The following is a 59,838-nucleotide window of genomic DNA, read 5'->3' as shown; positions in this document are numbered from 1 at the left end:
ACCTGCTCCTTCTGGCTGTGAGTCCCTGTGGAAGGTGATGAAATGTTGTTGATTATGTCACTAATTCCAGGTGAAACCCAGGGCTGTTCAGGCATGCAGGAACCTCCACCCCACCTCTGCAATTTCCCTGGAAAACACCAGGAGCTTGGGATTCATCTCCATTCCATGCTCTTGTGGGACCTTCTCCCAGAGGACTTCCTTTGGTGGGGAATTTTGAGCTCCAAGTGTCCAAACTCTGTGTTTTGATGGCGTTTCTTGGATGTAAATTTTGGTGTTTTGGTGTTGGTTCTGGGCTCTTTCTTGCTGGCACTGCTGGGTCTTGGTGATGCTCCCTCAATTCAGCACACAAACACCTCAGTTCCTGAGGTTTGCAGGAATTAGGGGGTGCCTGGAGGGTCATAATTTGGAAAATCTCAGGATGAAGCTCTGGGATTTCTGGGATTCCATTAGCACATAGGGCTGGGTCATATCCATCCTCTTATCCACCAAATCCTTCTCCTCAGGGCTGCTCCAACACCCAGCCCCAATTCTACCAGCCCAGAGGTGCTTTGTGCTCCAAAATCTTGGTCTAAATCCAGAAGTTTACAGAAAATTAATCCCCCTTCAGGGACTACCTGAAAAAACCAAACTGTTTTCCCAGAAACACCAAATGCTGGGTGCTCTTTGCTTCAGCAAAGGCTTAAATGGGGTTAAAAGCAGCAGAAGGCTTTTAAAAACGAGGATGCAGCAAAATTTCATTTAGTCAGTCATGTTCTGTTTGATGCTGATAGTGGAGGGCTATAAATAGTAATAAAAGTTATACTTAACAGCAGAATGACTGATCTGAGGCACAGATAAAGCCCAGCTTTGTGCTAGACTAGACTAGGTCTGGCGAACAGAGAATGAAATTATTGCAGTCCCAGTTTAGCTCTTTCCCCAGCGTTTATGGGGAATTTGAGGAATCATTTCCAGCAGATGATTGTGCTAAAAAAATCAGCTTTCATCTGGCTGGGCCATGAGCTGAGCATTCATGAACCAGCCCGAGCCAGAAATGAATACAAACCATTGAGGGCTGGCCCAGGAGCCAAGGGCTGAGCTGCAGATCCTGGGAGACACTGGGAGGTTCATTCCTGGCCAGTTAGGGAGCGTCTGCAGAGGTGTGAAATGAAAATCTATTTTTGCTGAGTGCCCACAGGCAGAGCCACAGCCCCCAAAGCCATTCCTGGAGGAGCAGATGTCCCTCAGCAGGACAACCCCAGGGTTTGTTATCAGCAGAGCTGGAGCTGCCCTCTCTGAGCACTCATTCTTTCATGTGATATTTTTAAATTAATGAGTTCACAATTGCTGTTAATCACTGGATTTTGGTGCTGCAGGATTTCCCAGTTTCACCCCAGCACTTACTTGTGGATTCTTTGCTTCTTTTTCCTGCCAGGGTCAGGATTAAATGTGTGAGAGGGTATTTCCTGTTGGGACTCAGGTGTTTATCAGTTCTTATCTCTGTCACAGCCCCCAAACCCTGAGTTCACAGCACTTCACTCTGACACACTGAAATGGAGCTCTGTCTCTCTCTACGAGGCCTTTGAAGGATCAACTGTCCCATTAAGAAATGACACCTCAATTATTTCCAATTTAACCCAAAAACCAATCACCCATGCCCTGCAATGGGGACTTTTTATCCAATGACACAAAACCACCCAAACCCAGGGAGGAGAAGGAGAAGGAGAAGGGGAAGGGGAAGGGGAAGGGGAAGGGGAAGGGGAAGGAGAAGGAGAAGGAGAAGGAGAAGGAGAAGGAGAAGGAGAAGGAGAAGGAGAAGGAGAAGGAGAAGGAGAAGGAGAAGGAGAAGGAGAAGGAGAAGGAGAAGAACAAGGAGAAGGAGAAGAACAAGGAGAAGGAGAAGAACAAGGAGAAGGAGAAGGAGGTAAAGAAGGACCAACCACTGCCCCAAACCCTCCACCTTGCTCTATATCCATTCCTATATTCTAAACCTTAAACTCTGAGTTTTGCACCCTGTGGTATCACACACTTCTATCCAAACTCCACACCCACAATCCCAGTTCTCTCATTCCATTCTGGAAGCTTCTCCAGGGCCTCAGGTCAGTGCAGTGTTCTCCTGGGGTCAGAGCCTGCCAGCACAGAAATCTGAAATTCCCAGCAGGAGCCAGGGTTCCAGCATTTCCTGGGCTGTTCTGGTAAGTGCTGCCCCAAACACCCCAAAGCAGGGCTCAGACTCAGCACGAGAGGCCTGGCTGCTCCTCAGGGGAAGAGAGAAATGTCTTTCCCAAAGAATCACCCAGCTTTTTGTTTTTTTTAATGCTTGACATCAATTACTCCTTTAATCCTCCCCTCTGCATGGGAGTGTTAAAAGGATTCACAGTTTATTCCATGACTGACGTGATTTTATGAGCTCTTGTCACAATGAGGTTTGCCACAAAGGTTTGAAATCTCTCTGTGCACACCCAGGCAGGGAGGGGTTCACTCCTGTGGATCCTGATGGGATGAATTGATCCATCTAAACTCCTTCTCAACGAGAGATTCTGACCCCCTGATCTCCCTGCAGGACCACAGGGCTTTGGTAGCCTTGCCCAAGACTTGCAGCCCTTCTAATCCTGATTCTGGGCTGGGATTTCCTGATTTCTGTCAGAATTTCATCTTCCTGATGCTGTCTCACTGCTCCTTTTCAGTGAAGCTCCCTGTTTTGTTCTGATGGATTCCTGGGGATGATTCACAGGCTGTGAGAGCAGCAGACAGGTTCTGTTCTATTCATGGGATCTGTGGGGATGAATATGGAGATAATTAGGGTGTGTTATTAAATCCCATGTGTCAGGTGAGGGTTTTGGGTCTGATGGATGATTTGAGCTGAGTCAGGAGGGTGTCCACCCTCTGGTAGCAATGCTCAGGGTCTGTTCGACTCTTCTAATCTCTGAAAGGAGATTTCTTCCCCTGCCCATCTATTTTTGGGCTGGGTTGGCTGCCACCTCCCTCTGTAGAGAACCACTGAATATTTGCTGTGCCTCAGCCACTTCCACAGCTGCCACCTGATAAAACCCAGGGGGATGCTTCCTCTAACTAAGAGAGGGGAGATTAAACTGGATTTTAGGAAGGATTTCTTCCCTGTGAGGGAGGGGAGGCACAGGGTGCCTGGAGAAGCTGTGGCTGCCCCTGGATCCCTGGAAGTGTCCCAGGCCAGGCTGGAGCAGCCTGGGACAGTGGAAGTGTCCCTGCCATGGCAGGGGTGCAATGGGATGAGCTTTAGGGTCTCTTCCAACCCAGCCCAGTGTGGATTCTGGAGTTCTTTGCCCAAGCAGTGCCCTGTCTCTGGGGCTGCTGTTCCTTCTTTCCCACAGGGAATTCCCAGCTCCTGCCCTCTCCATCCCAGTGCCTGCTCAGCACTGAGCTCTGGCCTCCACGCCCAGCCCTGACTCAGTCCTGACACCAAGATCTGGTTTTTAAATCTCCTGCCCCAGCAGTTCCTGCTCCAGAGCCACCCCAGCCCTGCTCCTGCAGCAGGGCCAGGACAGGGATCCGTCCCTGCCCTCACAGGGATTTGCTCCTTACTCCCTTAAAGCTTTTCCCAAAACTTTTCATTTATTGCCTGTTCTTCTGGGCCTCATTCCAGTGATTTTTTCCAGCCTCCAGCCTCTATCTGAATTTTGGGACACAGTGCTCTGAGGAGGTCTGTCCTTGACCCTGACTCAGCGCTCAATTCCGCAGCAATTTTCATGCAAAAGCCTAAGGAATTTTTAAAATTCATATTTATGCTTTAGTAACCCTGAGAGGAAAACATGGGCATCTCTGAGATGCTGTGTAGGTAAATAATAAGGGATTAATTCATTAATTTTGTGATTAAGTGATTAATGTGATTAATTAAGTGAATAATTGTGATTAATTAATTAATTTTCTGTCTCACAGGTTTGAGTCAGACTTTGCGGCTTTTTCAGGGAGTCTTTATGTCAACAGAGCAAATTTTAGGAAAATGTTTTTCCTCCAGAGGGTTGTGGGGATCTGGAACTGCTCCACAGGGAATGGGCAAAGCCCCAAGGCTGCCAGAGCTCCAGGAACGTTTGGGCAACACTCTCAGGAAGGGTTTTTGGGGTATCCTGTGCAGGGCCAGGGGTTGGACTGGGTGATCCTTGTGGATCCCTTCCAGCTCAGGGTATTTTGGGATTCTGTGGTGATAAATGAAATCACGGAGAGGAGAGGGAGAGGGAGAGGGAGAGGGAGAGGGAGAGGAGAGGGAGAGGAGAGGAGAGGAGAGGAGAGGAGAGGGAGAGGACACAGCGCTCACAACCCAGAGGTCAGGATGGTCTCAGACCCGTCTGAGGGAGGTTCCATTTTGGAGATGCTCTTCCCAGAAGCACTGGAAGAGGAAGCAGGAGCAGCAGGGAGCAGGAAAGACCGGTGGTGCCCCCTGATTTGTGTGCTGGGAGCGAGGATGGCAGTGGGAGAGAGGAGCTGCAGCTTCTCCCAAGGGCTTTCCTGCCTTTCTCAGCAGCCAGGGCTGATTTCATAGTAATGCTTTTTTTTATGCATTGGTGCTCGGGCTGGTTTGAATACTTTCTGGTTTGAATACTTGGTGCTTTGAATACTTGGTGCTTTGAATACTTTCTGCATGACTAATTAATGTCCCGAAATGAATTAAGTTGTGCTGTTAAACCTCACCCTGCGTGTGCAAACTGCCCCTCTTCGGCGTTTTTATCTCGGAATTCTCAGGGAGGGGGCATCGCCTGTTATCTGAAAGCCACTTAGCCGAGCTGAGATGTGATGTCACGCTCTGGAAATACGCGGGGGTTTTCGAGCTCAGCCTGCCGGGACACAGACGTGACTTCGCTGCGATAAACCTCATTAACGTCCTTAAAACCTGCGAGCAGCAGAGATAACAAACGGCGCTGGGAGCTGGCCCGGGATGAATCCCCGCGGGCCGGCAGCCGCGCTTTGGCTCGGCTGAAGCTTTCGGGAGCGCTGAGCCGGGCTCAGCCGCTGGTTCAGCCCAGGGGAGACGCTCCCGGCTGGAGCAGGGAGCTGGAGCTCCCCGTCACCCTCGGCAGCACCCCGCCGAACCGGGGAAAAAACGGGAATAGGGTAATCCCACAGGCTGGAATGTTTGTGCTTCCCTCTGGGATGGTGCTCGCTCCTGGCTCGCAGGATTCCTCTCCTTCCCGGCTGCTCACTCCCTGTGCGTTTGAACTCATCCTTTGCTATCCATAGATTTTTTTTTTTCTTCCCTCCTGGAACGAAGCCGAGCAGGATAACCCGCTGATTGTTTGATCTGTCCACACCAGCCCGGAATAAAATCTCGTTTTTAATGAAGCGCCAAGGAAAGCCGGAGCTCAGCACAATTCCCTGCCCGCCGGAGATCCTAATCTCGCCTTGCCAGCAGAGCAGAGCGGGCACTGCCGCTCCATGAGCCGGCCCCGGCACGGAGGCGAGCCCAGCCTGCTCCAGCATCCCTGGATCCGGCATTCCCGGCTCCAGCATCCCTGGATCCGGCATTCCCGGCTCCCGCACTCCCGGCTCCAGCGTTCCCGGCTCCCGCATTCCCGGATCCCGCATTCCCGGCTCCCGGGCTGCCCCGGCCGCCGAGGGAGCGATGGAAAATCCCTGAGCCAGCGCCTGGAAAATCCGTGCGGCAAAGGTACGTCCCTGTCTCTGTTTAACCGCCCAAACCCCTTCTTTCTACCCCTTTTCCCTATTGTTTCCCCTATTGTTTTCACTATTCTTTCCCCTATTGTTTTCCCTATTGTTTTCTCCATTGTTACAGCGGAAAAAGCGATTATTATTTTTTTTAGTGGAGAAGTCACTCGGGCTGACACGTGCTTAGCAAAACAAACCCCAGCCTGTGTGGGGTTCAGGGGGAAATGTCCATTTTGCCTTCGCTCAGCCCTGGCTCGGCGATTCCGGCCGAATTTGGGGACCCCTCGCTCCCCTCCAGGAGCAGAACCGGCTCCCCGTGAGCCGGGATGAGCCCCGGGGGGAGCCGGAGGGGTTTTCCAGGAGCCCCCCTGTTTGGAACTCACCCTTCCCTTCCAAACACCCCAAAATTCCCGTTTGTCCCCCCAAATTCCCGTTTTTCCGGGGTCCCAGCCGCAGGAGGGGCTCTCGGGGTGTTTGTGGCTCCCGGGAGGCGATGGAGGCGCTCCCGGGCTGGTCCTGCCCCGCTCCCCAGCGGGGCTCCGGGGTTCCGCAGGAGGCTGCAGCGTGGTTATCGCTGTTTTTAATTGTTTTTTTTTTCTGAGAGCCTCTTTATGGAAACGGGGCTCTTCACAAAGTTGTTTTCCGAATGAAAGCAAAGGGAATAATTCTGTTTGTTGTGAGTAAAAGAGAGTCACGGTGCTGCTGCTGCTAAGGAGCTTCCTGCTCTTCTTCCCTGTTAATTAAAAATGCTGCTCTCGAAAAAGCCATGGAATATTTTGGGTTCGAAGGGATCTTAAAGCTCATCCTATTCCAATCCCTGCCGTGGGCAGGGACACCTTCCACTGGCTGCTTCAAGCCCCACCCAGCCTAGTTTTGGATTAAATTAAATTAAAAATGCAATGAATTTCATAGATAAATAATTGTGTTTCCAGTTGTAGCCAGTGTATGTGCTCTTTCCTACTTAAGGGGAGGGAATATTACCAATTTCTTAATAATTATTACATTCTATTCCTAAACATCACTTGCCAATACAATGAGCTGGGTAATTATTTTCTACATCCACATAATTTCTCCTGTATTTTGGGAATTTTTACTTGGCAATGGGCAGGGGCAGGTATGAAAACCTGCCCGAAGTGTGGGAGTCCCTGCAGGAATATCCATAATTTTGGATGATTTTTCCTGTGTCAGGAGCCCAGGCTGCGGTTCATTTTTTAAAATCACTTCAAGGTTCATTTTCAGGCTGATGGATTGGGAACTTCCAGTGAGCAGAACTGGCTCAATAAATGCATTTTATATATTAAAAAAATAATTATTCTGTTGCTTCAGAGAGCTCGTTCAGTGGGAATTGGTGTAAACCACAGAGATCCCAGTGGGAAGTGGGTGGAAATCCCGGGTGTGACTATTAGCACACCTTCAGAACAACCTGTGCTGGATTTTTCCCTGCTTTTATTCCTGTGGAAAAGCTGTTTTGCAGCGAGATGGGAGGACCTGGCTGGCTCAGAGCTGGCGCTGGTGGTGTCAGGAGGTCAGGCTGGCTCCAGCCCCCCGGGATCCCGCGGATCTCAGAGCCCTGCGTTATTTTCCTGCTGTGGAAACTCAGTGGAGCCCTTCCCTCTGCAACCAGTGCTGCAAGCAGCACAGGAAAACACAAATTTTGATATTTTTGCCTGGTTGTGGTCAGTGCTGAGCTTGCAGGGTCCAGCTCTGAGAGAGACGAGGGGTGGGGATGAAGTTTCTCCAACAGAACGAGCTGAAAACAAATCCTGGGCGAGACAAATGATCCCAAAACGATTTAGCTCATTAGGACAGCTGGGATAAAATGATTCCCAACATCCACTCATTAGTTATGCCAACACAAGGACGGGCTTTAACCAGGCTTGCCCTCAGGTCTAACCCCGCTGCCTCCCTACAGCCCAGGGAGGTGCCAGCAGGGAGGGAATCCAACCCTTCCCATTCCCACTGGATAATTTTTTAGGCCAGTGCTGCCATCAAACCATCTGAGAAGCCCTCCTGGCCGTGTTACAGTGGGAGGCTTGTTCCCTGCAAACCTAAAACTTTATTTATGCGTCAGCGATCCGCTGGCTCCATTATTTGGCGCTCGCGTGTCTGATCTCCGGGCTGATTTCCTGCCACTCTCTGGTGTAAAAGTAAAGGATAAGTTACCACAGAGCTTGGAAATTGAATAAATTATTTCCTTTCAGCTCTGCTCATCCACAGGGCTGGGCTTTTCCAATGGAAACCCAAGTTGCATCCCACGATTTGTCGGTCAGCCCAGTTTCTCACGGCCTGGATGGATAAAGGGGTTTAAGGAGCGCTAAAAATAAACTCTGGACGTCTCTCAAGGTGATTTTTAGGACCTGAGGGCAGGAAGTTCTGACCCCCCTCCTTTTCCTGCCCCGTTTTGCTCCTCGTGTCTGTCAGATTGATGTGATGGAACGGGCAGAGCGAGTCCTTGGGGTCAGGGATCCAAGGGCCGAGCTCGTGGAGAGCTCTGGGGAGAGCTGCAAGTGTCTGCTGGAGCTGCTGATGCTCTGGCTCCAGAAAACTCACTCAGGCAGAGCTATTTAGTGGAAATGAACTCATTTAGCTCGAAAACAAACTGTTATTCCAGCCCTGGGGCGGCCGAGGCGGGCCCTGGGTGAAAGGTGCCGTGTCTGCCTGGCTGATTGGGATCTGCCTCTGGAAAGGGATCTTGGCTCGCTGGGAGCACCAGGAGCAGGTGGCAAGGTAGGATTTCTGGTGGCTCCTTGCCACTCTGGAGAGATTTTTACCTCAGACAATCCCTCCTTGTAGTGTAATGAGAGAGCAAGAGCAAAAGCACAAATAAGCCCCATGATTATACCACCACTTTTTAAAAACTATTTTGAATTCCATGATTTCCTTTTATTTTTTGGTAGTTTGAGCGACAAGACTTGCTGGAAATCCATCTTTTTTCCTACAATGTGAACAATTCCTCATTTTTTTTTTTCCTGTCCTAGACCCGTTTTGCCCCTGGTGAGTTTTCTGTGGTTTTTGTGGCGTGGTGTGACCTGCTCAGAGAGGAGCAGAGCCCTTATCCCTCCGTGGCCATATGTTCCCAGAAACAATCATCGTTTTCCAGCAGGGCTGCTCTTTGGGCTCTTCCCTGTCCACTCTGTTGTCCCTGGTTGAGTTTTTTATAAATCTGCTGCGGGAATTTTATGGGCTTCACAGGAGCAATGTGTGTCTGGAGGCAGGACTCCTTGCCCACCAACAATAAAGTATTGTCAACCCCATAAAAATCTATTTTGGACATCTGGGCACCCAATAAACCCCCGGTTTATCCCTTGGCACGTGTTAAAACGGGGGAAAATCCAGAATAAACGGCCACTTGTTCGCTGCCCAGCGGTGCCTACGTGATCCCAGCTCAGCCCAGCTCCAGTGGTTCCCTGTGAATCCACAATATTCCCATTTATGGGGCTGCCAGCAGTGCCAGGGCAGCCAGTTAAGAGGGGCTCTCTCCCAGGGGGGCTGCAGATGCTCTCAGCAGGAGCTGTGCCTCCTCCCAGGGCTTGGCTTTCCTTGGGAACCCTCGAAGTTGGGATGGATTTGGGATGATGGCATAAAATATCCCTCCTGCTGCTCCGTCGGTGTGTATTCCTGGGCAAGCTCCTCCAGGGGCTTCCTAATTTTACATAAATTGGTAAATATTCTATATCATCTGCTAAATGTCCTATAAAAATAGCTAAATAGCCTATAGAAATTGCTAATTATTCTATATAAGTTACTAAATATTCTATAGAAATTGCTAAATATTCTATAGAAATTGCTATTCTATAGAAATTGCTACATATTCTATGTAAATTGCTAAATATTCTATATAATCTGCTAAATATGCTATAGAAATAGCTAAATATTCTATATAATCTGCTAAATATGCTATAGAAATAGCTAAATATTCTATATAATTGGCTAAATATTCTATAAAAATTGCTAAATATTCTATAGAAATTGCTAAATATTCTTTATAAATTGCTAAATATTCTATGTAAGTTGCTAAATATTCTATATAAATTGTTACTTATTCTATATAAGTTGCTAAATATTCTATAGAAATTGCTACATATTCTATAGAAATTGCTACATATTCTATATAATCTGCTAAATATCCTATAGAAATAGCTAAATATCCTATAGAAATTGCTAATTATTCTATAAAGTTACTAAATATTCTATAGAAATTGCTAAATATTCTTTATAAATTGCTAATTATTCTATATAAGTTACTAAATATTCTATAGAAATTGCTAAATATTCTTTATAAATTGCTAATTATTCTATATAAGTTACTAAATATTCTATAGAAATTGCTAAATATTCTTTATAAATTGCTAATTATTCTATATGTTACTAAATATTCTATAGAAATTGCTAAATATTCTTTATAAATTGCTAATTATTCTATATAAGTTACTAAATATTCTATAGAAATTGCTGAATATTCTATATAAGTTGCTAAATATTCTATATAATCTGCTAAATATGCTATAGAAATAGCTAAATATCCTATATAAATTGCTAAATATTCTTTACAAATTGCTAAATTTTCTACATAATCTGCTAAATATTCTATAGAAATAGCTAAATATTCTACATAATTGGCTAAATGTTCTATAGAAATTGCTAAATATTCTATATAAATTGCTAAATATTCTTTATAAATTGCTAATTATTCTATGTAATCTCCCAAATATTCTATATAATCTGCTAAATATTCTGTGGAAGTAGCTAAATATTCTATATAAATTGCTAATTATTCTATATAAATTGCTACATATTCTATATAAGTTGCTAAATATTCTATATAAACAGCTAAATATGCCACATAAATAGCTAAATATTCTATAGAAATAACTAAATATTCTATTTAAGCTGCTAAATATTCTATAGAAGCTGCTAAGTGTTCTATTTAATCTGTTAATCATTCTACATGAACTGCTAAATATGATAGGAAAAGATGAGAGGAATCACCTCAATTATAATTAAAACTTTATTGTGTTTTCCTTTTATGGCTTTTATTTGTTTAATGCCAATTATTCCTGAATTTTATCAAATTCTGGGTGGATTTTTTTGGTTTTTTTTGCATTCTCTTCCTCTTCAAATGCCTTGAATAGAATAACATAAATTCCTCTCATGGAATTCTGCCTGCAATTATTTCCTCTCAGCCAGCCCTGAGCTTTTGTGTGGCTCTGCTTTCATCTCCTGAGCTGCTGTGCAGACAAATCACCACTCTCAGGCAGGTGCCTGGCTCGCTGTGGGATGATCCCTGTGGATACTGCCGGGATCTGGCTGGAAAAATGGAAATATTTCAGCACCAGGCAGGTGGCAGAATTCCTGGGGTTCGTCCCAGGAGGGAGTTAAGTGCTAAAAGAGAAAAAAAATGAAGTATAAAACCAGATTAACAGAGGAAATTGTTGGGATTTGGGATTGGTTTGCAGTGCAGGGAATAAAAGACTCTGGAAAAGGGGAAGTCATGGAAGGAGAGTGTTTTCCTGGTGGTTTAGATCCAGAAAGGCTGAAGGCTGCACACTCCTAATCTTGATGAATTTTGAGCTTATTAAATGTGGGGTTTAAGTGCCCTGAGGCAATTAAAACAAATTCCTCAAAAATTTATTTTCTCAGGAAATTTCGTGAACTGCTGCTGTTCGTCCTTATTAATTAATTAATTAATTAACTTACTGATTATGTTCCCCTCCGAAATAGTTGGAAATTTTTGACTCAGCCCCCGCTGCCTTTCACTGTTCCTATTCCTTGATCCAGGCAGAGATTCCCAGCTGGAATCGCCTCGCAGGGTGAGTCCAGTGTTTGCCAGCTCTGCTGCTGGAGTGCACTCGGGGTGACTTCAGCTCACTGTCCTCCTGTGCCACAAAATTCACACTGCTGCTATGGAAATCAGGAATTTTGGGGTCTGGCTGGTGGAGGGAAGGGCTTGACGAGCTCCTTTTTGGAGATTAATCAGCTGTTGGATGGATTTTTAATGTAAATATTGTGTGTCTGGAGGAGAAGGTGGAGTGATGCCACAAATGCATGCCACAAAGTCACCTGAAAATGGGGTTGGCAGGAAGGAGAAGGACAAACAAACCAAAATATTTTCCATTACAAACCAAAATATTCTCCATGAAACCCCTGGACTTCTCTTTGCCAGCTCCTGCAGATTTTAATTGATTTGTTGCTTTGAAAAAAATTTTTGAATAAACGAAGCAAATTCAGGTTGCTCTTCAGAAGATATTTTTGGGGAATTGAATAAAACACCTAAAAAAACCTTGAAGAAACACTTATTAAAATTTATTAATGAAATAAATTTGGGCAGATGTGCTGCAGCAGTGCTCCCAAAGAGCCCTGGTGGGACAGGGAACAATGGCTCTTGTCCCCAGAAGAATGGGAGCCCTTGATGGAACGTCAGCAGCTCCAGACCTCGCTCTGAGCATCTGCTGCTCCAGTCACGGGGTCTCGTGGGCTCTCCTGGCCAGAATCCCCCACGGCAGCACTTTCATCCCCCAAATATTGACCTAATGGGGGCTCTGCACGTGCAGCCTATTTAGAGTTGGTTTGTGTGTTTGGAGAAGTGGTATTTGTTGGAGTGTCTCCACATAAGGCTTGTGGTAAATCTAAATATAGGAAATAAAACCAGGCCATTTTAGCTTTTAGATTTTTAAAATTTTTTTTATGTATCACTCTGTTTTTTATACAAATTTGGCCAGTTTTGTTGTGTTATTATGTACATTTAAATATTTAACGGGGTTGAATTTATTTTTGTTTCTATTTATTTATATATTTATTTTGTTTCTATCATTTATATTTATTTTATTTCTGTTCTATTTTTGCTACACCAACCAAGCTCTTTGTTTTGTGTGCACAACCAGCCTTTCTCAACCTCCAGGGAGTTTGTTTTCCTGGGATTCCTGTGCTCATATAACAAGATTCTAAAGGCAAAGCAGTGCAGGACTGGATTTCATAGAAATCCCACCTGCTTTTAGGGCTCTCCTCCTTCCCAGACGTACATTTGGGGCTAAACTGCCGGGGAAGCAGATGCCAGACTGCAGATATTAAGAGTTAAAATCTCTTGAGATGTCTTCATGCTCTTAAGGAGCTTCCAGCCCTCTCCAGGGAGATCCAAGGGGCCGGCGAGGGCGGCGCCGGCGCTGGAGGAGAGGGTGAGCGCGGGGTTGGGACCCAGCCTTGGGAGCCAGCCCTAAACACCAAACCTGGACCTTGGGCTGCCCGCTGGGGTTTTGTGGAGGTGTTTTCCGAGGAGGTTGTTTGGTGGTTGAGAGGTTTTTGGGGTATCCATGGAGGTAGGAGTGGGGAGAGGTTTGTGGGGAGGGAAAACGTCGCGGGTTCCTCACACCCCAAGGAAAGGTGAAGTGGCCTCGTTGTCCTCATTTTACCTCCTGTCTCTGCTGGATGATGAGTGTCTGCCCATCCAGAGATAAAGATACAAAAAATACGTCTAAAATATCTGCTTTATCCACCCAAAATATCTGTTTCATCCACCTAAATTATCTGTTTTCCATAACTCTATAAAACCTGTTCACAAATACAGACATCTCCACATTGGTCAGCTGGCCTTCAAGGATGGAGAAGGTTTTAAAGTTGTTTTTCCAGCTGCATTCTAAGGACAGAAAAAAAAAAATTCACTGCTATTAGGTTGTTTTCAGCTTGCATCCACCAAGCCATACTCTGCTTAAATGTTTAATAGGGTACAAAGCATCTTTGGGGCATTTTACAATGTTTGAAAAATTATTATCACCATCTTCTTATTTTTTCTAGATAACAGAGATTTTAAACAGCTTTTTTAATACGGTACAAAGCATCTTTGGGGCATTTTACAATGTTTGAAAAATTATTATCACCATCTTCCTATTTTTTCCAGATAATGGAGATTTTAAACAGCTTTTACCTTGGGTTTAGATCTAATATTCAAGTGGGAAAAGGCAAAGAGGTGGTTTTCCAGTGGTTTTTGTCTTTGGGAGTGATTTTTTGTGGAATTGCTTTATGGAGCAAATTTTAATTGAGGCAGCCAAGAATGTTGTTAAATGGGTGAATATTTGCCTGCTCTGAGTTTTATATCCACTGAAATATTTCATCTGGCCATGACATTTGTTGTTGTTGGGTTTGGTGTTCAGACAACAAGGCCTTGGCTTTTTGGAGCTGGCAAAATGAAAATCTTGAGCATGACCCAATTTAACAGCAAACTCCCAGCAACATTCCTGGCTCCAAGTACACCACGAGCCCCATGTCTGAGGAAGCTGATTTTTATAACTTTGGGTCTTATCCTGGTTCGTAATTCCATTTTTTTTCCACGGTTGGGACACTTAAAAGTTGGGACACTTAAAAGTTTCCCCTTTTTCTTTCTCTGTTGGATTTTGGGGTTTTTTTTGGTGTCTAGAGAGGTCCTGATGGGAGTGCAGGGTTTCCTTGGCTGAGGCAGCTGGAGGATGTTCCCATCATGGAACGTTCACTTCCCAACCTTCCCTTCCATTCCAGCCTGGCCAAATGCCCTGATGGATCCAAGGGAGAAGCTGTGTAACTTGACAAAATCCTCCTTTCCCTTGGAAACCATCCTGAAAATGGGATCTGAAGGATGAAAAAGGGGAAAATAAGCAACAGCACAGGCTGGATCCCGTTGGTTTTTTCCCAGTCTGCAGTGAAAGGGCACTGGGGAGCCCTGGGCTGGGGTTTGGTGCTGGGATTTGAGGTGGGAACCCCCACGGATGGAGCTGGGCCTTGTTTCCCCCCTCACCTGGAAAGTCTGCTGGCAGTAAAACTTTTCAGCACTTCTAATAATTGAAAAGTCCTGATTTCCTCGCTGGAATTTAAATGCCTTTTAGTGGATTAGTTTGAATCACATCCACTAAGAGCTTGATCATCTGCCAGCCCCGAGAGTTGGGCCAAAGCTTTGTAAATTAATGAGCTCAAGGTGATTAGGACAGGTTGGGTGCTTTGGACCCAGCACCAAATTGTCCCCGTGCAAGGTGTGGAGCTCTGGGCGTCTGTCACTTCTTTGTCCCATTTTCATTTGGATTCCTGGGCTGGGAGGGGGTTTGGGGAAGGGATTTTCCTGGCTTGGCTGCCAAAACCATGAAGGGAACCCTGTGATGCCACGTGATGTTGAGGTCCCAAAAGTAGAAGCAATGTTATAACCACACTTGTTGCTGGGATAATTCTAATTTCAGTCTCAATCCAAGGTTATTTATCCTTGTGTCAATCCATAGAATCTTTTATGGGAACATCAAACACGTGAAACCTCTGTGGGAAGGGGATTTTAAGTCTTGCAGCCACATTTTTTTGTGAGTTGTAAAATGTCTTGGGACAAATATGTTGCTACATCTTTATTTAAAGTGTGGGATTTTCACAGAGTTTTGTGTTTTGTGGAGCATCTTCCCCATGGATTCTTGGCCTGGAGTCAAGGAGAGGAGCTGAGCTTTTATTACCCAACAGGGCAAGGTGTGGGGATGGCTTTAGCACACACTTGACCTGCAATTTCTTTCTAAAAATGTGGTGACTTGCAGTAAAACGTGGCATTCCTTGGAGGCAGGGAAGACTCTGGTATTCCCTAAACTCCCAGGTGATGGAAAAATGGAAAGTGTGCACTGCACATCCAAGTGCACTCTGGTGCCAGTGGTCCCCAGGACAGTTTGATGGATTTGAGGGTGAAGGCCTCGTGCCCAGGGCTGATCCCACACCTGCCTGCTGCTCTGCATCCTGCATTGCAGGAAATGAGAGCAATTCCAAACCACTCCCTTTAGTTTGGTCCTGTTCAAAACCCCTGACCATTGTGTTCATTGATGCCAGGGCTTATCTGCAGTTTTTCTTTCTGATCAGCATCCACGGAGGAGGGCTGGAGTTAGAGAATTCTCTCCAATCCAAACCATCCCATAATTCATATTTGCACTGCTTTGCCAAGGAGATTTTTCCTCACAGACCTTCCTGTGTTTCTCTGAGCACGGTTTGTGCTGTTGGGTATCAGGAGCTTTCTGGAGGGAGGATTATTTTCTGTCCTGAAAAGATTCCATGTGCTTCCAGCAGCTGTCAGCAGGGTCTGGGAGGGCTGGGCCAGCACCCTTGGATCTGTCTGAGCTCTGTTTGTTGGATTTTTCATGTTATTTTCAAGTGTTTTGGGTAAGAATTTAATATCTTATTCTTTTCCAACCCAAAATTCCTGCAGCTCACCCAAGTGGATAAGACAGCGCTTCCTGAGCTGGATTTGGGTTTCTGATGTGTAAAACTGAGCACTGAGGTTGCTCAAAGAAAATATCCCCACCACCAGGGCTTTGGCTGCTGGTGGTGAGAGAGAAATCTCCTGAGCCCAGCCCTTCATGGGTGGAACCTTCTCTGGCAAATCCTGGGCTGAGAATTTGGATTATCCCTCTGCAGGTGAGACCCCACCTGCAGAGCTGCCTCCAGCTCTGGGTCCAACATCAGAAGGTGCTGGAGCAGGTCTGGAGGTGCTCCAAGGCTGGTGCCCCTCTGGAGCCAGGCTGGGAGAGCTGGGAATGTTCCCCTGGAGAAGGGAAGGCTCCAGGCAGAGCTCAGAGCCCCTGGCAGGGCCTGAAGGGGCTCCAGGAGAGCTGGAGAGGGGCTGGGGACAAGGATGGAGGGACAGGAGCCAGGGAATGGCTCCCAGTGCCAGAGGGCAGGGATGGGTGGGAGATTGGGAATTGGGAATTCCTGGCCGGGAGGGTGGGGAAGCCCTGGCACAGAGAAGCTCTGGAGGGGGTCCGTGGAGATGCTCCAAGGACTGGAGATTCTCTCTGGAGACAAAATGCAGGAAAATAATTGTTCCAAAGATCTCCTTTTCTTACCCCTCCCTGCCTTCTCCCCACGGTGTCTTCCCAAATCCTGATGCTGGACCAGAGCAGCACACGGAATTGTGGATGATGTCTGGAGAAGGGAAGGCTCCAGGCAGAGCTCAGAGCCCCTGGCAGGGCCTGAAGGGGCTCCAGGAGAGCTGGAGAGGGGCTGGGGACAAGGATGGAGGGACAGGAGCCAGGGAATGGCTCCCACTGCCAGAGGGCAGGGATGGGTGGGAGATTGGGAACTGGGAATTCCTGGCTGGGCTGGGATTCCCAGATTTGCTGTGGCTGCCCCTGGATTCCTAGAAGTGCCCAAGGCCAGGCTGGAGCAATCTGGGACGGTGGAAGGTGTGAAGGTTGGAACTGGATGATCCCCAGGTCCCTTCCCACCCAAACCATCCCAGCTGTCTCCAGCTGTGGCTGGAGGCTGCATCTCCCACCCCATTCCCTGTGCTCCAGGGGTGGGAAACGAGCAGCTGGTTGGGAATGGCTGGGCTGGGAGCTTCTGCCAGAACCTCTCTGTGTCCCTGCCCTGATTCAGACACATCCCAAAAGAGCCCATGCTGGGTTTCTGCTCTGGAGCTGGTGGGGTGATAGGATGGGAGCTGTGCCTGGAGCTGGACATTGAGGTTCCTATGAACCCTCAGGGCAGCACTGGAAAAATGCTCTTTTGTTCCCAGTTTTGCACAGGAAGCTCATTTTGGCTTCTTTTAATATCACAGCTCCATCTGGCAGGGAGTCAGAGCTTCAGCTCCATGACCTCACATCTCTGGCACAGAGCAGGGCTCGGAGCTCCACAAAGCAGCCCCTGATCATAAATGAAAAATGTGAACTATCTGCGAGTCTGTCACAACAGGAGAAGGTTGTACAGCACATTTTTTTATTTCTTCTCTTCCGCTTCGAGGTGAAAAATGAATTTTTCTGAGCTGTGATCAGGATTCCAGAGGATGAGCAAGACCAGGGGGGCAAGTTCTGGGTTTTGCTCTGTCCCCTCTGTGGCTGTTGGGGCTGAAAATCCACCTGATCTCCCAGAGTGGTGCCTCCACCTCCACATTTATCAGGGAATTGCAGCCATGAGGGGTGAATGAATGGCTATTTTCATATTTGTGGCTGCCTTCCATAAATTTAGGAAGGGATCTTAAAGCTCATCCCATTCCAGCCCCTGCCACAGGCACCTTCCACTGTCCCAGGTTGCTCCAAGCCCCCTCCAACCTGGCCTTGGAATTTCACTTTATTTTTATTCTTTTCCTTTTGGTATTTTAAAAACATTATTTACTGAAAAACTCTAAAGCAAAGACTTAAAACATTATTTCCTATTCTGAGGCAAACAATTTTCATGGCCAGGCTGGGTGAAATTTTAGGATTTAAAGTGTGGAAGAAACAAATTGCCTGTGGAGGGATGAGACTTTTCCTGCTTATCTGTTAATTCTGTGGCATAGAGCAGAAGGCCTGGATTATAAACACAAACCCAAATTGTTCAAACTTCTCTTTGTTATTTTTATTTTTTAAAAATTTAGTTCTCTGGCATTTTGACCTGGAGCACTGCTTTTGGCCAGGTGATTCTGGTAAACAAAGAGCACACACCTGAGCAGAGGTGGGAAGCTGTTCCCTAATTAATTCCTGGTGCTCCTCCCACTGCTGGGTGACTTTAAAGGAGCTCCAGGAGGTGCTGGTTCCTGGTTTGGTCCTGCTCACCTTATCCTGATGCTCTGGAGCCCTTTGGTGCCCTGTGTTCTACAGAAAGGTAGATTTTTAAATCACTTTTTGATGTGTGAAGGGCTCCTGGGAATTCCAGGTTTTCACCTGGTTTTGGAGTCATTTATTTTGAAATATATTAGTAAATCTTCCTGACTTCCACTGGGCAGCCTGGGCCAGGGCCTCACCACCCTCACAGGGGAGGATTTCTCCCAATATCCCACCTAATCCTCCTCTCTCTCAGCTTAAAGTCAAAAGTTGGGGCTTCCCCTGGATCCCTGGCAGTGCCCCAGGCCAGGTTGGGCACTGGGGCTTGGAGCACCCTGGGACAGTGGGAGCTGTCCCTGCCATGGCTGGGGTGGATTGGGATGCATTTTAAGTCCCTTCCAACCCAAACATTCCATGATTCCTTGCATTTTATATTATAATATGAATAATGATGTCAAAAAGTAGGATGACTATAATAATATGCAATTAGATGTAACAATAAATTGTAATATTTTCATAGATAATCACTGCGACCAGCCCTGACACACTGGCTCTGCCTTCATTTCCAGCTGTGACCAGAGCTGCCTTCTGACCTCCTGAGCTGGCTGGAAGTGCTCAATGCTCACAGAAAGAAGGAAATTTATTTCTCTAAATATTGTTCTTCTCATACTAGTTTGAGATATTTATATAATTATATATTTATATAATTAAACATCATGGAAATTAAATTAGTGTTCCAGTGCCAAAAACTCTGTCTGCTGGTGGGCCTGGTCATTGTATTAGCAAGTAATCTATATTTTTATCTATAATATTCCTGGAAAGGCCATCATTCCCTAAAGGAATCCTGACCTCACTGATTTTTTCCATGAGGCCTCAGTGACATGTAAAAAAAAAAAAAAATTAAATAGTGGTACAAAAATAATTTGGAATTCCTTTTGTCGCACCTGTTTCCATGTATCCTCTGGGCCAGTGGGATTTTTGAATTTCCAGCCCATTTTCTAGTATGTCTGTTGGCTTTAGGGAGCAAATTTTCATCATGCTTTAATCTAGGCTGTTTTAATTTAATTTAATTTAATTTTTTCTTTTTTGTAATGATGTGGACTGGCCAGGTTGTGCTCTCTGCTCTGTCTTGCTGATCCAGGGGCAATCCTTTGGTATTCCCAAGATCCCTACACCCTTCTGGAGGTGATTTCTCAATGATTAGGGAGCTAAAAATAAATATAGTAAAATATAATTATGTCAGCAAATCACATGAGTTGGGAAAAAAACCTGCACAAAACTTTGGTTCAAATATTTTAAATTTAAATGGGTTTATTTTGTCTTAAATGTCTCTTTGTGTTTGTTGTGGTGAAACATTGAAGTGTTGTGGAGTGGCTTTCTTGGAAGCCTCTTTTCTCTCCAGGAAAAGCAGGGAGAGGTGCCCTTGGAGGGTCATTATTTACAGTATTTGTTACTGTCAGCGTGGAAATAATTGGCAGAAAAGGTCAATTTGTGAGAAATCAGCAGCTGAAAAATCTGTGTGCTTTCAGCCTTCCCCTGGTCAGACACAAATCCCTCCAGAATCTGGGGCAGGATGAGAGCAGAGGTCAGACCTGATGGAAACCAATAAATCCCAGGGAAAGCTGTGGATCGTGGCCTGTGGAATTCCAGGTGATTCAGGGGGAAATGAAGCCATGGTGGAATCAGGGGGGCACATTTTGGGAAGCTTTTGTGCTTTTAGCCTGTTCTGGAGGTGAGTGTTTGAGGCAGATGAGTTGGAGCACGATTTTGAGGGATTCTTCTTCTGAGATAACATCTCTGAGCTGGCAGACTCCTGAATTCCTGGTGGTGTTCCAAAAAATCCTTGGGAAAGTGGACTTGGTCATGCCAAGGGGATGAGGCATCCAGATCTAGCACAGGGCAGGGCAGGTGAGGAGAGGTTTAAAGTTTAATTAACACCAAGGAGGGGTTTGGTTTTAATTGATGTGCCACAAAAAGCTTCTGTTTTCCTCATTTGGTTATGGGGTGAGGTGGAAAGAGATGTGGGGGCCTGAAGGGGCTCCAGGAGAGCTGGAGAGGGAATTTGGACAAGGGATGGAGGGACAGGACACTGGGAATGGCTCCCACTGGCAGAGGGCAGGGATGGATGGGAGATTGGGAATTCCTGGCTGGGAGGGTGGGGAGGGGCTGGGCTGGAATTCCCAGAGAAGTTGTGGTTGCTCCTGGATTCCTGGAATTGTTCAAGGCCAGGTTGGAGCAGCCTGGGATGGTAGCAGGGGGTGGAATTGATGCCTTGAGAAGGCTGCCCAAGAACAGAGTCCCAGAACAAAGCAGGGATTTATTCCAGGATCTCCTCCATGGATCCACCTGGGGCAGCACCAGAGCCCAGCCAGGGCTGCCCCCAGGATGACCCAAAATGGCCCCAAAATGCACGAGCGCTCCCGGGGTCTCTCCCTGGGATCAGCTCTGCTCCATTTGCACCTTGCAGTTCATTGTCCCAGCCCAGCTTTAGCCCAGGCACTGCCACCCTGCTCGTTTTTCTCTCTCCAGCCCACGGGGTTTGTGCTCCTGGGCTGAGATTGGGCTCATTTGTCCTTGGTGCCCAGCTGGAGCAGGAATTGTTTTGTCTCCCTGCTCTGTGCACAGAGCTCAGCAGCGCTGAATGTGAAGCTCAGAGCTGCACACTGAAGCAGCACAGAGCCTGGAACACAGAAAAGCTGAACCTGAGCCATCAGAAAGGGATCACCTTTAAGGTCCTTTCACCTTTAAGGTCCTTCCAACCCAAAGCAGTCTGGGATTCCATCAAAATTGTTCCAAGCACTCAGCTTTGTCTCCATCCCATTCCCTTCCCAGCTCAGCTCCTGCTCCTCTCCCTGCTGATCTCAGGCAGTGTCCAGCCCTTTGTCCTGGCTCCTGGGTGTGTTTATGATCCTTCACTCCCCTGATTTTTATGTTTATTTTCATTTTTATGTTACCCAAACCAGGGTTTTCCATTCTCATGGGCACTGGGTGATGGCCCCGTGGCCCCCAGGACTTATCTCACGATCCTCAGTTATTTTCCCTGCCCCTTTTCATCTGAGCTCATTTTTAGGCAGCTTTATTCATGCCAGCATGATTTCTGCCACAAAACAGAAATGTTCTGCATATTGTGAATAACATGTTGTTATTTTGGAAACATTTCTGCTATCCCAGCACTGTAGTTTCAGGGAAATTCACTTTTTCTATCCTTGGGCCCTGTTGTTATTTGCACTTAACCCAGAATAAAAACAGCAATTAATCCATGAGCTCCAGGGAATTATTTCTGGTGGGCTGAAGCAACAATTGGATGAAAAAAAAATTAGCAACCCCAAAAAACCCCTAAAACCCACCAAAATAACCAAAAAAACAACAACAAAATAATCCTTTTGTGACATTGCTTAAAAATTATAAGGTTTGTTTTGAGGTGAAATCCATTAGAATGAGAGCCTGGTTCTCTGCTGGTAGAACTGTTGAGTAGCTTGGGTTTATTGTATTTATTAAATACATATTAAATTATCTATTTACTCTTGCTAAAAAGAAATTTATGCCTCAGCTTTCTGACCTGCTGACAGTTATGGATCACAGGGATATTTTCCTGTTTTGCTATGGAACATAACAGGATTTTTCATTACAATATTGTGATGTGCCCATAATTTTCATTATGTGATAAATAAGAATTAAAATGGATTGACAGTGTTTATCTACAAGGGAAATGCAGGGAGGGTAATGAACTTGGGTAAAAATTGAATTAAAAATTAAATATACAAGGAAATAGGTGCTGGGAGAGTGAAACATCCCTGCTTTATTCCTGGAGTTTTCTGCAGTTAATGCACTTTATAAACAGTTTCCTCCAAACTGAACTTGGAACAGCAAATTTGTTCATTTTAGCATCAGAAAAATGAATTAAGATTAATTCAGTTATTCAGAGCAGTTTGTCCATCTGTACGTTGTAACGACATAAATGAAAGGAGTGACTTTCTGCTCAAGGGTAAAGAATTTTCTGTGGGAAGGCACCAGGACTCAGCTTTCCAGCACATTTATGTGATGAAAAACAGGGAGAAATCCAGAATTTCCATCTCAGGAATATCCACTGAGACCCCTCATTGTGCTGTTGGAAGTTTGAAACCATCCTGGGAGCAGTGGCTGAAATGGGGAAGGAGTTTCATGGCTTCCCATCGTGCTGGGGATGAGTTTTCCCTTGATAAGTCTTTTTTTCATCACCAGGTTGGAAAAATGAAGGAATTAAATGGCTTTTTCTGGGAGGAAAAGTGGCAATTAATTGGCCTGGGAATTCAAATAACACTGGAAATTCTTACGGAACAGAGGATTTGTTTTGGTTCTGCTGGGTTTTGTTTTTCTGGACAAATGAATGAAAATTGTCATGAATTAAGGATTTGTTTACTCCATGGATTAACCAGACAGCTGAAAGTGCATTAATTAGTCAGTTCTCATTTGGGTTCATTGCATGTTATTTAATGATATGTAGGTTTTCTAATTTGTACCATAATAAAGCATACATTAAAACTGGAGTAGGATAACTTTGAGTAAAGCTTTTGGAGGAAAATATCTGAAATTTGGTGCCAGAGGATGGAAAATACAAAATCAGATGAATTTTGCTCTTTAAAAATAACTAATCATGGCAATTTCTGCAAAGGGATTTCCGGCAAAATCCGTTACAGTCCTTGTGGAACAAAGGGTGGCAGCAGAAATGATCAAATAGAACAAGAAACTCTTGTTTATTTGCATTCACAGAACCATGAGCTACTTTATCAAGATAGAAATGAGAACGAGGTACTTATCTAAAGGATCCTTGTACGAGGTTCGGGTCCTTGGTCGTTAGATTTTACGGAGATGTTGGAATTGTACAGCTGGGAATGGCCAAGCCATTCCCAATTCCCAGTTATCTCCCTGTGGGTTGCCGTGGCGTCTTCTCCAGCCTGGTTGGAGATGTGCTCTTTGGAAATGTGGAAAGCAGAGGTGTTGTCCTCCTAAGTGTCCTCTCCTTTTGTGCCTTCCCTGGATTTTTGGTGCCTTGCGCCAACGGGAATTCGCGCGCGGGTCAGGAAATAAAAAATGGGATGAACTCTGGGTGAACTGTCAGGGGAAGGGAGCCCTTCCATGGCCTCATCCCTGCGTGTCCAGGGCTGGAGAAATGACACATGGTGTTCATTAACTGCTCCGTGCATATGTTAGATGATCTGGGGGAAAAACACGGCGTTACAGCGGGAATTGGGAAAACGGGATTCGTTAATATCGCGTAACTGAGGAGAGGCAAGGAATAATAACGGTGCAATCAGTGATGGTCAAAACACTCCTCAGAAGGGAAAGGGCTGAAATTTTGGCTGTGTTCATAACAATGAAGCCTCATTTGCGTGAGGTGACGTCGGCGGGGCCGAGCCGTGGCGCCGCACAAAGCTCGCTCCGGGCGCGGCTGTGGCTCGGTGCCTAATCTAGCATGGCAAATGTGCGAGGTGATGTCCCAGAGGAACTGTCACAAATCCCGCCAGAGAGGCATCAGGAGAGAGGGCACACAATGGTGCAGATTGATGCCTGGCTTTATTAAAGCACAGTTTGGCGCAGGAGGGACAAACTCCCGCTTTCATGTCCCCGTCAGCCTCTAATCAAAGAGTTTCTTATCAATACTTCTGGCACAGAGATACTGAATGCAGAATTGCAGGGAAACGGGGGGGAAAAAATATCTTTTGGAGGTGCCCTTTTCACCAATTAGATCTGGAGATGTCACTAGGCTGGGGTTTAATTTGGCCCGAGCACGCTGGGTTAATTGGGTAGAACTCATTTTTGTAATCAGGAGGGTTTTTTGCTCTGCTTTGGTGTTCCCCCAATTATTCCCTGTAGCTGTCTCACAGCCAGAGCCAGAATCCTGCCTGCTGGAAAACCATGGGATTGTTTGGAGGCCTATTTTCCCCATCATCCCAACGACCCTCCCTTGTCATTTTTTACTGCTTGAAATATTTGTTGCTGTAGCACAAATAAAATGCTCCAGGGGTTTACCCAGGATGACCTTGGGCTCAGTGCTTGTTCCTTTGATCCTTTAAAAATACCGAGGATCCTCCTGCTCCCAAGGTTGTCCCAATTTTCTAGACATAATAAAAAATTAACCTTAAAACCTCATCCCATTCTGTTAAAAATGCTCCAATCTGAAACATGGACTAGAAAAATGTTTTCTTGATGGGTTTCATGTCTTGGTTGCAGCTTAGATGATTTTCCAGCTCTTGTCATAAGTGCAGAATACATTCTCCTGGGGTTTTTTCATTTCCCTTGTTTCTTTGGCATTGTTTTGGCTGCATTTTATTTGCTCACACTGCAATATTCTTTCCCTTTTCCCCAGTAATGGGGAACCTCTTGCTTGGTTTAAGTAGGAAAGATGGTCCAGGATGATCCCAGTTGCTGTTTCCACAGGGAGGAAAATTTAATTTCATGCATAGACTCTGTTCCTTGGGACTTCATTTTGCTTGTCCCCAGGAGAACATCCCCACCCTGCCCCCTTCCAATGCTGTCACCAGCCCTGGACCAGCAGTCACAGCCTCCCTGTCCTGAAATTCCTTCCCTGTGTGTTCCCCTTCCTCCTTTTGCCACGAGAGTTTCCCTAGGAGGAGGAAGGCAACGTGTGATCCACAGAAATCTCATCCCTGCCTTGGGAAGAGGAGCCCTTTCAGCTGCCCCAGTGAACTCAAATATTTATTTAGGGAATAATTTAGCTGCCCTTGGCCACTGGAACTCAGCAGCTGGGGGCTTTTGCCTCTTATTAGCAGGAAAATCCCAGGATTTCTGTGCTCACGCATGGTTTCCTTATCCTGTCTGCGTGGAGCCAGGCTGTCTGGGGGCTCCCCATGCACTGAGGTCAGCCCGTGTGCTAAGGGGCTTCCAAACTTCCCAAACTGAGCAAAATCCTGATCCCCCACATCCCCCCAGGCTTTCTGCCCTTGCTGCCTCTACTGCAGGCCCTGCAGAAACCCAGGAATAGGTCTTGAAATGATTTGTTGGATCATCCATGTCCATTTTCCTGCTGATTCAGAGGTGTTCATGGGCACAGGTTTGAATATTCTGTGCCATTTAAAGGGAGGAAAAGTGGTGTCCCTGCACCACACTCATGGAGTAAAATGGGAATGAACTATGTCTAACTTGGAATATTTCACCTGCTACACTTGACAATTAACTTGCAGAAATTGTATTTTCTTACATCATGGCATGGCTAAATTGTAAGTTCACTTTTTGCCCTTGTCTTTAATGCCAAATATTAAGTGTCTTAGATATTCCAGTAAATATATTTATTCCATCCCTGTGTTTTTCTGAAGCCTAACTATCCTGAGGATAAATGGAAGTGACATTTTACCCCAAATCATTAAAAGATGGAAAGATTTAAGAAAGTTTCACTGGTGGGACTGAAAATATGGGTGATTCATGTGGAAAACAGAGGCCAAGTGCTGGCTGTAAAGTAACCTTGGGATCACATCCTGTGAAAGATTAAATTGCATCCGAGGGAAGGCGGCGTGAGAGGGAACATATTGTCCCCCCCTTCACTTCCCCAGGTCCGGGGCTTTTAGCTCAATGAACTCCAGGCTTTGTAATTAGCAGCAAGGCGATTAGATGGGCCACGTTCCTGGGAGTAATTAGTGCACTAATTGTGTTTGATTGTTTAATTACTCTTGCTCGCTGTAATTGAGGAGAGGCAGTGAACCCCTCTGCGAGAGCTCCGAGAGGTTCCTTGGATACAGGAGATTTACTATGTCCCATTTTATAGGGAGGGGGATGCACATTTAACCATTCCTGGGGTGAACCTGCCAAGAAAATCCCCGCAACAGTATGTGGAAAAAATCTGGATTTGGAGGCAATTCATAAAAATTCCAGCTTTTTTTCATAACCTTTTGACTTGTGTGGTGGGAGCCAAAAGAAATAAATAGAATAGACACAAAAAGGCTGAGCAGCATAAAGGGGAAGGGGGAAAAGGCAATTAGAGCTGGAGAAGTTGTAAATAGTCCTTGGGATTGTTGTCTGGGATCTGGCACAGCTGCCAGATGGAAAACGTTCCGTCACCATTCCGATTTGTCTTTGGACAGTAATGACACAGGCAGGGAGCTGGGCTTGGATTTGGAAGCTGGAGGGAGATGAAAACTAACCCAAATATTGTAAATTCAGTCGTAGAAAGTCCAACCTGTAGCTTTGTTCGACCTGGGAGAAAGGCAGGAGGAAAACCTGCAGAGTTACTTGGGAAAGCCACACTGGGGATGTGCATGAGGGAATTCCTGGAGGGAACTCTGCCTCCAGGAACAGCTCTTCCAGCCTCGTCAGGCTGCTCGGAGTTCCCATGGCTTGGTTTCCCACTGAGGAATAATCACCCTGGGGCAGAGGAAGGATGGCCCAGCAGAACAGACACAGCCTCTGCTCGGGTCCTGGTCTCTCACAGATGGTGAATTCTGCCTGGCCATGCTGGGATTGCTGCCTTGGGCCTCACAAAGTCTCCTGCCCACTGAGAGGGAACTTTCCCTGGCTTTTGCTGCCTCGTTTCACTCAAGGAAGAGGTGATTTAGGGAGCTCTGAGATGGAGGTCCTTCCAAGGGGAGGATAAGAGGAAATGTCAGGATGAAATTAGCTGGCACCTTGTAGGAACTTGGAGGTGTGGCCCAGACAGCGAGGAGGAGATGGAGGAGGAAGGCTGAGATGAGCTGTCAGCAGAATCATCGTCCTCCTGTGAGGGACAGTCATCAGCCTCCCACCCACCAGGCAACTTCCCACTGCACTGGAAATCCAGGGAGAGCAGGGAAATGCTCCATCTCCCCCGGGAGCAAGGTGGAGGGCCCTGAACGCCACAACCTGTGCCATGCTTGAGTGGAAAACCACAGAAATACCCATGAATCAGGAACTCCTTCCTGCCTGGCTTTGGCTGAGTGTTTGCGTGGGAAGATTTGGTGTCTGGCTCCCTTTTTCCCCCCTTTTTTATCCTTTCTGGAATGGTGTTTTTACTGCAAACTGGCAGCTGGCCCAGCTCGTGGGTTTGGTCATGGTCAGCCAGCTGAGCCGGAGGAGGACAGAAGGGACAAAGCCATCCTTAAAAATGACTGTCCCCTCCATCAACACTTCTCCCCTAACCCAGAGCCCTGATATCCGGGGAGGGTTGGACCTTCCATTGTCCCCAGCGCCGGTGCCAGCCAGGCTGAGATGTCCCCTCCCTAATGAGACCTGACACGGGGGCAACTGGGCTGCAGCTCCGGGCCTCCCGTGGCTCGTTTGCTCCTGGTGGGGCAGAGGGCAGGCTGGACTAATCTGGAATGGGAGCTGTGGGAGAGGCATTTTGTGCTGTGCTTGTGAGCCAGCAAAGGCCTCCTGATGGCAAGGAAAGCCCCGTGTCTCTCCTGAGGAAGACACACCAAGGTTGTCACCATGGAGACGTGATGAAGGAGAGAAAGTTAAGAGATGCAGACTCTGGCTGGCTCACGGAGTGATGTGGCTCCTTGTTCACCCACTGAGAACTTTGTTTCTTTCTTCTGACCAATGAGCAGGGAATGTGTGTGTTAAGTAAATGTAAATATCTTGAAAAACTACGAAAGCAGCACATGTCTGTAATAAATCCCTCTCTCTTGCACCCTCTGATGGAGTCTTGCTCAGGGAATGGCCTTCCCACCTCCGAGGTGCTGCTGGAGCAGGGCAGATGGAGTTTACAGGGATGGATTTCTGTGCAGCGCCCAGGCCCTCTCACAAACTGGCTGCATGATCCAAATGATCCAAATGATCCAAACCCAAACATGGGACTCGTTCTTGGATTCTCTGCTGCTCACGGTGACCCCCAGATGTGTCACAAAGTCTCTTTTCCCAGCTGGGTGCTCGAAGAAGGACTCCGAGCTCTTAGATCTCGTTCTCAAGGTTGTTTATTGTATCTTATCTATAAATTTTTTTCTCTTGTCCAGCTGAGGTCTGCTCAGCAGGACAGTCCAGGCACTCTGTCTGCCCTGGGGTGGTGTTATGTCTTTATACTAAAAACTGCATGTACAATATTTACAATTATTTCCCAATACCTATCACCTGTGTTAGTGTGTCACCGACATGTTCTATGAAAAATCCTTTCCTTAGGATTTTTCCTCCTGAGAAGCTGAGAGGCCTCAGGAACAAAATGTAAACAATTCTTATCTGCTGCTGTGGAATGCACCAGGTGGGTCTGGGATTGGTCTCACCTGGTTGTTTCTCATTAATGGCCAATCCCAGCCCAGCTGTCCAGACTGTCTCAGTCAGTCCAAGCCTTTGTCATTCATTCCTTTTCTATTCTTAGCCAGCCTTCTGATAAAATCCTTTCTTCTCTTCTTTTAGTATAGTTTTTAATATAATATATATCATAAAATAATAAATCAAGCCTTCTGAACATAGAGTCAACTTTCTCATCTCATCCTGGGACCCCTGTGATCACTGTCACAACAGTGAGCTCCTACTCTAAACCAATCTAGAAGTGCCAATATCACAGCAGAAGGTGGAGGCCAAGAAGAAGAAGGAGAAAGGTTGGACACACCCAGATCCCTCCATCTTGCCCCCTGAACCCCCATTCTAAAAACCAAAAAAAAATCTATTTTTCACCCTGTGATAAATTCACTCTCATTCTACTTAAACTGTCATGGCTTGTAATCCCTCGTACAAGGGTTGGGAATTGCCCTGGGGTGGGTGGTTCACCACCAATAATGCTTGAAAATAAAAGTTTTGTGCAAAGTTTGGCTGTTTGGGCTGAAAGCCCTGGATAAAAGGGGCTTGGGAGTGAACAAAAAAGCCTTTATGCCCTTGGTGAAGCTTCTTAGGGCTTATAGGATTCCTAAAGAGAATCCACCATTGCAGAAAGTTCAAATTTTGTAGGATTTTGGGAACCAAACCAATTTTTTTTCAGGTTTTAAGACAATGCATCCATATCTATATTTATATCTCCTTCCTTACATTTTATTTTTATGTGTGAGTGTACTACCAGAGAAAATGAGTGTGCTGAACATTGAATTAATATAGAATTAATTATTTAATATGTGATTATTGGATATTGAGTTTTTCAGTATTTCATATTACTTTAATGCAAAATATTTTGCTGCTCCACTCTCTGTGAAATATCATCATTACCTTAAAAGTCACCCAGTATTTGCCCCCCATGAAAGACAGAACTATGTGTACCCCTGTGTTCATACTCAAAATATTCATGGAATATTAAATATTTAAGTTTCTGGCACTGGGTATTTCCATGTTTGCAGAATTTCCTGGTTTTACCCTACCTGTGTGTACGGAACGAGCAGGTGGAATGTGCTCTTGGTGACAAATGGTGACAATAAGGGCGGCAGGAGGACTTCCCTAAATTCCACAGTTTAAGAATTTGGCCCTGCTTGCCTTGCTCTGGACAATTTTCTAACCCAGAGGATTTTAAAATTGCAAATCTTTGCCTGTAATCAAACCTGTTTCAGACAGAAAACGGAGGTGGGGCAGTGAATTCTCTCCGTTCCTTCACGGTTTCTTGCCACTCATTAGGAGCTGGCAATCAAGGTCCTTGCAATCACCAGAGGAAGGATGTGGGTGTTTTTAGGGAGCAGCTGGGGGGTTTCTGACACCAGCCACTTTTCCAGACTGATGGCTGAGTGCTGCCACAGAGGATTTGGAGAGGGGCTGGGTGAGCGGTTGGTCCCACCAGAGGGGCACTGGGAAAACCAAGGTCCCCAACTGGAAGGCTTTGATCAGTTCTGCAAAAACAAAAGAGTTTTGTGCTTGGGATGAGCAAACCCAGCAAATTCTTGTCTCTTTGGGAGGAATTCCTGCTGCTATTTCAACCTTGCTGTTCTTTAACTTTAAATAGTGCTAGAATGGTTGGATGTGGTGATATTGGAACTCTCTTCCAACCTTGATTCCGTGACTGTTGGTGTTGATAATTTGATAATTATTGATGAGAGCTGGAGTTGAGCTGTGATGAGCTCCTTTTTTGGGATGTGAATCCTCGTTTTTTGGTGCTGTAGCTCAGGATCAAATCCTCATTTTTTGCTCCTGATGGTCAAACTGCCGATGTCTTAAAATGAAGAGCGGGGCTTGTGAAAACTTCCTGCTGTTGTTTGGGATAAAAAAATAGTCCCAAATTCCAAATTCTGCCTCCAGATCCCACATGGACCCATCTCTTTCATCTTCCACGTTGTTGGGAGAGGTTTGTTTTATTTCCTGTCTGCTTCTAATCAGGATTTCATTCTCCCCTGGCTGAGAGGGATCAATGGAGTAAATCCCAAATTCCCTCCTCATAAGGTTAAAACAACAAAGTTTAAAGCATTGGGCTGTGCGTTATCTTTTTTCCTCATGTTTTTTTATGAATTTCACTGTGTTTTAATAAAAAAGCTGTTTGCAGATAACAGCAGGGACAAGGACAACCTTTGTGCTGCTGGTCCTGGGTGGATTTCTGCTGTGGGACAAACATTTGGAGGTGACATCCTCAACCCCATCATATCTTTCCTTATAAAAAACAAAACAAAACAAAATTTAGTAGATAATAACCACCACATATTCAGAGCTGCTTAGGAATTATCTGGGTGTTGCAGGTTGATCAGGATGGAAAAGCTCATCCCAGCTCTGTGTGTTCTGGATGGATTCCAAAGGAAACCAACGGCTCCAGCCAGGCTCAGCAGCTGCATCCTTTCAGGATTTTCCTGTCCCGTTTGATTTTTCAGGCACTTTCATAATTTTTAAGGGTTTCTCATCATCTGGGCTGTGTGTTTAGGGATTTTTTTAGCCTTGTCTGCCCCTGGTGGCTCCCCACAGCCTGGGGTTGGGGTGGTCTCAGGAATGGTACCCCAGTGGTTATTGGGTTCTGCTTTCATTAGTTCCCATCAGTCAGGGACTTGGGAAAAACACACCAAATTATTTATTAATGGCATAATAAAGGGAATAAACTCCTCTGGAGCATGGATGGGGAAAATCCAGTGGTGACTTTGTTTGCAGCTCTGAGATGGAGGCTTTTCCAAGGGGAAATGCCGAGATAAAGTCAGTAGGATTGTGGAGATCCAGCCAGTGAGGAGGAGTCAGGAGGAAGGTGGAGATGAGGTGTCAGCAGGAGCACCAGCCTCCTGTGGGACCAGCCAGATTCCCCCTGCGCTGGGAATCCAGGGAGATCCTTTGTCCACCTTTTCCAGCAACATAAACGTGCTGTGGGGAACGGGGTTTTACAAATCAGAGCCAACCCACTGACACTGACAGGAAAATTGGAGAAATTTAGGTCCAAAGAGAAAAAAATGTTACTGTTTTCTCCTGAAAAGCAGCACAGAACCAGAGTCATGGGGTCATTTTAACTCCATTATCCATTCCTTTGAACTCCATATCTTCCATTCCTTTTAGCTCCATATTTGCTATTCCTTCAAACTCCATATTATCCATTCCTTTTAACTCCACCTTTTCCATTCCTTTCAGCCACACTGTATCCTCGTGGATTTGTGTTTCACCTGTGAAAAGGCCTCAGATAATTACAATTTTGGTGTTTGTTGATGCCAAAATAACCAGAGGAGTGGGAGGCTCCAGGGTTGGGTCGTGGGGACGAGGTGGTGGCCAGGTCCTTGAGGGTTTGCTCTGCTCATCCCTGCTCCCTGCCAGAAAAGAGGAATTGGCCATGGGAATGGCTGCCCAGGGAGGTGCTGGAGTCACAGGAGGTTTGTAAGGACAGCCTGGATGTGGCCCTCAGTGCTGTGATTCACCATCTGGCTTTGAGAAGGTGGCAGCACCTTGGGGAGGGATTGAAAGTGCCCCCAGAGTGCTGCCAGGAGAGCAGTTAAGGAATTAGGCCTCGTTTGGGGAGATAAATCAGGACAGGGGCTGCTGCTCAGAGCTGGGGGTGCAGCAAAGTGGTTTTGTTCCCTCTGGGGCCGTGAGCCTGCCTGGAACAGGAGCAGCTCTTCCCCTCCATGGGACAAGGGGGTGTCGGTCACGGGCTGGACTCGCTGCTCTCAGAGGTGTTTTCCAGCCTGGATAATTCTGGCATTCTGTGACTCTGCCCAGGTGGGGATTCTCGGCTGCCGCATGAGCAGGTCCTGGCCGGGCCATGGCCTGGCCACCGGGGCTGCTCCTGCTCCAGTTCCTGCTCCAGTTCCTGCTCCAGTTCCTGCTCCTGCTGCTCCTGCTGCCCGGCCGCGCTCCGGCCGCGCGCAGCCGCGACTTCACCGCCAAGGACATCGTCTACCTCCACCCCTCCAGTAAGTCACCTCCCCCTGCTGCCCTAAGCTGTTGTGAGGGTCCCCAGGAGGAGGTGAGAGATGAGAATTGACTCCAAGTTCTCCGAAGGCTGGTTTATTATTTTATGATATTATAGTAAAAGAAATTGTATACTAAAACTGTACTAAGGAAAGAGAAAGGAGACATCAGAAGGTGTCATGGACATATTTTATGAAAAATCCTTTTGTGAGAATCTTTTCTCCTGAGAAGCTGAGAAACAAAATGTAAACAATAATTATCTGCTGCTGTGGAATGCACCAGGTGCATCTGTGATTGGTCCATGTGGTTGTTTCTAATTAATGGCCAATCCCAGTCCAGCTGGCTCAGACTCTGTGGTCAGTCACAAGATTTTATTATCATTCCTTTCCTTTCCTTGCCAGCCTTCTGATGAAATCCTTCCTTCTATTCTTTTAGTATAGTTTTAATTAGCATTTTCTTTTAATGTAATATATATCATAAAATAATAAATCAGCCTTCTGAAACATGGAGTCAGGATTCTCATCTCTTCCCTTGTTGCCTTCAAATTCCACATTTGGTGAGCCCTGAGTGAGGAACATTGCCACAAGAAGGCTCAACAAGAATGAATAATAAAAACTCATGACAGACTCTGAGACTCAAACCCAGCTGGCTCTGTGATTGGACATTAAGTTAAAACAATTCACATGCTGGGTAAACAATTCTCCAAATCACATTCCAGAACAGCAAAACATGGAGAAGCTGAGGCTTCTCATCTTGCCAGGAAGAGAAATCCTGGCGAAGGGATTTTTCACAAAATATCATGGTGACAGTAAGTCTCAGCTTTTCTGTGTTCCAGGCTCTGTGCTGCTTCAGTGTGCAGCTCTGAGCTTCACATTCAGCGCTGCTGAGCTCTGTGCACAGAGCAGGGAGACAAAACAATTCCTGCTCCAGCTGGGCACCAAGGACAAATGAGCCAAATCCCAGCCCAGGAGCACAAACCCCGTGGGCTGGAGAGAGAAAAACGAGCAGGGTGGGAGTGCCTGGGCTAAAGCTGGGCTGGGACAATGAACTGCAAGGTGCCAATGGAGCAGAGCTGATCCCAGGGAGAGACCCCGGGAGCGCTCGTGCATTTTGGGGCCATTTTGGGTCATCCTGGGGGCAGCCCTGGCTGGGCTCTGGTGCTGCCCCAGGTGGGTCCATGGAGGAGATCCTTGAATAAATCCCTGCTTTATTCTGGGACTCTGCCCAGCCTCTGCTCCAGGGCAGCCTGAACAAGGCACCACATCCTGAGACAGGGATGAGGGAAATAGCAGTTATCTCCTGAGCCTTGAGCTTCTGGATTTGCACTCAAACTCTCACAGGAGCCCAACCCAAAAGTCACTTCCAGTCATCCTTTCCATGGTCCTCAGAGGCCACTGGAGTAAGTTCCAGCAAGGCAGTGGCGTGCTGTGTTTCTCTGTGCCACATTTAGCCCTGTCACACATTTCCTTCATTTTTCCCACTTCTTCTTGAACCGTGGCTGTGTTTGTTTGATTTGGCTCTGCCTTTAACCTGGTTTTACGTGGAATCATGGAATGGTTTGGGAATGGAGGTTCTACATGGAATCATGGAATGGTTTGAGCTGGGAGGGGCCTGGTTTGTGCAGTCCCCACTCTCAGAGGGCCAAGTTGGTGGTGTGGAAAAAAACATCAACTTGATTTTTGTGGGTGGAGTCCCTGCCCTCGGCAGAGGGGGGGACAACACGGGCTTTAAGGTCCTTCCCAAGCCAAACCATTCCATGGTTCTGTGTAAAACTGGACCAAAAGGGTTTAAAGGACTCATGGGGTTATGAGCAGCTGCTGAGACACAGACATCTCCTGCCTTGACCCCAGTAACTCCTGGAGCAATGGAGTTGTGCATCTTTGGATTTCCCTGGACCCTCACCAGTCCTGGAATCATGGAATGGAATCATGGAATGGTTTGGGAATGGAGGTTTTACATGGAATCATGGAATGGTTTGGGCTGGGAGGGACACGGTTTGTGCAGTCCCCACTCTCAGAGGGCCGAGTTGATGTGGAAGATAAACCCAATTTTTGGTGGGAGGAGTCCCTGCCCATGGCAGAGGGAGGGACAACACGGGGTTTAATGTCCCTTCCCAAGCCAAACCATTCCATGGTTCTGTGTAAAACTGGACCAAAAGGGTTTAAAGGATACGTGGAGGCACCTGCTGAGGCACAGGCAGCTCCTGCCTTGACTCCACTAACCCCTGGAGCAATGGAGTTGTGCATCTTTACATTTCCCTGGACCCTCACCAGTCTGCTCACTTTATCAGACACAGACCCACCCAATTCCATGAGAACAGGCTGCCCCTGGAGCTCCCCCTGCCTTCTCTTCCCACAGAAAACTCACTGCTTCACAGGCTGAAAAATTCCTGTTCTGTGCTAGCAGGATGAAATTCCTGTTTTATATCATACCTCTGACCTGTCAGAGGGGCAGGGTGAGACAGAATAATTTAATTATTGTGCTGTCCCAGCCCCACCAGAGCTGCTCCTGGGTGATTTCTTGTTCCCTAAAAGCTGAAAGGAAACAAGCAATGCAATCCTCTTGCTTCACCTCATTCCCACACAGGATCCAGAGCCAGGGGAGGAGGTGAGGAGGAGGAGGTTGAGGAGGTGGCCCTTGGGGCTGTTGAGGTTCAAAGTACTGATAGCAGTGACCTGTTCACCATCTGGCTTTGAGAAGGTGGCAGCACCTTGGGGAGGGATTGAAAGTGCCCCCAGAGTGCTGCCAGGAGAGCAATTAAGGAATTAGGCCTCGTTTGGGGAGATAAATCAGGACAGAGGCTGCTGCTCAGAGCTGGGGGTGCAGCAAAGTGGTTTTGTTCCCTCTGGGGCCGTGAGCCTGCCTGGGACAGGAGCAGCTCTTCCCCTCCATGGGACAATTCCCAGAGTGTTTCCATCCACCTGATATTTTGTTATCAGCACTGATAAAGCCGCAGTGCTGGATGTGAGCTCTGATTCCAGGGGAATGAGCACTCCCAGCTCCCATTAGCTCCCTTTGAAGTCAGCACTGGGCACTTTGGCTGGGTAAACACAGCTGGAACGAGTCCACAGCCACCCAAACGTGCTCTGGGGAACGGGGACTTACAAATCAGGACCAACCTGCTGACACTGACAGGAAAATCGGGAGAAATTTGGGTCTCAAATGAAAAAATATTGCTTTTTTCTCCCAAAAATCAGCGTAGAACCAGATTAACAGGGCCATTTAAACTCCATTATCATTCCCTTTAACTCCATATTCTGCATTCCTTTCAGCCACGCCGTACCCTCATGGATTTAAGTGTTTCACCTGTGAAAAGGCCTCAGATAATTACGAGTGCAACCGCTGGGCTCCAGATGTTTACTGCCCCCGAGGTAACCAGCCCCACCCCAGCCCACCTGTCCCTGCCAGGGCGCCCCTTCATTCCCAGAAATGTGGGATATGGCATCCTGGAGCTCATCCCTGAAGCTTTTCTGGCTCCTTGCAGTGGGTGGGGTTGAGGATTGGAGTTATTCCCTGTTTTCCTCTGCCTCAGCTGGGGGGTTCAACCAGGCTGGTGTTGCTTTCCTAAAATTCCAGACTGGTTTGGGTGGGAAGGGACCTTAAAGCTCATCCCATTCCATGGGCAGGGACACCTTCCATGATCCCAGGGTGCTTCAAGCATCCAGCCTGGCCTTGGACTCTTCCAATCCAGCATTTCCTTCCTATTTCTCCTGCTGGTGGAACCTCAGGGATCCAGGAGCAGCCACAGCTGCTCTGGGAATTCCATCCCAACCCCTCCCCACCCTCCCAGGGAAGGAATTTGAGGAGTTTTATTTCTCCTTCTGGTGAGTACAGGACAGTTCTGGCTGTGTTCACCTCCCTCCCCTGTGGCACAAATCCTCATTCAGGGCAGCCAGAGCTGGAATTTTGGTGTTTTCAGCAGTTTGATCCCATAAATCCCCTTGGAGTCTGAAACTGGGAGCAGCTCAGGAAAACCCTTTAGTGCAAACCCTCAAATATCAGATCTGAGCTGCCCAGATCTCCCTGTCCTTCAGCAGTTCTCTTCTGAGACAAGGAAGAGACACAAACCCTCACAGAACATCGGGATTATCACAGCCCCAGCGGATCCATTTGGCTGGGTTCTTTTGGGATTTTGCCTTTGGGAAATATTTACTTTGGAAGGAGATGACCCAGCCTGGGTCAGGCCCATTGTCAGCCCCAGAATTTGCTTCCTCTGAGCTCAGATCAGCAGCAATAAAACCCCCCAGGCTGGCTGGCATTCCAGCCCAATATTCCCAGATATTCCTTGTTTGGGCAGGAGAAAGGGGCAACGGGGAGTTGGGCAGATAAAGATTTCCCATGGTTTTTTAGGGACCAGGTACAGCTTCAGCCAGCAGTCTGCAATCTGCATTTTTAAAATGATCTACAATAAATACATTTCTAAAATGGCATTTTTAAAAAAAATCCTCTTATTTGATAAAAATCCAGCATTTCTTTTCTATTTCTCCTGCTGGTGGACTTTCAGGGAATGGGAATTGGGCAGTTAAAGATTGTCCCATGTTTTTTAGGAACAAGGTACTGCTTCAGCCAGCCCATGATCTACAAGAAATACATCAAAAATTGGTATTTTTTTTAAAAATCCATGTTTTGATAAAAATCCAGCATTTCTTTCCTATTTCTCCTGCTGGTGGGCTCTCAGGGAAAGGAAATTGAGCAGATAAAGATTTCCCATGGTTTTTTAGGGACCAGGTACTGCTTCAGCCAGCACATGATCTACAATAAATACATCAAAAATTGGTGTTTTTTAAAAGATGCCATTATTTGATAAAAATCCAGCATTTCTTTCCTATTTCTCCTGCTGGTGGCCTCTCAGGGAAAAGGAAATTGGGCAGATTAAGTTTGTCCCATGTTTTTTAGGAACAAGGTACTGCTTCAGCCAGCCCATGATCTACAAGAAATACATCAAAAATTGGTATTTTTTTAAAAAATCCATGTTTTGATAAAAATCCAGCATTTCTTTCCTATTTCTCCTGCTGGTGGGGTCTCAGAAAAAGGAAATTGAGCAGATAAAGACTTTCCATGTTTTTTAGGAACAAAGTACTGCTTCAGCCAGCACACAATCTACAAGAAATAGATCAAAAAATTCTTATTTTTAAAAAATCCTGTTATTTGATAAAAATCCAGCATTTCTTTCCTATTTCTCCTGCTGGTGGGGTCTCAGGGAACAGGAATTGGGCAGCTAAAGATGTTTCCACGTGTTTTAGGGACCAGGTGCTGCTTCAGCCAGCACATGATCTACAAGAAATGCATCAAAACCTGGTATTTTTTAAAAAATTCACTGATTTTATAAAAATCCAGCACTTCTTTTCTATTTCGCCTGCAAGCAGAATCTCAGGGAAAGGGAATTGGGCAGATGAAGAGTTTCCCACGTGTTTTAGGGACCAGGTACTGCTTCAGCCAGCACACGAACTACAAGAAATACATCAAAAATTTCTTAATTTTAAAAATCCTGTGATTTGATAAAAATCCAGCATTTTTTTCCTATTTCTCCTGCTGGTGGGGTCTAAGGGAAAGGGAATTGGGCAGATGAAGATTTTCCCACGTTTTTTAGGGACCAGGTACTGCTTCAGCCAGCACATGAACTACAAAAAATGCATCAAAAATTGCAATTTTTTTTTTAAGAATCCCATGATTTGATAAAATCCAGCATTTCTTTCCTATTTCTCCTGCTGGTGGGGTCTCAGGGAACGGGAATTGAGCGGATAAAGATTTTTCCATGTGTTTTAGGGACCAGGTACTGCTTCAGCCAGCACATGATGAGGGCCAGCGGGGAGAGCGTGTCTGTCACCAAGCGCTGCGTGGCCCTGGAGGAGTGCCTGAGCACGGGCTGCACCTACATCAGGCACGAGGAGTACAAGGTGGGAGAAATAGAGGAAAGTTAAATAATTAGGGGTTGGATGGTGAGTATAGTGTGTGCAGATGGAGATAAACATGAGAAAAATGTAATAGAATGTAATAGAATGTAATAGAATGTAATATGCATATAATGTAATACAATGTAATACAATATAACATATAATATAATATAATACAATACAATATAACATATACAATATAACATATATAATATAATATAATATAATATAATATAATATAATAACATTGTTATGTGTATATAATATAATATCTATATAATATAATTTATATAATACAATATAATATTATATTATAGACATATTATAATATAAACATATAATATAATAATAATATATATTTTATATATATAATACAATACAATGCAATGTAATATTGTAATATATACATATTATATTATTGACATATAATATAATAATAAGTTATATAATAATATTATATATATTATATATAATACAACACAATATTGTATTCTATACATATTATATTATATGCATATTATATTATATACATATTATATTATATTATATTATATTATATTATATTATATTATATTATACTATATTATATATGTGATATAGTATAGTGTGGTAAAATATATAGTATATATTGCCTATATTTATTATTATTATTATTATTACATAGCATCCTTTTATATATTTTAATGTTCTATGTATATAATATATATTATCGTGTACACTATTATATGGAATATAATATATACTATCATATATTATATGTATAATATATATACTGTATATATTATATGTACAATGTATATAAAATATATAAATGATATCTACATATTTTGCTGTATATATTGCATATATATACTAATATCCATATTGCAAATGTACTCTCATTTCCCCTTCATTTTTCTCCCTGGAATTCCGCATTCCTTGGGTTTTTTCCCCTGGAATTCCTCATTCCCTGTTTTGTTTCCCTGGTATTCCCCATTCCCATTTTCCCCTGGAATTCCCCATTCCCATTTTCCCCTGGAATTCCCCATTCCCATTTTTCTCCCTGGAATTCCCCATTCCCTGTTTTCCCTGGAATTCCCCATTCCCATTTCCCCCTGGAATTCCGCATTCCTTGTTTTTTTTTCCTCTGGAATTCCTCATTCCCTCTTCCCCTGGAATACCATATTCCCTGTTCCCCTGGTATTCCCCATTCGCTGTTTTGTTTCCCTGGAATTCCCCATTCCCATTTTCCCCTGGAATTCCCCATTCCCATTTTTCTCCCTGGAATTCCCCATTCCCCGTTTTCCCCTGGTATTCCCCATTCCCTGTTTTGTTTCCCCTGGAATTCCCCATTCCCTGTTTTGTTTCCCTGGAATTCCCCATTCCCATTTTTCTCCCTGGAATTCCCCATTCCCATTTTCCCTGGAATTCCCCATTCCCATTTTTCTCCCTGGAATTCCCCATTCCCATTTTCCCCTGGAATTCCCCATTCCCATTTTCCCCTGGAATACCCCATTCCCTGTTTTGTTTCCCTAGTATTCCCCATTCCCGTTTTCCCCTGGAATTCCCCATTCCCTGTTTTGTTTTCCCTGGAATTCCTCATTCCCATTTCCCCCTGGAATTCCGCATTCCTTGTTTTTTTTTCCTCTGGAATTCCTCATTCCCTCTTCCCCTGGAATACCATATTCCCTGTTCCCCTGGTATTCCCCATTCGCTGTTTTGTTTCCCTGGAATTCCCCATTCCCATTTTCCCCTGGAATTCCCCATTCCCATTTTTCTCCCTGGAATTCCTCATTCCCGTTTTCCCCTGGAATTCCCCATTCCCATTTTCCCCTGGTATTCCCCATTCCCTGTTTTTTTCCCCTGGAATTCCCCATTCCCTGTTTCCCCTGGAATTCCCCATTCCCATTTTTCTCCCTGGAATTCCCCATTCCCTGTTTTCCCTGGAATTCCCCATTCCCATTTTCCCCTGGAATTCCGCATTCCTTGTTTTTTTTTCCTCTGGAATTCCTCATTCCCTGTTCCCCTGGAATACCATATTCCCTGTTCCCCTGGTATTCCCCATTCCCTGTTTTGTTTCCCTGGAATTCCCCATTCCCATTTTCCCCCCTGGAATTCCCCATTCCCATTTTTCTCCCTGGAATTCCCCATTCCCATTTTCCCCTGGAATTCCCCATTCCCATTTTTCTCCCTGGAATTCCCCATTCCCTGTTTTGTTTCCCTGGAATTCCCCATTCCCTGTTTTGTTTCCCTGGAATTCCCCATTCCCATTTTCCCCTGGAATTCCCCATTCCCATTTTCCCCTGGAATTCCCCATTCCCATTTTTCTCCCTGGAATTCCCCATTCCCCGTTTTCCCCTGGAATTCCCCATTCCCATTTTCCCCTGGAATTCCCCATTCCCATTTTCCCCTGGAATTCCCCATTCCCATTTTCCCCCGGAATTCCCCATTTCCCCCGGAATCCCTCACTCCCTGTCTGTCTGTCTGTCCGTCCCAGGTGTGCACGTCCTGCTGCGAGGGCAGTATCTGTAACCTGCCGCTGCCGCGGAACGCCTCGGACGCCGTGTTCGCCACGCTGTCCCCGCTCGGCGCCGCCGCGCCGCTGTCCCCGGCCCGCCTGGCGACACCCGCCGGGATCGGCCTGGCACTGCTGGCACAGCGCTGGCTCGCGGCCACTGCCGCCGGACCCTGAGCGCGACAGGGACCGAGACAGGGACAGCGACAGCGAGAGTGACAGGGACCGCGACAGGGAGAGTGACAGGGACCGCGACAGGGACAGCGACAGGAACCGAGACAACGAGAGTGACCGCGACAGAGACAAGTACAGCGGCCGGACAGTGACCGCGACAGGGACCGAGACAGCGAGAGTGACCGCGACAGGGACAGCGAGATTGACAGAGACAGGGACAGAAACCGGACAGTGACCGCGACAGAGACAGAGACCTCGACCGGACAGCGACAGCGAGAGTGACAGGGACAGAGACCGCACAGTGACAGCGACAGGGACCGGACAGTGACCGCGACAGCCACAGAGACAGCGACAGAGATGCGACAGGGACAGCAAGAGTGACAGAGAGAGGGACAGAGACCGCGATAGGGACAGTGATAGAGACAGCGAGAGCGACGGGACAGGGACAGCGACAATGGGAGCAACGGGGCAGCGACAGAGACCGCGACAGGACAGGGACGGTAACAGTGACAGAGACCGGGACAGGGACGGTAACAATGACAGCGACAGGACGGTGACGGTGACAACGACAGGACAGGGACGGGACAGTGATGGTGACAACGAGTGTCCGCGTCCAGGACAGGGACCGCCACAGGACAGGGACAGTGAAAGGGACAGCGACAGGGACGGTGACAGTGCCAAGGACGGGATAGGGACAGGACGGTGACAAGACAGGGATGGGGATGGTGACAGCACAGGGACAGCGCCACGCTGGCCCAGCCGAGCCGGACTCCTGCGCTCCCGCCTGGCTCTGGCTGATCCCTCGGGAGCGGAATTCCCGCCCGGCCCCGATTGCTGCCGGAGCTCTGGGGAGCATCCCGGGAAAAGCCGCCAAGCCCAGCCTAACCCGGGTAAAGCCTGGCTTAGCTCGGCAAGAACTGGCCCTGGAAGTGTTCGGTCCGGATCCCCCCGGGAACAGCCGCTGGCACTCCCAGCTCATTAACCCCGCCGGCTCATTAACGCGCGCTAATTAACACAGGAGCGGGGCTGCGGCTCCTGCTCCGCCGGGATGGGCAGCGAGGAGGCGAAGGAGGAGATCCCATCACCCGGGACACGCGGAAAACAGCTGGAATTCCCAAATTCCACAGGAGGAATCCCTAAAAATCTGCATTTCCTTCAGAAAACAGCTGGAATTCCTAAATTCCACCAGAGAAATCCCTAAAAATCTGCATTTCCAGCAGGATACAGCTGGAATTCCCAAATTCCACTGGAGAAATCCCTAAAAATCCGCATTTCCAGCAGGATACAGCTGGAATTCCCAAATTCCACTGGAGAAATCCCTAAAAATCTGCATTTCCAGCAGAACACTTCTGGGATTTCAAATCCCCACCAGAGAAATCCCTAAAAATCCTCATTTCAGGAGAAAACTGCTGGAATTCCTGAACTCCAGCAGAAAAATCCCTTTAAAAAAATCCTCATTTCCAGCAGGAAACAGCTGGAATTCCCAAATTCCACCAGAGAAATCCCTAGAATTCCTCATTTCCAGTGGAAAACATTTGGAACCCCCAAACTCCACCAGAGAAATCCCTAAAAATCCTCATCTCCAGCAGAAAACCACTGGAATTCCACCAGAGAAATCCCTAAAAATCCTCATTTCCAGCGGAAAACAGCTGGAATTCCCAAACTCCACCAGAGAAATCCCCCAAAAAATCCTCATTTCCATTCCCACCCCTCAGCAGGAGGATGAAGAGCTGCTGCTCCCCTGATTCCTGCTGGTTCAGGGGGAATATTCCCAATATTTTCCCATTTTAGCCCCAAAGCCCAGAACCTGACAGAGAGGAAATGGATCCCAAACATCTCCTGGGATTTTTATTCCACGGATTCTGAGCTGGCTTTGCTGGGAAATCAGGAATGCAATATTTATTTTTGTAGGTCAAGGAAGGTTTGGAAATGCTGGGAAAAAATTCCCAAAATCCACTGATCTTGCCAGGAAAAAAGGGATGGTTTGCAAGTCAGTGAGCCTGTAATATATAAATGATCCAAAATATATGGAAATATAAATATATATATTAAATAATGGTTTACATCACTTTTAAAAAAGAATCAACTTCGTCTTGCAAAGTCAGTAATAAAAGCAGGGTGCCATGGACTTGCTTTAAACTGGTTTTTAATTAATTTTTTTAAAAGAATCATTAATTACTCTTTCAGGAGTTAATTTTTTCCTATTCCTGCTCCAAGGTAACCTGAGCTCTATCAAATTCTGGTGTTTTTAAGGCTCAAAATGCTTTTTTTTTGGGGGAATTACAGGGAAATGCAGAGTCCTGGAGAGCTCCCCAGCTCACAGAATCCGCGTGGAATATTCTGGAAAATCAGGAATCTGCTCCTGAATTTCGTGGCCTTGGGATGAATTTTCCAGGGAGATTTTTTGGAGGTTCAGGAGCAGCACTTGCTCCCAATTTAATTCCAGGGGATTTCTCCAGGGAAGGAAAAGCTCAGTGTGTTTTACAGGGGATGATATTTTTAAAAAATTATATATATAAATTATAGATATACATCTTTATAAAAGTTGACCTTCACTGCTGTTTGTCTGGAATGATTTTTAATATAAAATCAACATTTTTTTTGGTCTCAGCATCAGCCAAACCTGGAATTTCGCTGTCCTTTCACCCCTCTCTGGTTTTATTTTCTTTTTCTGTGCAAATTCCACCCGGCTCTGGAGATTCCCAAAACCAATCCAAGGCTGTCCCTCCTCTGGCATCTCCCTGGATGCTTTAAAAAAAGGAAATTCAAGTTTCTGACCCCTCCTGCAGCAGTTTTGGGGTTCCCTGGGCTCCTGGGGGGTTCCAGACCCAGCCGTGCTGAGCTGCTCCACGTTCACCCTCTTGATTTCTTAGGGGTCTCGCTTTGAAATGTTGGATTGTTTTTAACAGCTGTAAATTCTTGTACATTTGTATAAATAAAAGGGATACATTTAAATATTCTCTGTGAGGTGTCTGATGAAATTCCAGCCATGGAATTCGAGGGAAAGCCAGGAAAAAACCCAGGGCAGGATAAATGTGACAAAATGATGGAAAATATGGAATTTTCCTTCAACAGAGAGGGAAAACAGAACCCAGGGATCCCAAAATAAAAAGATCTGTGTCCAGTGTAAAACAATTTATACCCAATTTACCAATACCAGTAAATTTTAAATAATAAATTTACCAGTAAATTTTACAATTTAATAAATAATAATTGGTATTTTAATAATGAAATTACAATTTATACCTGGAGCTCGACAGGAGGAAAACATGGGAATGGTCCATTATTTATGGAGGAATTTTTAAAAATGAAATTCCCTGAACACGGCTCAGTTTGTATAAATAAAAGGGATACATTTAAATATTCACTGTGATGTGTCTGATGAAATTCCAGCCATGGAATTCGAGGGAAAGCCAGGAAAAAACCCAGGGCAGGATAAATGTGACAAAATGATGGAAAATATGGAATTTTCCTTCAACAGAGAGGGAAAACAGAACCCAGGGACCCCAAAATAAACAGATGTGTCCAGTGTAAAACAATTTATACCCAATTTACCAATACCAATAAAATTAAAATAATAAATTTACCAATAAATTTTACATTTTAATAAATAATAATTGGTATTTTAATAATGAAATAACAATTTATACCTGGAGCTCGACAGGAGGAAAACATGGGAATGGTCCATTATTTATGGAGGGGATTGAAATAAAATTCCCTAAACACAGCTCAGTTTGTATAAATAAAAGGGGTAAATTTAAATATTCACTGTGAGGTGTCTGATGAAATTTCAGCCATGGAATTCGAGAGAAAGCCAGGAAAAAACCCAGGGCAGGATAAATGTGACAAAATGATGGAAAATATGGAATTTTCCTTCAACAGAGAGGGAAAACAGAATCCAGGGACCCCAAAATAAACAGATCTGTGTCCAGTGTAAAACAATTTATACCCAATTTACCAATACCAGTAAATTTTAAATAATAAATTTACCAATACATTTTACAATTTAATAAATAATAATTGGTATTTTAATAATGAAATAACAATTTATACCTGGAGCTCGACAGGAGGAAAACATGGGAATGGTCCATTATTTATGGAGGGGATTGAAATAAAATTCCCTAAACACAGCTCAGTTTGTATAAATAAAAGGGATAAATTTAAATATTCACTGTGAGGTGTCTGATGAAATTCCAGCCATGGAATTCGAGGGAAAGCCAGGAAAAAACCCAGGGCAGGATAAATGTGACAAAATGATGGAAAATATGGAATTTTCCTTCAACAGAGAGGGAAAACAGAATCCAGGGACCCCAAAATAAACAGATCTGTGTCCAGTGTAAAACAATTTATACCCAATTTACCAATACCAATAAAATTTAAATAATAAATTTACCAGTAAATTTTACAATTTAATAAATAATAATTGGTATTTTAATAATGAAATAACAATTTATACCTGGAGCTCGACAGGAGGAAAACATGGGAATGGTCCATTATTTATGGAGGGGATTGAAATAAAATTCCCTAAACACAGCTCAGTTTGTATAAATAAAAGGGGTAAATTTAAATATTCACTGTGAGGTGTCTGATGAAATTTCAGCCATGGAATTCGAGAGAAAGCCAGGAAAAAACCCAGGGCAGGATAAATGTGACAAAATGATGGAAAATATGGAATTTTCCTTCAACAGAGAGGGAAAACAGAATCCAGGGACCCCAAAATAAACAGATCTGTGTCCAGTGTAAAACAATTTATACCCAATTTACCAATACCAGTAAATTTTAAATAATAAATTTACCAATACATTTTACAATTTAATAAATAATAATTGGTATTTTAATAATGAAATTACAATTTATACAATTTATACCTGGAGCTCGACAGGAGGAAAACATGGGAATGGTCCATTATTTATGGAGGAATTTTTTAAAATGAAATTCCCTAAACACAGCTCAGTTTGTATAAATAAAAGGGGTAAATTTAAATATTTTTTTTAAATGAAATTCCCTGAACTCAGCTCAGTTTGTATAAATAAAAGGATTAAATTTAAATATTTTTTAAAATGAAATTCCCTAAACACAGCTCAGTTTGTATAAATAAAAGGGTTAAATTTAAATATTTTTAAAATGAAATTCCCTGAACTCAGCTCAGTTTGTATAAATAAAAGGGTTAAATTTAAATATTTTTAAAATGAAATTCCCTGAACTCAGCTCAGTTTGTATAAATAAAAGGGTTAAATTTAAATATTTTTTTTAAATGAAATTCCCTGAACTCAGCTCAGTTTGTATAAATAAAAGGGTTAAATTTAAATATTTTTAAAATGAAATTCCCTGAACTCAGCTCAGTTTGTATAAATAAAAGGGATAAATTTAAATATTTTTTAAAATTAAATTCCCTGAACACAGCTCAGTTTGTATAAATAAAAGGATTAAATTTAAATATTTTTTTAAATTAAATTCCCTGAACTCAGCTTATTTTGTATAAATAAAAGGGTTAAATTTAAATATTTTTAAAATGAAATTCCCTGAACTCAGCTCAGTTTGTATAAATAAAAGGGTTAAATTTAAATATTTTTTAAATGAAATTCCCTGAACACAGCTCAGTTTGTATAAATAAAAGGGTTAAATTTAAATTTTTTTTAAAATGAAATTCTCTAAACACAGCTCAGTTTGTATAAATAAAAGGGTTAAATTTAAATATTTTTGTAAATGAAATTCCCTAAACACAGCTCAGTTTGTATAAATAAAAGGATTAAATTTAAATTTTTTTTTTAAATGAAATTCCCTGAACTCAGCTCAGTTTGTATAAATAAAAGGGTTAAATTTAAATATTTTTTAAATGAAATTCCCTGAACTCAGCTCAGTTTGTATAAATAAAAGGGATAAATTTAAATATTTTTTTAAATGAAATTCCCCTATAACACAGCTCAGTTTGTATAAATAAAAGGGTTAAATTTGAATATTTTTTAAAATGAAATTCCCTGAACTCAGCTCAGTTTGTATAAATAAAAGGGATAAATTTAAATATTTTTTTTAAAATGAAATTCCCTGAACACAGCTCAGTTTGTATAAATAAAAGGGTTAAATTTAAATATTTTTAAAAATGAAATTCTCTAAACACAGCTCAGTTTGTATAAATAAAAGGGTTAAATTTAATTTTTTTAAATGGAATTCTCTAAACACAGCTCAGTTTGTATAAATAAAAGGGTAAATTTGAATTTTTTTTTTTAATGAAATTCCCTGAACTCAGCTCAGTTTTGGGGATTTTTTGGCTCCTGGGACATAAAGAAAAGGGGGACAGGGACCAGTCAGGTGTTGCTGAGGATGAGCTCCATAAATAAGAGGATAATAAATATAATAACAGGAATGAATAAGGAATTGAAATCCCTGCATTTCTTGGATTCCTGCCTGCATGGATTATCCATGTTTTGTCCCTAAATTCTGAATTTCCTGATCTTTCTCTCCCCTCTCTCACTCCACACTGCCAGCCAGGATCCCCCCTCTCCCCTCAGTCCCAAATTTCCTTTTCCTCACTCCTGCACCCCCTGGATTTCTCAATTTCCCTGGAATTTTCTGCATTTCAAACGCAGGGAGCAAAGAGCAGCGGGCAAAACAAGAGGAGGAAGAAATGGAATTTCTGCAGGTCACCCAAGCAATCCCAAGAACTGCTCTGCAGTTTTCATTCTGCCCCAGTGGATTCGTTCATTAACTAATTAATTTCTGATTCCAAGGGTTCACCTCCAGGTTTTTGGGGCTAAGACACAAAACCTGAGGGAAATCCCTTTTTTCCTATTCCTGCTCCATCCAGTTCTGGTGTTTTTAAGGCTCAAAATGTTTTTTTGGGGGAATTACAGGGAAATGCAGAGTGCTGGAGAGCTCCCCAGCTGACAGAATCCACCTGGATATTCTGGAAAATCGGGAACTGCTCATGGCAGGGGCTGCCCTGAGCTTTGTGGCTTTGGGATTGAATTTCCCAGGGAGGTTTCTGGGAGGATGGAATTCCCTGCTGGAGCAGGAAATCCCAGCTGGCACAAAACCACCCAGCTGTTTAAGCCCCACTTCAGTTCAGTAATTTTTATATATATACATATAAAATAACATATATATTATATTTTTATATATAATATACATCTTTTAGAGATAAAATTTAAATATAATTTTATATTATATATATTTTATATAAGAGATATTAGATTTTTATATTTACATATAGGAGATATGGTTTATATTAGATAGTTATATTTACATATATATGGTTTATATTAGATATTTTTATGTTTACATCTATAAGATATGGTTTATATTTTTATAAATTATATATTTTTTAATATGAATAAATCCTCCAGAACAAGGGAAGGAATTAATTTCACTTTGCTCACTCAGGCTGGATTTCCTCCCAGGTTCTAAGTGGGAACAGGGGGGGTTTAAAAGTCACTTTATTTTTAAAGTATAGCATTTCAGATTTTTATTTTATAAATATTTTAATCTATTTTATATATATATATATATATATATATATATATATATATATATATATATATATATATATATATACATATATACACACACACACACACACACATATATATATATATTTTTTACACATAAAATAGATATTTTTATATTTACATATATGTTTTATGTTTTCATCTACTATATATATTTTAATATCTATAAATACTCAACAGCTTAAGAGCAAGGGAAGGAATTAATTTAACATTAATTTAACATTAACATTAATTTAACATTACACAGTCATGATTTATTTGCCTCCATCTTTTAAGTGATAAGAGGATGGTTCTAAAAGTCACTTCATTTTTAAAGTACAGGATTTCAGAAATTTTTTTTATATATTTGTATATTTTATATGTTTGCATATATAATGAAAATTTTTATGTAGATGAGATTTTACTACAGATATGAGATTTATAGAGATATACTTTTATACATAGAGATATTTTAAAATATTTTAATATATATATTTATATATCTAAAGGGGATTTATATATATATGAGATTTATAGAGATATACTTTTATATACAGATATTTTAAAATATTTTAATATTTATATTTATATATCTAAAGGGGATTTTAACATATATGAGATTTATAGAGATACACTTTTACATATAGATATTTTAAAATATTTTAATATTTATATTTATATATCTAAAGGGGATTTTAGCATATATGAGATTTATAGAGATATACTTTTATATATCGATATTTTAAAATATTTTAATATTTATATTTATATCTCTAAAGGGGATTTTAACATATATGAGATTTATAGAGATATACTTTTATATATCGATATTTTAAAATATTTTAATATTTATATTTATATATCTAAAGGGGATTTTAACATATATGAGATTTATAGAGATATACTTTTATATATAGATATTTTAAAATATTTTAATATTTATATTTATATATATATGAAGGGGATTTTTATATTTATGAGATTTAGATACTTTTATACATAGATATATATTTTATATATTTACATGTATTTCTATATATAAAGGAGTTTTTAATATATGTGAGATTTAGAGATACTTTTATTTATAGATATGAATTTTTATTTATTTAGATACTTTATATATAAATACGTATTTTTATAGATTTATAGATTTCATCTGTACAAAGGAGGTTTTTTTTATAGATGAGATTTATAGAGATCTCTACTTTCATAAACAGATTTTAATAGATTTATATACAAGAAATATTGGCTATTTTTTAGAATTCCATTTCTCCAGTCCCGGGCGTGTTGGGATCAGCAGTTTTCCCATTTCCCCCAGTGCAGCAGGAAAATCCCAGAGTTCTCTGTCTTGGATCCCACAGATCCTCCCAGGAATAAAAACTCAATTTCCACTCCCTAATCATTCCCAATTATTTAAACATCAACCCCTGCACACTGATTTTTCCAAACGTTTTCCCACATTTCTTCTGCAGGCCTTTGACAGAATGCTGAGTATTACTTTGAATTTATTTTTGTTTTATCTCAGTTTATTTGCTCACTCCCAAGCTAAGCACAGCTTAATAAAAATATGAATATGTAAATATTTATGTGGGAATAAATATGTATCTATAAGAGGTATTATATATAAATATTATATTTATATATAAAAATATACCCTGGAAAGGCTGCACTTGCTGCAGGAGCACGTCAGGAATAAAGCACTGAACTCCCAAGGGCTGAGGAGAAAATTTGGAACAGAACCCTCCAGATCCATCCCAGAATATTTCCCCTGGAGTTAATTAGCTAAGCAGAGATAATGAGCTGGGAGGGCAGCACCTCAACATCAACAATCCTCACAATCCTCTTTCCACTGGCTGAAAACTTCTTTGGGATTTGCTACTTTAACTTCCACTTATTTATTTATTTTATTTTTATTTATTTAGTTACCTATTTATTATTATCATTATTATTATTTTATTTTTATTTTATTGTCGTTTATTTTTATTTTGTGTTCCTGAAGTTCAGCCTGGCTCTGGTGGTGGGAGGAAAACACAACTGGAAGAGCTCCAGCTGTTTTTGGGGATTAATAATGAGAAAATTCCAGTTAGGAAAAGATCAGGAATTGGAGCTCCCCTCAAACCCTGACACAAAACATTATTATTCATTAATTTGAATATTATAAACATTAATATTCATAATATGATTTTGAATATTAATGTTCATGAGGTCAAGGCAAAATTCCTAATATTCCAGTGAGATTTCTGCTTCAGGAAAAGCCACTGGAAAATGGATTTCTTTGTCCTTTACTGGGCAAAACTTAAAGAAGCTGAAGTCAAAAGTGAACATCTCACTCTTAACTGGAATACAGGAAGCCAGCTGAAGATAAAACATCAAATCTTGAAGAATTCCACAATTTTTCCAATATTTATCCAGGAAAATTCCCCCAAGTGTCCAGTGAGAGCCCTGGGGTGTGGGTTTTGCAAACAGACACGACACACTGCAGTTCTCAACTTCTTTAATCCTCTTGAGAAGGAGAAAAAACCAGGAATAAAATCCTTGGAGTAACAGATTATGGAGAGCAGAGGTCAGGGATGGGCTCTGGAATCACAGCACGAATTCCACAGCAAAGGGATCAGTCCTGCCCCAAAATCCAGAGCCAGCACTGCAGAATTTGGGAATTGCTGCCTTGGGGAGGGAGCTGGGAATGGGAACTTTGGGCCATGGATGAGCAGTGCTGACAGGGACAGAGAGAGGCACTTGGCCAAGGAGCTGCTCCTAAATTCACAAAAGCTTTGCTGGGCCTGGCTTAGAGCCCGAGGAGGGAGCAGGAGAGCCTGGGCCAGGTCTGCAATCCATGGGGTGGGTAACACTGGGAAAACACCAAAGGTCAAGGCAAAATCCCGGGATCCTCACCCAGACTGAGCTGGAATAAAGCCTGAAGGATTCCCACTGCTCCATGAAAATGGCTCCAAAACTGTTATCCCAGGATAACACCAAAGGTCAAGGTAAAGTCCCTGGATGCTCACCCAGACTGAGCTGGAATAAAGCCTGAAGGATTCCCACTGCTCCATAAAAACAGCTCCAAAACTGTTATCCCAGGATAACACCACAGGTCAAGGTAAAGTCCCTGGATGCTCACCCAGACCAGGCTGCTGCACATTCCCACTGCTTAATAAAAATGGCTCCAAAACTGTTATCCCAGGATAACAACAAAGGTCAAGTTAGAATCCCTGGATGCTCACCCACACTGAGCTGCTGAACATTCCTGTGGAATAAAGCCTGAAGGATTCCCACTGCTCCATGAAAATGGCCCCAAACTGCCTGGGATAACACCAAATATCAAGGTAGAGTCCCTGGATGCTCACCCACACTGAGCTGCTGAACATTCCTGTGGAATAAAGCCTGAAGGATTCCTACTGCTCCATGAAAACAGCTCCAAAACTGCCTGGGATAACACCAAAGGTCAAGGTAAAGTCCCTGGATGCTCACCCACACTGAGCTGCTGAACATTCCTGTGGAATAAAGCCTGAAGGATTCCCACTGCTCCATGAAAATGGCCCCAAACTGCCTGGGGTGAGATCCAAATCTGCTTTATTGCCTCACCCCTGGAGCCAAAGTGCAAGGCACTGCAATTCCAGGTGTTCCAGGAGCCTTGGGATCCCTGCCCTGCTGCTCCCCATCGAGCTGAGTGTTTTTGTGAGAGCTGAGGAGCTTGAAACCTTCCTGCTGAAACACCTTTCTAATTGCAATAATTGATCCTAATTGCTCTTTGCATTTCCAAATTCCACAGGCAAGTCTAGATTGCATCCAAGTCCAGGAAAACAATGATGAGATCCAAGCATTGCCCCATTATCTCTTTTTTTTTTTTCTTTTTGGTATTCAATGACCTAAGAAAGTTACAAAAGCAACTTTAAATTACATTTAGGTATATAAACTAATTAAATATATTTAGCTAATACTGAGAAAATAAATCCCAAGCACCATGAAGACAAAAAACAGTAAGAGATGAGTAATTCCAGGGTAATTAAGGACTTTTTATGGAGTCTCTGGATGAGTTGGAGACCACTGGAAGTTGACCTCACTCTCATTTTCCAACAGCAAATGAGTGATTAGCCCAGGTTTCATTAAGTTCTCTATTCTGGGAGAACAATTTTATGACTCATTCCATTTTTTTGCCAGTTCCTAATTTCAGGAATGGCAGATTTGTTGGGAATTTCAGTGGCATTTTCAGAGGCTCCTGAGTACTAAATCGACCGGGGAAAGACAGAATTGTCGAGAGAAGAGAAAATGGAGAATTTAAAAAGGAAACCCTCACTCCTCTGGTTCTCAACGCTGTCAATCCACACTCCAAGCCACATGTGGTGAACACACATTCCCAAAAGACTAGAAATAAATACCAGCTACTTTTATTCTCTAAGAACACTTGGAAGTGAGGAACTCCCGCCGCCGCCGAGGGAGAATCGCCCGAGGACTCAAGGATGCCAGGAGGCTGCAGGGCTCAGTTGCCACTGAGTTTCCTCATGATGGGGCTGTCGGGCTCAGCGTTGGTGAAGATGCTGCCCACCACCACGTGGGTGCCCCAGAGGTTGTGCCTGATCACCTTGCAGCAGCCCAGGTCGTCCACGGCGAAGCCCAAGTGCCGGTAGCGCTCGTCGGTCTCCAGCAGGGGGTTGTTGGTGTAAGGCCCGAAAAACTGAAAGGAAAACAACAACAAAAGGAAAGATTTCCCACAAGGATTTCAAATCCTGATGGGTGGTTGAAAGCTAAGCCTGAGCTCAGCTGCGTGGAGAAGTTTTAAGTGGAGTTTGAAAGGTTTTCCTTTCAAATCCCAATCCGGCCCTCACCTTTGTGAGGAACTGAGGGCAGAGCCCTGCCAGAAACAGCACAAACAGGACACGGGCTAAGGACAGAAACTGCAAACATTAACTACTCACCCTGGCAGCCAGACCCTAAAGAAAGCTGGTCAGAGGAGCAAAAATGGGATTAAATTGCAAACAGGTATTTAAATTAAACTGATACTAAAATTGAACTGGTATTTAAGTTTTGAAATTAAACTGGTATTGAAGTTTTGAAATTAAACTGGTATTGAAGTTTTGAAATTAAACTGGTATTGAAGTTTTTAAATTAAACTGGTATTGAAGTTTTTAAATTAAACTGGTATTGAAGTTTTTAAATTGAACTGGTATTTAAGTTGCACACAGATATTTCAGCTCTTTCTCTCAGGAGGAAGCTTCTGACTTAAAACCCTCTCCTGATCCTGGACCAGGATGATACTGCTGGAGTCTGAAGACAAAACCCCACTTCCATCAATCCCTAATTCCTCCAATGCATGGAATTCTGGGAAGCTTTTCCACCCCTGACCTGCCTGTTCTGCCTCACAAACAGGCCCTGTTTGCCTCTGTTGGCACAATAAATCCCTGCTTTTTGGGGTGTTCTTAAATAAAACCCCACTAAGCTGAGCTTTGCCAGCATCCCCTTGAACTATGATACGGTTTTAGCAGAGCTCAGACTAAAATTCATCTCCCACTGAAAGCTCCCAGTGTTCCACAGGAACAAAAAGTTCATTTTTTGGGCACAAAGGGATCATGAACAGGTGCAAAGAGGTTTTTTACAGCCTTCACCTGCACAGGTGTCAGGGATCCCAAGTTACCTGGGCAGGGCAGAAAGTGCCCAAGGGATTTGGGCCATAAAACTTCTCCAGTTCCCTAAAATCCAATTTCATTTCCTGACACAGCTGAGCTCATCCACCTTCATTTATTCAAGGAATTACCCTGAGAAGGTTGGGCTGAAGCCAAATTCCACCCAGCAAGAGAGAACTTACTGCCAGTCCTGAGGAGGGATCAATGAAATCAGCCCAGTAGCCCTCAGAAGAAATTGCATAGCAGATTTCCTTGGCACCATTGATGAACTGGAAGGGGAAAAATTGGGAAAAGAAAGGCATCAAATGAGCTTATCACAGGAAATAAAATAAATAAAATCATTTGTTTACTTACAGTTGTAAAATTTGGAATTTTCTCTGCAATTAGTGCCCTAAGAAGCTCAAGGTTCCAAATTTAGAAAAATATGATTTATGCAGCTTCAGGTCCTTACAGATCCAAATTAAGGGAAATTTACCTTCTTCAGCAAATTCTGTGTTAGCTCAAAATCAGGAAAATTTATCTTTTACAACACAAAATGAGGGAATTTTATCCTTTAGAGCAAATTCTGTGTGAGTTCAAAATAAGGGAATTTTTATCCTTTTCAATACAAAATGAGGGAATTTTACCCTTGACAGCAAATTCTGTATTGGTTTAAACTGAGGGAAATTTACCCTTTACAATAAATTCTGTATTAATTCAAAATAAGGGAATTTTACCCTTTACAGCAAATTCTGTATTAGCTCAAAATAAGGAAAATTTACCCTTAACAGTAAATTCTGTGTTAGTTCAAAATAAGGGAATTTTACCCTTATTTTGAATTAATATTAATAAGAGAAATTTACAGTATATTCTGAATTAGTTCAAAATAAGGAAAATTTATCCTTTACAGCAAATTCTGTATTAGTTCAAAATGAGGGAATTTTCCCCTTGAAAACAAATTTTGTGTTAGTTCAAAATGAGGGAATTTTACCCTTTACAATAAATTCTGTATTAGTTCAAAATAAGGAAAATTTCCCCCAGTAAATTCTGTATTTTGAAGTCTGATGGCTCTGATGATTAATTATGTCCAAATTGTAAATTAAATCCCAAATTTCCCAATTTTAGGCACAACATTTCTGATCCAGGACCTCTTCTGGTCCCTCAGAGTGAGGTTAATGAACACCTGAGCTGGGTTCATGTAAATATTTAGGTTTGGCTCTATAACCTCATTTTTCAGCCCCTGAAATGAGGATTTTTCAGGTGAATTCTGCAAGTAACCCAAGATTTCCCTGAGAATTTACTGGTTTGAACCTCACACCCCCCCAGTGACTGGATTAGACCTGACAGGGAGGTGCCTGAGGAAGAAAGATGCCAATTAACACATAATTAGACCAGATTAAAAGACCAAAGAGCAACAGGGCAGAAATAATTCAAAGAGAAGAACACATTGAAATGAAGGGAATTTTAATTTCTGTGTCATTTTGTGTGGATTCCTTTTTTTGTGGGTGATTTAGAGAGCCCACATTTGGGTTTTAGGGCATTCCCAGATTAATTTCAGGCATAAATAGGATTTATTTCCAGATGAAATGCTGGGTTTGGGGATATTTTTCAAAGAAAAGGTAGAAATGTTCTTTTTTTGGGGTGCTAAGGGCAGTGAACAGCGACCCTTGGTGGGGAAATGGTAAAACTGTGGAAAATGGGAAGTAAAGGGATTTTCAGAGCCCTCTAGAGGTAAAAGAACAAGACAAAGTTAAGAAGAATAAACAGAACTGAAATTCGGGGTTAAAAGAATTAAAACCATTCATTAAACTGGAAAAAACCCCAGAGAAATTGGTGATTTTTGCTTTTTTGACCAGTAAAAAATGCAGTGGAATCTTAATTAAATAAGTTAAATAGTAAGTGATAATTAATAACGAAGAATTGTAATAGAATTGTATTATAAGTAACATTAAAAATAAAAAAGTAATACATTATATTAATTTAATCATGCAATATAGATCTATACTATATATAGGTCAACATTACCTATAAAAAATATAATATAGATATATTTAGATCTATATTATATACATATATACCTTGTTACATAGAATATAGATGTATATAATATATACATATATATAGATTATGGATCTATATTATATATCTATATATAGAATATGAATCTTTATTATATATATTGAAGATATGGATCTATATATCTCTCTATAAAGAATATGGCTCTATATGATATATATCTCTACATAGACATAGAATATAGATATTATATATATATATCTATAGATATAATGTGGATCTATATAATATAAATTAAAAAAATGGATCTATATAATATATATCTCTCTATATACAGAATATGGATCTATATTATATATATCTATATATAGAATATGAATCTTTATTATATATATTGAAGATATGGATCTATATATCTCTCTATATATAGAATATGGCTCTATATGATATATATCTCTACACAGACATAGAATATAGATATTATATGTATACCTATAGATATAATATGGATCTATATGATATATATTTTAAAAATGGATCTATATAATATATATCTCTCTATATATAGAATATGGATCTAAATCATATATAACTACATCTATATAAAATATAGATGTATATTTTATATATATATCTATATATATAATATGGATCTATATTATATATATCTCTATATACATATAATATGGATTGACATTATGTATCTCTATATATTTGGAATATAGATCTATATTATATATCCATATATATATATGTGGAAAATATATCTATATATCTCTCTCTATATAAATATATCTATAAAATATGGATCTATATTATATATATCTCTCTATATATAAAATATTGATCTACATTGTATTATACATAAGATATATGGATCTATATATCTCTCTATATATATAATACAGATCCATATTTTATGTATGTGTGTGTGTGTATATATATATATATATATATACATATATATATATATATATATATATATATATACACACATATATGCGTGTGTGTGTATATATATATGGAATGCAATATAATATAACAATTAAAAAAAAACCCCAAACTGCAGAAGTGCCCCAGGGCTGAGGAGTAGATTTGAGCTGCAGTTTGGTCAGTGAGTGCTCTCACGTTCTCCAGGAGCATCTCCCTCTCCTCCTCCACCTCCTGGCTCCAGACGCTCATGTCGTGCTGGCTCCTCTGGGTGACCGTGAGCACCGTCAGGCGCCGGGGGCTGGCCTCGGGGAACAGCGCCTGCACGTCTGGGCACGGAGAACAACGCTACAGTTACATGGTACACAGCACTGAAACACTGTTAGATACAGCATACACACTGTACACAGCACTGAAACACTGTGAGATACAGCATATATATACTGTACACAGCACTGAAACACTGTGAGATACAGCATACATACTGTACACAGCACTGAAACACTGTGAGATACAGCATACATACTGTACACAGCACTGAAACACTGTGAGATACAGCATACATACTGTACACAGCACTGAAACACTGTGAGATACAGCATACATACTGTACACAGCACTGAAACACTGTTAGATACAACATATAGACTGTACACAGCACTGAAACACTGTTAGATAGAACATATAGACTGTACACAGCACTGAAACACTGTTAGATACAGCATCTATACTGTACACAGCACTGAAACACTGTGAGATAGAACATACATACTGTACACAGCACTGAAACACTGTGAGATACAGCATACATACTGTACACAGCACTGAAACACTGTGAGATACAGCATACATACTGTACACAGCACTGAAACACTGTTAGATAGAATATATATACTGTACACAGCACTGAAACACTGTTAGATAGAACCTACATACTGTACACAGCACTGAAACACTGTTAGATAGAACAGAAACACACAGTATAACACACACAGAACAGGGATATTTAGGTATGTTCTATCTGTACATACAGATACAGTTATATGGTACACAGCACTGAAACACTGTTAGAACAGAAACACACAGTATAACACACACAGAACGTGGATATTTGGTATGTTCTATCTGTACATACAGATACAGTTATATGGTACACAGCACTGAAACACTATTGGATAGAACAGAAACACACAGTATAACACACACAGAACGTGGATATTTGGTATGTTCTATCTGTACATACAGATACAGTTATATGGTACACAGCACTGAAACACTATTGGATAGAACAGAAACACACAGTATAACACACACAGAACGTGGATATTTGGTATGTTCTATCTGTACATACAGATACAGTTATATGGTACACAGCACTGAAATACTATTGGATAGAACAGGAACACACAGTATATCACACACAGAACAGGGATATTTAGGTATGTTCTATCTGTACATAGAGATACAGTTATATGGTACACAGCACTGAAACACTATTGGATAGAACAGGAACACACAGTATATCACACACAGAACAGGGATATTTAGGTATGTTCTATCTGTATATAGAGATTCAGTTATATGGTACACAGCACTGAAACACTGTTAGATAGAACAGGAACATACAGTATATCACACACAGAACAGGGATATTTAGGTATGTTCTATCTGTATATAGAGATTCAGTTATATGGTACACAGCACTGAAACACTGTTAGATAGAACAGGAACATACAGTATATCACACACAGAACAGGGATATTTAGGTATGTTCTATCTGTATATAGAGATAGAACATGTATGAATACATAGATACAAATTATAAATGCAGAACTTTTCATCCTGCTCTGCCATGGTGGCCTTCCCCTCCCACCCACACCAACTCCTCAGGCACATTGCCCTTCTTAAACTGCTTCTATTTCCATCTTTTCATTTGTTATTATAATTTATTTAGAATAAACATAATTCTATTTCATTTAATGTATAAAGAAAAATATTTCTTCTTCCCTCCCACCAACACCTCAGGCACATTGCCTTTCTTAAACTGGTTCTATTTCCATCTTTTTATTTGTTATTATAATTTATATAGAATAAACAGAAACATAATTCTATTTACTTTAATACATAAAGAAAAATATTTAGATATTAAAATATATATATGTATTTATATAATTTATATAAATATCTACTTCAATAATTGAGATATTAGAATATATAAATATATTTATATTGTTATAAATTAAATATTATTATAATAACAATTTGTTATTAATTTTTATTATTTTTATTTTTTATTTAACCACATTGTTCCCATTTAAATGCCTATTTGGTCCTTATTTTCACTTTTTATATAATTCAATAGCTCCCATTTAATCTCCTATTTGGTCCTTATTTTTACTTTTTATATAATTCAATAGTTCCCATTTAATCTCCTATTTGGTTCTTATTTTACTTTTTATCTAATTTAATTTGTCCTATTTGGTTCTTATTATTACTTTTTATATAATTCAATAGTTCAATTTAATTAAATATAGTCTAATTTAATAATTAATTAAATTTAATTAAATACACTCAAGCAGTTTCAGATGATTTGCAGTGGCACTTCACACTTTTCATATGAAATATTGAAATAATAGTATTATTACCAATACTGAAAGATACTAAAAGTTATTTAAGATCTGAAAAGATATCAAATGGTTCCCATTTAATTTTGGTAATTTCCTTCCTGAATAAATTAAAAACAAAAATTTAGAAGTTTAATGATTCCCATTCTTGTTTGGTTTAGCAATTCCAAAGGATTTGGTAAATGGATTTTTGATAAGGAATTAACTCCAGAATTTCCCAATTAAAAAATAACTAAAAATGACATTTTAAATGAAATATTGAATATTGTCAGCAGCAAAGCTTTGGTTTCCATTCTGCTCTGGTTTATTCCCATTTAATTTTGGTCATTTC

The 59,838-nt window shown here is 42.7% G+C and overlaps 2 protein-coding genes across 2 annotated transcripts in view; one reads left to right on the top strand and one right to left on the bottom strand.

Annotated features, from left to right (window-relative positions):
* Nucleotides 1-4,288: 4,288 nt before the first annotated feature.
* LYPD6 (LY6/PLAUR domain containing 6) lies at nucleotides 4,289-43,811 on the top strand. The gene is made up of 5 exons (XM_059852502.1): nucleotides 4,289-5,614; nucleotides 32,103-32,296; nucleotides 35,567-35,665; nucleotides 38,061-38,191; nucleotides 40,665-43,811. The coding sequence occupies exons 2-5, from the start codon at nucleotides 32,146-32,148 to the stop codon at nucleotides 40,857-40,859; spliced, it is 576 nt and encodes a 191-aa protein (XP_059708485.1). The 5' UTR covers nucleotides 4,289-5,614; nucleotides 32,103-32,145; the 3' UTR covers nucleotides 40,860-43,811.
* An 8,898-nt stretch (nucleotides 43,812-52,709) lies between these two features.
* Nucleotides 52,710-59,838, bottom strand: part of MMADHC (metabolism of cobalamin associated D) — a 13,517-nt gene continuing 6,388 nt past the window's right edge. Inside the window, exons 6-8 of the mRNA XM_059852501.1 lie at nucleotides 57,082-57,212; nucleotides 54,141-54,227; nucleotides 52,710-53,012 (exon numbers count right to left, since the gene is read on the bottom strand). Coding sequence (XP_059708484.1) covers nucleotides 52,818-53,012; nucleotides 54,141-54,227; nucleotides 57,082-57,212 — 413 coding nt within the window. The 3' untranslated portion in view covers nucleotides 52,710-52,817. The remainder of the gene's footprint in view (nucleotides 53,013-54,140; nucleotides 54,228-57,081; nucleotides 57,213-59,838) is intronic.

Source organism: Haemorhous mexicanus, chromosome 8 (assembly GCF_027477595.1).
Source record: "Haemorhous mexicanus isolate bHaeMex1 chromosome 8, bHaeMex1.pri, whole genome shotgun sequence".
NCBI lineage: Eukaryota > Metazoa > Chordata > Aves > Passeriformes > Fringillidae > Haemorhous > Haemorhous mexicanus.
Note: the sequence above shows the minus strand (reverse complement) of the source record. Positions and strands in the feature narration are given on the sequence as shown.

Excerpts from the sequence above, each read along its gene's own strand:
- LYPD6 (XM_059852502.1), top strand. The coding sequence starts at position 32,146 with ATGGCCTGGCCACCGGGGCTGCTCCTGCTCCAGTTCCTGCTCCAGTTC. Across the intron at positions 35,666-38,060 it reads AGATGTTTACTGCCCCCGAG|GGACCAGGTACTGCTTCAGC; the intron begins GTAACCAGCCCC and ends CATGTGTTTTAG. Across the intron at positions 38,192-40,664 it reads TCAGGCACGAGGAGTACAAG|GTGTGCACGTCCTGCTGCGA; the intron begins GTGGGAGAAATA and ends TGTCCGTCCCAG.